General features: G+C 32.3%; 5 protein-coding genes across 6 annotated transcripts in view; 4 read left to right on the forward strand and 1 right to left on the reverse strand.

Annotated features, from left to right (window-relative positions):
* The window catches only part of LOC126686760 (subtilisin-like protease SBT5.4), a 5,800-nt gene extending 3,697 nt beyond the window's left edge, over positions 1 to 2,103 (forward strand). Inside the window, exons 10-11 of the mRNA XM_050380988.2 lie at positions 1 to 79; positions 1,307 to 2,103. The exon at positions 1 to 79 is cut by the window's left edge and continues 135 nt beyond it. Of these exons, the coding sequence (XP_050236945.1) occupies positions 1 to 79; positions 1,307 to 1,842 (615 nt within the window). The 3' untranslated portion in view covers positions 1,843 to 2,103. The remainder of the gene's footprint in view (positions 80 to 1,306) is intronic.
* Positions 2,104 to 7,132: 5,029 nt separating this feature from the next.
* On the forward strand, positions 7,133 to 15,663 carry LOC126686761 (subtilisin-like protease SBT5.4). The gene is made up of 11 exons (XM_050380989.2): positions 7,133 to 7,245; positions 7,412 to 7,536; positions 11,617 to 11,714; positions 12,320 to 12,484; positions 12,701 to 12,803; positions 12,894 to 13,416; positions 13,520 to 13,617; positions 14,024 to 14,269; positions 14,364 to 14,478; positions 14,567 to 14,780; positions 14,899 to 15,663. The coding sequence occupies exons 1-11, from the start codon at positions 7,144 to 7,146 to the stop codon at positions 15,432 to 15,434; spliced, it is 2,325 nt and encodes a 774-aa protein (XP_050236946.1). The 5' UTR covers positions 7,133 to 7,143; the 3' UTR covers positions 15,435 to 15,663.
* Positions 15,664 to 16,500: 837 nt separating this feature from the next.
* On the forward strand, positions 16,501 to 17,853 carry LOC126687000 (uncharacterized). Its single transcript, XM_050381344.2, has 2 exons — positions 16,501 to 16,609; positions 17,029 to 17,853. The coding sequence occupies exon 2, from the start codon at positions 17,036 to 17,038 to the stop codon at positions 17,690 to 17,692; it is 657 nt and encodes a 218-aa protein (XP_050237301.1). The 5' UTR covers positions 16,501 to 16,609; positions 17,029 to 17,035; the 3' UTR covers positions 17,693 to 17,853.
* A 1,124-nt stretch (positions 17,854 to 18,977) lies between these two features.
* Positions 18,978 to 25,219, reverse strand: LOC126686999 (protein DNA-DAMAGE INDUCIBLE 1). Of its 2 annotated transcripts, none has more exons than XM_050381343.2 (16): positions 25,044 to 25,219; positions 24,929 to 24,961; positions 24,676 to 24,809; positions 23,696 to 23,804; positions 23,175 to 23,291; positions 22,515 to 22,580; positions 22,004 to 22,066; positions 21,881 to 21,925; positions 21,550 to 21,611; positions 21,017 to 21,110; positions 20,771 to 20,863; positions 20,604 to 20,673; positions 20,428 to 20,495; positions 20,111 to 20,168; positions 19,800 to 19,822; positions 18,978 to 19,346 (listed from the first exon to the last, which is right to left on the reverse strand). In XM_050381343.2, the coding sequence occupies exons 1-16, from the start codon at positions 25,107 to 25,109 to the stop codon at positions 19,218 to 19,220; spliced, it is 1,230 nt and encodes a 409-aa protein (XP_050237300.1). In that variant the 5' UTR covers positions 25,110 to 25,219; the 3' UTR covers positions 18,978 to 19,217. The 2 variants fall into 2 exon arrangements, with proteins under 2 accessions (XP_050237300.1, XP_050237299.1); XM_050381342.2 differs by having other exon boundaries at positions 19,800 to 19,825.
* A 10,503-nt stretch (positions 25,220 to 35,722) lies between these two features.
* Positions 35,723 to 37,372, forward strand: LOC126653741 (UDP-glycosyltransferase 91A1-like). Its single transcript, XM_050347673.2, has one exon. The coding sequence runs from the start codon at positions 35,852 to 35,854 to the stop codon at positions 37,256 to 37,258; it is 1,407 nt and encodes a 468-aa protein (XP_050203630.1). The 5' UTR covers positions 35,723 to 35,851; the 3' UTR covers positions 37,259 to 37,372.
* Positions 37,373 to 51,199: the final 13,827 nt, after the last annotated feature.

The following is a 51,199-nucleotide window of genomic DNA, read 5'->3' on the forward strand; positions in this document are numbered from 1 at the left end:
TCTGGTATAGTTGGTCTTATCAAGTCGATCCATCCAGATTGGAGTCCCGCTGCTATTAAATCTGCCATCATGACTACTGGTAAGTCCATTTCCTTGTCTAACATTAGTGCTATTTTAATATATTGTAATCAAAAACGTGTCTGAGGCGCATACGGGCGCTACAAAAGCGTCGGTGGCCTGCAAAACACTTTAAGCGACCACCTTGCTCCTGGCTCTCTTAAGGTGCAAAGCGATCTGTTTTATAGGCGGTGCTATAACAAACTATTTTTATTGCCGAAACCCCTATTTCTTTTTATGGGTTATTTTTCAAAATGGTACCAATTTTTGATATTTCATTTTTCAAAAATAGTACCATTGCTTTTATTTCCTTCAGATAAGGTTTTTCATCCATTTTAAGTAATTTAAAACTGATGTGACAATCAAGCTTAGTTTTTTTATGGATGAGGGTTTCAGTTACCTACTGTCATGTCAGCTTCAAATTATCTAAAATGGTTTGAAACACTGCTGTGAAATAAATATAAAAATAATGATATTAAAATGATACAAATTAAAGCTATGATACCATTTTGATATAAGATATAAAAGAATTAGTACCAAAATGGCTAATAACCTTTTTATATTTTTGTTATGGTTATAATTATGGGCTTTAGGCTTTAGGCCCTTTTAAAATAAAATAGTGGTAATGTCATACAATTTATTAACTTTATATGTTTTTTCATTTTAATCACGTCATTTAAAAATTGTTATTTTCATACACAAAACTATCAGTTTTTCTCAAATGCATTCACTGGTCAGAAATCCGGTGAAAATTGCTGATGTATCCCTATCTGGTTCGTTATGACATGTCACTATATATTTGGTTGTCAACTCTGCAATTTTCACAGGATTTTTGAACGATGTATGAAGTAGAGAAAAATTGATAGTTCGCGTATGAAAATGACATTATATTAAAACCGATCAAAGCATGTTGTAAAGCGCTAAACGCACGTAAAGCGTGAAGGGCCATTTTAAGTTTTTTTAGACTTATATTAAAACTGATCAAATCATGTCGAGTCTGGGCAGGCTGGATGAGTATTTGACCCAATAATCAGATATAGGTGCACGGAAATGGTAATATTATAAAGTCAATTTGTTAATTTGTCCCTATAATCTCAAATTGTCCCTATAATATTACCATTTCCAAATTTCAAAAGTATTGGCAAAAGTTCAATAAGTTTTCGTCCAATATAAATTTTAGCACATATCAAACATTAGCTAGCTAGCTGCAATTTAATAGCACTTAGTAATATTATTTATAATATTGCAGCTAAAACACAAGGGAACAATGGCAAAGCGATCGTCGATGAAACCGGTAAACCCGCAACGCCATTTGCGTATGGTGCTGGACATGTACAACCCAACCGCGCAGCAGATCCTGGACTAGTTTATGACTTATCAACAAATGACTACTTGAACGCATTATGTGGATTCGGCTACAACGCTTCAATGGTCCAAAGATTCGCAGGTTTTCCTTATACATGTCCAAAAAATTACACTTTTAACGACTTCAACTACCCTTCTATCACAATCCCAAATCTAGCTGGCCCGGTCATTGCAACTCGTAGAGTTAAGAATGTCGGTACTCCAGGAACCTACACCGCCACCGTCAAGGCGCCTGGAGAGGTTTCCGTCGTGGTCGAGCCCGCGAAACTAACTTTTACTAAAATTGGAGAAGAGATGGAGTTTAAGGTTATATTCAAGCCAATAATCAATGGTGCACCTAAGACCTATGTGTTTGGACAGCTTCTATGGTCAGATGGCAAACATACCGTAAAGAGTCCTCTTGTAGTGAAGCATGCTTAGAGTTAAGGTTCCATGTCAATATATTTATTTATAATTTATAAATGCAAATAATTAGCTAATTAAATTTCAATAATTTTCATGTATTACACATGTTCATTGTTCCAGTCCACGGAAAAAGAACATTAGGAGCCCTTGTAGACGATTTTTTCGTTGAGTTTTTTATTCTTATAGATTGGTTGATTTTTGCAATAAATCTAGTTATAATTGTCTTCAGTTGATGTAATTCTTGAGCTAATGACAATTTATTTAATATTTCTGCAATTTTTTTCAATTGTTTTTTAGTTTTAAATATTATTTTTTATAATTCTTCTAACTTCTACTATTTTTACATTGGCTTAAACACACTAAAAATCACCAATTTTCGCATATTTTTTGGTTAACATAATTTTTTAATTTTGATAAAAGAATAAATAAACTTTCAAAATTTTGAGAGGTTTAACTAGAAGTTCAGAAGTAATTTCAGAGGTTAGCCAGAGGTCAGAAATAATTCTTCAGAGATTTAGCTAGAAACTCAGAAGAAATTTCAAAGGTTTAGCCAGAGGCTAGGAATAATTTTTCAGAGGTTCTTTAGAGGTTTAGCTAGAAGCTCAAAAGTATTTTCAGAGATTTAGCCAGAAGCTCAGAAATAATTATTCAAAAGGTTCATAAAGCCCAAGTTCATGAACCGTGTTTAAATGGCCAGAAGCCCAAAGAAATTCAATTGGCCAGAAGCTCAGGAGATTTCGTGCTTTTCGTAAAGCGACAGTTCAGGAGCAGTTTGTAGAATTGGAAAAGTGCTGGCAGTTTATCAAAGTGGAAGTTTTTATGCAAGTGGGGAGGTGGGCAGTTAAAGATACATTATCACTAACAGTTTCCAGAAGCTCTATAAATAAGAAAGAAACAAGACGATTTTGGTGCCCAACAAATTCAACAAAAAAAACTCAAACACTCCAAAGAGATTTTCATGTCAAAAGCTTTAATTTTATTAAATCACTTGTACTGTATTTTCATGCTTCTAGTTTTAAACATTATTTTTAATATCAATTTTATTTGCGTCTTCAGTTCTAAATTTCTAATTGCAGAGGTTTTCTTTTAATTTTAAAGTTCCCCGGGAGGTTTTCATTGGGAAATGCTTAAATTTTTTTACATCCTTTGAAAATCATTCACAATCGCTTGTTCAATTTTTAATTTTTAATTTGAGGTATAACCTTCTGGCACGCTCACACACTCAAAGGCACAAAGCGTTTTCTTAAAAATTAACAGGAAAACAATTTGACACGCCCAGTGGGACTATCAAAAGATGGCTTCAAGGACTCGCAGTATTTTAGGGAAAGATGTATCCGACTCTCAGGAGGAGGAAAGTGCGCCTGCAACAGCAGGGTTAGGAGGAATTGTTCATACTGTGGTTGAACAGATCAAAAAGTCAATTGTGCATCTGAATCATAAAAATCAAGAGGCGCCACAGAATGTCATTCATGTAATAGGACCTGTTACTGCAGAAGAGAAAAGAAAGGAAAAAATGGTTGAGGATTCTCCTGAAAGCATCATGGCTCACATGATGGATTATTTCAAAAAAAAAATGGAAGTAAGGCAGGAGAGGTTCGAATAAGAATCCAGAAATCATGCCAAGAGAATTGATGGGTACTTTACAGAGAGTAAGGTGCAGTACAATATCATGATTGATGTTGTGGCAAAGATGCAAAAGAGTTGGGCTCAAAAAGAAGAATCAACAAATAAGAGTGCAAAACAACAGAACTCGGGGGGGCATGCTTCTGACAATCATGCCTAGGAGGTGGCAGAATCAAGTAAGGCGTCTCAACCTTCTCCTGCTATTAACCTTGTTTCTGAGGAAAGGTATGTTCCTTCTCATCGTAAAAAAGAGGCTATAGGCACTCCCCCACAAGGGAGCTTGCCATCAAGGAACGAAACCATAATATTTTGGACATACTAATGTTAATACACAACCTAATGTGTATGATGAATGTTTTAACCATGTCGGGAATAATTATGGGGGAATCCCAAGAGCAAATGCCACTCCGGCGCCTGTACAGCCTCCTGCTAGAACCATATGGATATTGATGCTGTGAGGGAAATGGTTCAAGAACTCAATGGCCCCGGCTTAAGATAAGTGGGAAGGCCAGAGTTTCACAAGCCATACCCTGAGGCAATTGACAAAGATAATCCATATCCCAGAGGTTATTGAATATGTAGCAATTTTTACCATACAATGTGGAGAATTAGCTAATGTTATAATTTTTCAAATATTGAGTTGAGATTATTTCCTAACTCACTTACAGGAGCGACATTCACTTGGTATGCCATTCTGCCTAGAAATTCAATTTTTGCTTGGCAGGAGATGTAAAGGCAGTTTCACACGCAATTCTTTCGGGCAAAACCTGAGATCTCAATTGCTAAAATTTCAAGAATAACTCAGAGGGCTGGAGAACCTGCAGCTTTGTTCATATCAAGGTTTAAGACGTTGAGGAGTCGCTGCAAAGTGTATTTGCCAGAGACTGAGTTTGTGAAGCTGGCACAAAGGGGTTTGAACATAGAGTTAAGAAAGATGTTCCAAGGGACAGAGTTTCGTGATATTTTCGAACTCTCTGCAAAAGTCACAGAATATGAAGATCTCTTGAGAGAGGAGAACCATATAAGGAAAACTTCCACGGGTACATATTTCCAGGAGATGAGCCATGATATTGTTGTCGCAGATTTGAACTCCTCAGGATCTTGCATCTGCCCGATGTTAGTGAAGAAGGTACCTGAAACGTGGAAAAAGCCACATGCCTCAAGTGCCCAGCCGCAATATACCTTTGACTTCAAAGACTGAAGAGATTTTTGATTTTCTGATGAAGAAAAAGTTCATCTTTTTTCCCAGAAACCTACAAAGCGCCTTCAAAGGAAGAACTCAAAGGGAAAGAATATTGTAAGTATCACGATTATTGGAATCATGCTACAAATATTTGTTGGAGTTTCAGGAATGTTGTCCAGAACAGGATCAATAAAGGAATCTTGAAGTTTCCTGAAAAGAAGGAGGCGAGGTTGATCGACGACGGTCCATTTCCACCTGTGGCATTTGTGAATACCATTTCTTTTAATCTTAGGAAACTCCTGGATCTTAAGATGGGAATCAGATAAATGGAGAATACTCTTCAAGAAAAGGAGAGAAATTTTAAGGTCCAGAGGAAATGGATTCTAAAGGTTCAGCCCAGAATACAAAAGAATAGGGTTGAACATGTAAAATTCAAAGAGCATGTGAAAAGAGAAGTCAGAGATACAGAAGATCAGTGGTCCACCAACAGAGGGCAACGCGTTCACCCTTATGTATATCAAAGGGGAGAGAAGAGCTTGAACTTTCAGGGAGATCAGCCGCGTTTTATGCGCCCACGTGCCTTTCCTACAAGTTTATAATGGCACATGGTGGAACACAAAAAGTTCCCTCATTGGCTCACCCGAACACAGAAAAGAAGATTTCAGAGACAAAGAGCATCGGAAAGAAGAGAAACACTTGTAGCTCAGAGTTCACCTGTGAAGAAGAAGTTCGGACGCAGAGCCTTGGAAGATGCAGAAATTGATGAAGACCTAGATGATCTCTTGATACCTTCTAGCCCAGAGGCAGACAAGAAGAAAGGGTTATTTGTAGGTGAAACTCCTATTCCTCTTGACTGTGATACTTCTTCACTAACTCTGCCCTTTATCTTCCTGTCTAAGAATGAAGCATGAGAGGAAGATTTAATTGATGTCAAAAGATCGGAGGGGGCAAATAAAAAAGAAGATCACTGTCAGGATACTGGATTAACCATTCAGGTTAATGGTTTTTTTTTTTAATTTAAAATTGCCCAGTAGATGTTTTTTATGAACCGCTTAAATTTCTTACATCCTTCGAAAATCATTCACAATGGCTGATCAATTTTTTAATTTTTAGTTTGAGGTATAACCCTCTAGCACGCTCACACACTTAGGAATGACAATAGGGAGGGGATTCCCCGATTCCCATGGGGACCCGCCCCTAATAGGGCGGGGAATCCCCATCAATTTCCCCCCATTGATACGGGGATGGGGGAAGATTTTCCCCCATCCACGGGGATGGGGAGGGGATGAGAGATATAGTCCCACCCTATGGGGATCCCCATTACCGCCCCCATGTGGACCCGATCTATTTTTATATAAGTTTTATTACAATTTTTAATATATTGTTCATGATTTTTAATAATTTAATTATTTAAAAGAAAATAATTATTATTATTTTGTTTGAAATAGACTTTTAGTTACTTACGAAACGAAATAAAAAAATTTAGAGAACTTTTTATTTTATTTTATTTTGATTATTTTATTTTAATATTTAAAATTTCTAAATATTTTAGATGATTAAGTAATTTGGAGACAATTTTATTTTATTTTATTGATATTGACTAATTTAAATTTGTTTTTTCAAATATTTCATAAATATAATAAAAATATTTATATTAAATTATACGGAGATATGGGAATCCCCATGGAGATGGGGAATCCACGGGAATGGGAATTGAGATGAATTAATCCCCATCAAATAAATGGAGACGGGGATAGGGATTCCCCATAGAAGCTGTGACGAGGATGGGAGAGCTTCCTCACCCTACCTCGCCATCCCTACAGACACTTAAAGGCACAAACTGTTTTCTTAAAAATTAACAGGAAACGGAGTTATTTGATTATCAGCGAGGTTATTCGATGTCTTTCCTGGTTCGATAATGGAAATTAATTCATTTTTTTATGAAACTAATCCTAAACCACAACTGCGAACACGATAAAATTTAATCGAAAATCGTTAGAATGGCAATTTAAAATATAAAGAAAAATCATTATCACAATGAAAAAGGATTATATTGGTTTCTAAATCTGAACATGAACCGGAAGAAGAAAAAAAAACGATTTTAACAACGCAAAATTGAACATAACTCCACAACTCTTCTATCAAATTGGGTCCGGAGTTTCTAAATTATTGATTTCCTGCTTTGATTGTCTTGACAAGACCTAATAATATAATTAGTCAGACAAGCAATGAACAAGATTGGTAGATTGATCATTAAACTAGAAATTAAAATTTTCTGAAGCATTTGATTTTCCACTGCATACCAAATTAATTATACATAAATTATCCATGCATTTTGAAGTCCAATAACCTAAAATTACGCTACTCCATCAATTTTAAACATTTTTACATGGTAACAACACCAAATATTTCGAATAAATTTGATACTAAAAATAGCAAAAAGATAACATATAAAAACAATTCAAAAGAGCTTTAAATTTTCATGTTACTTGGATAAAAAAAGAAACAAAATGATGAATAAACAAATAAGGCTCGCAATAATTTCCCCTTTGGCTTTTTCTACTCTTCTACTTTCCTTTTTGTATATTCCTTCTAATTATGCTACACCGCAGGCAAGTTCATTAATTATGTATGTAAATATATAATAGATGCTATATTTTTATTGTGAAAAGGGGTTATTTCACTCCATAATTTTATGTGGTGGAATTAATTAGGTTCAATTTTATCTTTAGATTTAATTTTTTACTATTAAAATATAATTGTGTTTGATTACTGCAGGCTTATGTCGTCTACCTAGGGGATCAATCCCAATCAATTGCTGATGGTAAAGACATTTACGATGATGAAAAAGTGACCCAATCACATTTTGACATGTTGTCATCACTCGGCATTCATGCTGACAGGTTTAAATTTATCTTTAATTTTGTACTCTCTTCGTCGTTTGTCTATAAATATTTGTCCATTTAAAAATTTAAGGTGATTTTATCTTTCAAATATATCCATATCTAAAAAATAACTCTATATTTTATTTTAAAAGACATTTATTAATTACTAGGACTATGTTAGTATTTTTCTTTATAATTTGAGACAAAAAACACTAACTTCATATGTACAATTTTGTCTAAATAGACAACTAAAAAGACGGAAAGAGTATTTGATTTTTCCTAAAAAAATTAGAGATAATCTTAACTTAGATTAGTGTTAGGTATATTATATTCTATGTTAAATCAAATTTAATTTGATTGCACCGAGATTCGAAGCCGTAATCTCAAAATTGCACTTGAAGGATCTAGACATTTGGGTTAGGCTTTCCTGGCAATTTTTCCAAATTCATTTTATTTAAAATAAATAGTGTGTGTATATATATATATATATATATATATATATATATATATATATATATATATATATATATATATATATATATATATATATATATATATATATAAAGTGATTTTTCTAAAATATTTAAAGGTTTTTTGCACCATTTAAAGCAATGAAAGGCTTAAGTAGTCGGAAAAAAAAAACTTAAAAGACTTTGAAAGTTCTTGTTGCGCCTTTAGCCTATTAATAGATAATAAAAGGTTCATAATAGTTTTTTGAAAAATTATTAGGTATATTCAGTTCATTATGTTATCTGTAAACTAAACCTATTATATTATGACACGTCATTAAAATTATAGCAATTTTGTAATATTATTTTTTAAAAGTGTAAAAAAATAACAAACGAATTTCCAAAATTATCATCATTTTAATAATTTATTATAATATGATAGACTTAGTTCATGGATGACGTGATAGACAGAGCTATCATTATTTATTTTTAACAAAAATTTCTACAAATTAATGGTGTAGGTAGTCCTATTACTGTTTAACATGGCAGCTGTTGATAGACTGCTAAAATTAGATTAGATATACCAAATTTAAGGAAATTGCAACTTTAATCCCATAGTATGGGGAGGGTCTAGGTAGCACGGACACGGATACGGATACGGGGAAACGGGACATTTGGACACGGCGAAACGGTATAATTTTAAAGTTTCCTATGTATAAAATGAAGTTTCGTGTCCGAAACGTCAAGTGTCCGAAACGTTTCCGAAACGGAAAACGTCGATTGAATGAAGTGTCCGTGCTACCTAGGGGAGGGTTATTGAATTTTAATTGTTATCAAGTTAGTTACTAAATTTTAGTTTTTTTCACTTTATTTTTTTATTTTGATTTTTTCGGCAAAAATACTTAAGTAGCAATCGGAATTTATTTATTTTTACCTGACAAATTTGTTATGTATAGATAATTTGGCTTAAAAACTCTCTTCTGAAATAAAATTATATATGTATGATAAGTTTTTAAGGTAAAATTAGTAAAATACGGCTACCACATGTTAAAATCTGGGTGCCACCTAAGTATTTTTTTATTGAAAAAACTCATTCATAAAAATCAAAGTTCGATGACAAAAGTAAATAAAATTTAATAATTGAAATGAAAAACAAAATTAAAGTACAGTGATCCTCAGAATTAATTGCATCCCACAGTTTATTGCAAGTTATTTTTAAATTATATAAACTATCATTTTATTTAACCTTTTCTAAATATAGCATATTGCTACTTATATGATAAGCTTGAATTCTAGCAAGTTTATATATTAAATTGGAAAAAGGTGCATGTATGACCCTAATATTTTGACAGTGGTCTATTTTGGTCCTTAACGTTTTCCAAGGCGCAAATATCACCCTGACATTTTCTTTTCTCATAATTTTAACACCTGATTACAGGTGTTTAAACACTTGTTAGTCTTGTTGACGTGTGATTAAAAAAACCAATAAGACGGTGACATGACAATAAGCAATCCAAAAAAGGCACATATATGACTCTAATATTTTTTCATGAGTCTACTTTGGCCCTTGATGTTTGTCGAAGCGCAAATACGACCTTCATATTTTTTGTCTCATAATTTTAACACATGAGTTCAAAGTATTATTTTTAATTTATAAATATATATATTATTAAATTAATTATGTATTGAAATTTACCAACATTTATTATTAATTTTTTATTTGTGTTATTATATTTTCTTAGTAAATTAAAAAGGGGTAAATTTGGACAAATAATAATTTTAGGTGATAGATCTTTGGGATATGAGCTTTGGTTCTCAATAGCTATTCTAACTACTCTCTCCGTCCCAAAATAATAGTCCACTTGCCTTATTTTTTTTAGGCCTAATGTCTTAAAAAAAACCCGACCTTTTATCCCCTTTTCAATCATACCCTGATGTTGAAAATTTGTCAATTTTACCCTATTTTGCATTTTTGTTTCAATTGCACCCTGAAAAATTAAATTAACGTCTTTTGCGTTTGGAAATTTGTTTAAAACATTCTCCATGTCTCGCATATATTAATTGTATATTTTAAAATTTATTTAAATTTAGTTAAATTAATTAAGAATTTAAATTAGTGTTAATTTGATTATGGTTTTTAGTTAGTTTTTAAAAATAAAGGACTTATTTGTACTTTTTTGAATAAAAAAGAATTTAATTTCATGTTTAGACTTAATTAATTGAATGATTTCATCATTTAAGTTAAAAAAATTAACAAAAATTAAAATATTGGGGTACAATTGAAAACGGAAAATTTAAAAGTGGGTAAAATTGACAAATTTTCAACGTCGGGGTGGAATTAAAAAAAAGTTTAAAGGTGAGGGGTTTTTGAGTGATTAAGCCTTTTTTTTATCCCAAAACAATAGTTCACTTTCTTTGTAAATTACAATTTAGAGTGTTTATTTTCCATATTGTTCTTATATAAAATGTATCATTTATTGCTATTTGCCTATAGTTATAATATTTAATAAGGGTATGATAGGAAAAATGAAGATAAATTTGTGAAAAGTTAGACCATTGATTGTATTTCTTAAACTGTATGAAAAGAGGAAAGTGGACTATTGTTTTGGGATGGAGGGAGTATATTATTATCAAATCATATGGACCAAAAATAATTCACCAAACAGACAAATTATGAACCAGAAGAAATAGTATGGTATTTATATATTAACTTTAATGATTAATTAAAGTAGCTATCCGTGTTAAAAATTAATAGAGAATTCGAACTCCTTTTTTTAACTAAGAGAGAATCTTTACTCAAACGATTAATAAATGAAAAGTAAACGAAAAAACACCTAAACACACGCTTTCTCTTGAACTTTCACCATTTTATATTCAACAAAACTAACGAGTGTTTAAACACCCGTTAAGCCGGATGTTAAAATTGTGAGAAACAAACGTTGAGGTTATATTTGTTGTTTGTAAAACATCAAGGACCAAAGTACACTCATGGCAAAACATTAGGGTCACCGTCTTATGGTCTTTCTTAATTACACATCAGGAAAACTAACGGGTGTTTAAGCACCCATTAAGTCAGGTGTTAAATTTGTGGAAAAAAAAATGTTTTAGGCTTTTTTGCGCTTTGAAAAAATATTAAGAGTCAAAGTAGACCAGTGGAAAAACATTAAGCACATATATGCGCCTTTTCCTGCTAAAATTGAATATAAAAATTTCCTTTTAATATTTTTATTATGCTATAGATTACGTTTTAATTCTTATTTTTTATATATTCAGTAAATTATTTTTGCTCAAAAGGAAATATGTAAAAAGGATAAAATAAAGGAATAGTTTAAATGATTAAAATAAACCTATATAAAGTTTAAGAATTGAAGTTGTATCTTTTTATTAAATTGTGTATGTCCACTCCTATCAATGGCTGACATGTTAAGAATCTCAGGACTTTCCTGCAACCTTGATTTGTATATATTACAGAACCGATATTAATTTTTAAATCATTTAATAAGAATTGAAGTTGTATCTTTTTATTAAATTATGTATGTCCACACCTCAGTAATTAATAAAACTTTAGAAAGTCGATTACCATCTTTGACAAAAAAAAAGACTTTGTAAGAATTTTTGTTTCTTTTTTAATCTCATTTTTGTTATGCAGTGGAAAACAAAATGAGAATAAACTACTTTACTCATACACAAAATCCATGAATGGGTTTGCTGCAGTTCTTGACCAATCTCAAGTACAAATGCTTAAGAGTAAGATATTCCATACCTAGACTATATTTGATTCATATAATAGATGCATAATGAAACAGCTAATTCGCATAAAATGAATATTTTCTATTCAAATTTATATAATAAATTGCTATTCTATAATTTTATAAAATAAATATTCTTTTGAAAAAGTAAAAAATAATTATTATATTGTTTATAAAATAACTATTCTATTTCATGTTATTTTATAGGCGAAATGTTGTAAAAAGGCCAAACCTTTCATAAAAGTTTCACAAAAGTCCCGACCTTTCAATTTTGTCGATTTTGGCCAAAAACAAATTATTTGGTTTGTGGCCAACTCTCAATTTGATGTCAATTTGCCTATGTGGCATGCCAAATATTGATAGGTCGGAACTTTTATGAAACCAAATAATTCATTTTTGGCCAAAATCGACAAAATTGAAAGGTCAGGACTTTTGTGAAACTTCTGTGAAAGGTTTGGTTTTTTTACAACATTTGGCCTATTTTATATTATAAACTGCACGTAGCCTAAATGTATTAAAAATAAGTAAATTGGATTTAGCAATAAATTAGTAGGTTTATTATTATCTATTGTTTATTAATGTTTATGTTTTGAATAAGTGCAGGTAAACCTGGTGTAAGAGCAGTATTCCCAAATAAAAGATATGAATTACACACAACACATTCATGGGATTTTCTTCAATTGGAAAACCGTGGTGTTGCTGGTCCTGCCTCCCTTTGGAACGCGGCTAAGTATGGCCAAGATATTATTATTGCTAATCTTGACACCGGTTAGTTTTCCGATATTGATCGTTGATGGTGTAATTTTAAGGTTTTCTATATTATACATAATTAAGAACAGAAAACATTGATTGAATGAAATGTACGTGCTATCCTGCTCGTTAGTACCGTTTGAGTTGGAGCCTGACGTGAAGCTGATCTAAGTATAAATACATGTAATGTAAGATGATCGAGTAATAAATAATCATGACTTGTCTAAATGCCAGGTGTTTGGCCGGAATCAGCAAGTTTTAAAGACGACGGAATGGGGCCAGTTCCGGCAAGATGGCGAGGAAGTTGTACGGTCGAGAGTGGAATTCACTGCAACAAGTGCGTTAATTATCTTTTTGTTAAAATGTTCATTTCCTCTGTACTTTTTTAAACCTTAAAATTTGAATGTTGTTGGCTATTGTTGTTCAGAAAGCTTATAGGAGCAAAAATGTTCACCAAAGGAGCCGAAGCAAATGGACTCGTAATCCCCAAGGAAATACACAACGGACGCGACTACAACGGCCATGGCTCGCACACATTATCAACAGCAGGCGGTGCTTTTGCTCCGGGAGCTAATTATTTTGGTTACTTCAATGGAACCGCAAAGGGAGGATCGCCGAAAGCTCGTGTCGCTTCTTACAAAATTTGCTGGAGTGGTTTTTGCTACGCAGCTGATATTTTGGCTGCATTGGATGCTGCAATCAAAGATGGTGTTGATGTTCTATCCATGTCCATTGGAAGCAGCGCTACTGATCTGTTTGACGACAGTACTTCCATCGGATCATTTAATGCAATTAGAAAAGGTATTGCGGTAGTTGCCTCAGCTGGTAATCAAGGACCCGGGCCGGAGACTATAAATAATGTAGCTCCATGGATTTTTACAATTGGAGCTAGTACATTGGACCGTAGCTTCATGAGTTTTCTTGTTCTTGGCAATCAGAAGCATATAAATGTACTCATGTTTTTAACTTTATTTTATTTTATGATTCATTCAGCTACTAATTTGAATACATAGTTAATGATTATGGTTACGAACCCTGTTTTTTGAATTTCAGGGATCGAGTCTTTCAACCTCAAACTTGCCGGCCGGAAAGGTTTATCCTTTGATCAAATCAGCCGATGCAAAAGCTGCAAATGCAACAGTCCAAGACGCGTAAGTATTAAGAAGAAAAAATAGTAAACTGCTAGGTCGTGGGTTCGATTGCTCCCACAAGCGCTTCCCATCCCCAATTATCAAAAAAAATTGCTCGTGGAATAGAAATTTAGAATATTTTAATTGAAATGGTCACATCCGCAAAGTTCGATCAGCATATCTTATTTTTACTAAAAATTCAAAGAATGAAATTGTTCCAATGAGCTATAGCTCAAAATGGTATGTGCGCTGAGCAGCATTCTGCTAAGGCCGTGGTTGAGATCAATTTCTCACACAGGCCCCAAAAGTCCAGCTCCCTAGATGATAAATAGAAAAAAAAAACGAATGAAATTGTTATTTAGCACATATTGATTTTGAAATACACTGAAAGTTTAGTGATATATCGAGTGTCTTTCGGGTTGTGCAGTATATTGTGCAAAAACGGATCGCTAGACCACGCCAAGGTAACAGGAAAGATTATAGTATGTCTTAGAGGAGATTCAGGAAGATTAGTGAAGGGAATGGTGCTTGCAGCTTTAGGTGCAGCTGGTATGGTTCTAGCCAATGACCCAATAAGTGCAAATGACATTTCTTCAGATCCTCATTTCCTTCCAGCTACTCATGTCACTTACACTGATGGTCAAGCCGTTTACAGCTACATCAATTCCACCAAGTAATTATAAATTCTCTTCTCGGATTCATAAATTGATCATTTCGGAATTCAAAACTGTGAAAAACTAGCTTATTCCGTGCATATTCAATGGCAGAAATCCTACTGCATCACTTTCTCCAGTAACACCAGTATTAGGAATTCAACCAGCTCCACAAATGGCTGCTTTCTCATCAAGAGGGCCTAATCCACTTTATCCAGGACTTCTTAAGGTTCTTTCAGGAATAGTTCATTTGGTTTATCTGTCTATTATTATTTGGTTATTATCTGACCTTGTTCTGTTTTATTTATTGCTGCCAGCCTGATGTTATTGCCCCTGGAGTTAACATACTAGCTGCTTACTCCGGAGCAGGATCTCCGAGCGAATTGGACACCGACAAACGTAGAACTCTTTACGGTGTGATGTCTGGAACTTCAATGGCTTGCCCTCATGTTTCTGGTATTGTTGGTCTTATCAAATCAATCCATCCAGATTGGAGTCCTGCAGCTATCAAATCTGCCATAATGACTACAAGTAAGTCAATTTCCATCCAACATGGATTTTCATACAAACCTAGTACATATTAAACATACGGATTAGCTAGCTGCAATTTAATAACACTAATACAATAAAATTATTTCTAATACTACAGCTAAAACAAGAGGGAACAATGGCAAAGCGATTCTCGACGCAGGCGGTAAACCTGCAACGCCATTAGCATATGGTGCTGGACATGTACAACCTAACCGCGCAGCAGATCCCGGACTAGTTTATGACTTAACAACAACTGATTACTTGAACGCGCTATGTGCAATCGGCTACAACGCCTCAGTCATCCAAGGATTCGCAGGTTTTCCCTATACATGCCCAAAGAATTTCACTCTCAACAACCTCAACTACCCTTCATTTGCAGTCCCAAATCTAGCCGACCCAGTCGTTGCGACTCGCAGAGTTAAGAATGTCGGAACTCCTGGAACTTACACTGCCACCGTAAAGGCGCCTGGACAGGTTTCCATAGTCGTCGAGCCGACAAAACTAACTTTTACTAAAGTTGGAGAAGAGTTGGAGTTTAAGGTTACATTCAAGCCAACAATCAAAGGTGCACCTAAGGCCTATGTGTTTGGGCAGCTCATATGGTCGGATGGCAAACATAATGTAAAGAGTCCTCTTGTAGTGAAGCATGCTTAGGGTTAGTAGGGTACCCTGTGGATTTATATCTGTATTTGTATGTGCAAATAATTAGCTAATTAAAGTTCAATGATGTTCATATATTACACATGTTCATTGTTCAAGTCCATGGAAAAATATGAGAGCGCCTTTTTAGGCGATTTTTTCATGGATGTTTTTGATTTTTATAGATTGGTTGATTTTTGTATAGTTCTTGAGCTAATACAAACTTTTTTTTATATTTCTGCAATTTTATTTTATTTTTTAAAAATATTTTAATATTATTTTTTATAATCTTTCGTACTACTATTGTTTTTATATTTTTTATAGAATTCTACACAGTTCTACAGTTTTCACACTTCTATTTATGCAATATTTTTGTAAATTTTGTAATATTAACTCTGTTATTTCAGTCTAATTATTTTTATAATGATACATATCTTTAATGTTTATTCTTAAAGCAAAATACTCTAAAACTCTTCACATATGTAATAACTCACAGTTTGATATTTCTTATTTAAAAAATAAACAATTTGGTACCTTAATTTTAATTTTGCAAACACTTACAACCTTCTGTTAAATATGGGTATAAATTGTTAACGGAATTAAATATGAGGTACCAAATCGTTTGAAAATGAGATATCAAATAGTTAAGTGAAGTATCAAATCGTTTGAAAGTGAGATAGCAAATCGTTTGAAAGTGAATACCAAATTATTAACGAAACTAAGAGAATGTCCTAATTATTGAAAAAATTAAAATGGAGGTATCAAATAAAAGATATCAAATTATGAATTATGACAAATATGAAGGGTTTTAAAGTAATTTGCTCAGGATTTAACTAAAAAATTAGATTCAAATTTAATCTTTAAATTTATTTTTAATATAAGTTTAAATTAAATTTAATTTTAAAAAATTCAATTGCTTAATAAATACAATTTAGTTTATTTTACTAATATACATTTAATTTTCAAAATTTATTTTTTAATTTTACTTTATTTACTTTTTAAAACTAAAATATAAAAATCTAAACAATTTTCATAATATTGTGGATTGTAATCGAATGGCCCATCTCACTTTGGGCTCTAAGGTTTTGTACTAAAATGTTGCCTTACTATTAAAATCTTAAAACCCTAATTTCATTCTCTCTTTTCATTCTCTGATACCAACTTGTAGTTCGAGTTTTCCACCTTATTCGGTAAGCTTCAATCTCCCTTGACTCCTTTACTTTTCTCTGTTCATGTAGTTGTTAGTGATTGAATTGGTTGAGTAAATTTTCAACTGGGCCCAATTTTTAATCATAAATTTTACAGCTTTATAATTTGATTTTTTGTACGTTTTTTTGTGTGATGTTCTGGGTTTTAGCAAATTGGATTCACAATTGATGTTTTTAGGTGAATTTTCATTTGGGTATAAGTTAGAAGGTAGCACGGACACTTTATTCAATCTAACGTCTCGTTTTCGAAACGTTCCGGACACAGGAATTTCATTTTTTACATAGGGAATTTTAAAATAACATTGTTTCTCTGTGACGTCCCGTGTCCGTGCTACCTAGGTTAGAATTTGTTGGATTTTATTCTTGTGAAATCAAATTCATGTTTTTTTTTTGGCTGGCAGATTAATAATGGAGGTTGAAACTACAGTTCAAGATGATTCCAGAATGGCAGATGTTGCATCTAGGTTACCGGATAAACCGACTTTTGCGCCTTTGAAGGCGCACGAGATGTCTGATGGTCGAGTTCAAGTTAGAAAGGTGTCGGTTCCTCCGCATAGGTATTCGCCTCTAAAGAAAATATGGCTGGAAATCTATACTCCTGTTTTCGAGCAGATGAAGATTGATATTCGCATGAATCTTAAAGCTCGAAAAGTTGAGTTCAAAACTCGACATGATACTCCGGATATCAGTAACCTTCAGAAAAGTGCGGATTTTGTGCACGCGTTTATGTTAGGGTTTGATGTTGTTGATGCTATTGCTCTCTTGCGTATGGACGAGCTTTACGTTGAATCCTTTGAAATTAAGGATGTTAAAACCCTTAGAGGCGAGCATTTGTCGCGTGCCATTGGAAGATTGTCGGGTAAAGGTGGGAAAACGAAGTTTGCTATCGAGAATGCTACGAAAACAAGGATTGTGATTGCTGACTCCAAAATTCACATATTGGGATCTTTTCAAAATATCAAAGTTGCAAGGGATTCTCTTTGCAGTCTCATTATGGGATCCCCTGCTGGAAAGGTATACTCGAAGCTTAGACAAGTTTCATCTAGATTGGCAGAGAGGTTTTAATTCTTATCTATTTATGCGATTTTGATATGCTAGCTCTTGCTCCGATTGGATGGTTATGATTGTAACATGAGTTTTTTTGTATGAGAGGCCTATTGTCGAATTGCCAAAAATGATACACTATGAAAGATCTATCAATATATCATTTGATTATTTATTTGCAACTGATATGGAATCTATTATTATATCCAGTTTCTGCTGTTTGAACTATTTGTATGTTTTATCAATGCTTGAATCATTTGTTCTTCTTAGACAATGTTTAATCATTTTCTGTGTTTTAAGATCTAATTTTTAAACTTGTAATGGTTAATTTGACTGCTCAAGATTGAATTAAGTTATTTGTGGACCCAAAACGTTTCTTTATTACATTTCCTGCAATTTTATAGCTTTGGCTGAACTAATTTAGCTCAAAGCCAAGTGATAACAATAATATAACAATTTATGACTGTTTATAGATGCTCTTTGTTCTTCACTGGTCACTGTAGTGTGTATTATATGTCGTGCCTCTGCACTCCGTCTTGTTCATAAAGGGAATATGTGATGGATTCTTTGATAATTAGAATGAGTTTCGCTGATATTACACTGTTGAGCTGAAGGAACGACACTTAGGCTAATGAGTGAGTGCGTTTCGCTTCAACTTGCTGCCAATATATATGTAAGCTGACGACCTGTATTTGATTCTGTGGCTTAAACTCCTCGAGGAATGTTTCTTTGATTACTCAAGCAGGTCTTGCTCTCTGAACCTTCTTGTTTGTGCATCACTGGGTTGGTAAAAACAGTTTCTCAATGCTTGTATATGTAGTTGTACATCATAGCTATTTATTTGATGCACTAACGGTTTAGTTTTGCTTATCATCCCTGCCTTGTTATAAGCCTGAACCAGGCTTCTATGATTCAGGTGTTGCATTTTACAATAATATGAAACTCTAATGCCATTAATTCCACAAATTTGCTACCAACTGTAAATCTTATAACAATAAATAGAGACAGAGATGGAGAGCATTATGAAAAGAAAAAAAAATTGCTGAACCACAAATTCACCAAGCAGGAATATAATCGGTTTGTGAGCTATTCTATGTCAATCTAAGTTGAATTCAATCTCTTCTTGTTCAAGTTAATTTTGGAAAAGAGTTCAAGAATTCAAATACTTAGAATCTTGCAAAAATAATCAAATTTAAAATAAACTACAAATTTACTTTTAATATTTGTATATATCATTTTGTGCTAATTCCAGAAAAGGATAAGACACTTTGCCTTTGACATCATTACTGATATGTTACTAATTGCATAACAAAGAAATCACCATTTAATTATGTTAACTGTTAGATAAATCTCAGAATTATATAGAAAAATGTTTAAAGGAAAAAAACAAAAGATGGGAACTTTTTGATTTACTTTCCCCATTGGACTGCAAAATAAATTGTTTGCAGAATGGGTACATAAATTATGAATTTGTAAACTTTTAACTGAATTCAATATTGTTCCCACAATGAATGAGCTTTTCAATATTATATAAGTGTGGTCAACGTCAACCACCGAACAGAAATCCAGCAGCCTGTTCTTCATTGCCGTCGAATAATCTTAGAGCTTGCGTGACTGCATCCCTTCCAAATCCTAGCTCAACTAGCTTTGAAACTTTTGCTTCAAATTCAGCTCCCTGCATGGAAACATTTTTTATCCAACGTATCAGCAAACATATATTTAAATTCAAGCTGGGTGCCATGTCAGTCTAAATTTATAAGTTTCATGGGTTTAGATTGATCAATGAGATGAACTAACTGAAAGCTTCAGTTACTCTCAAATAGGGTTGTGCATCAGTTTGAACCAAACCAAATTTTGACATTTTTTAAATTCTAGCTGAACTGATTTCACAATATCAAACTGAATCCTTTCCAGTTTGGGTTTTCACTTTCCAAACCGAGCCAAACAGAAAAATTAAACTTTTTTTTTTACAATGTCAAACCAAATCGAACCGAATTTGTCAATTCGATTTGGTTTGGTTTGATTTTTGCAAACACCCATGACTGAATGCAAGCAACTTGCAGGATCCCGATAATGCATATTTCAACAGCAGGCTAGGAGAACTGCAAGAAAAAACAATTGGTCTTACCTGTGCTGCATTACCATGTCCAGCTGCTGAGAACCACAGGAAAAGAAATTAAGACGTCAATTAGCAAAATGATAAAAGTACTTCCATGAAAGAAAAAAAAACATCTGTAGGTCATGATCAAATACAAATATTAATAGGCACTATATCTAAGCCCGGCAATTATGTTGACATTCTTTGAAAAACAAAGCCTCAGAAAATTTAAATACGTGTCATTATAATTGCATTTTTGAAATTCGTATTTAGTCAAAGAAAAAAGAACCGTCAAATAAAGTCACCAATGATAGATCTTTGCAACGTTGGGAAAAACTAACCAGGAGATTGACCTCCTAAGGGTACATTATTCTTCTTATCCGTTGTTCCTGATATCACCTGAAGAATCATATCAAAGTGGATCAATGCCAAAATCATGAAAGCAATTAGTAAGTAGCACATGGAAGCAATTTGTAAAAGCATAAATTTATGCTCAAGAAACAGAACGCTATTCCGTAAACGATTTTGGAATTCCAAACAGGACTAACTCACAGATGCACTTCACCGTAAATGTCTTAAACTAATTCATATGATTATCACAATCCAAACATCAGTCGTCTTAATATTTGTGTTAAAAGAAAATCAGATCCACACTTACTGGATTTCCAGAGCTGGATGCTTCTTTGTGGATTTCTTCATCCAAATAATGAGACGGAATGTCCTTTTCTAAAAAAAACAAATCATTTAATTATCTAAGTCAGAAAGAAACTTAGGCAGATGAAACAGTGTCGGACATTACAAATCACGGAGAAAATGGAAAACCAGATGATTAACCTTGCAAAAATGGTACAGAAACCTCTCCACCGGCAACTTTCAAAAGATTCTCTTTCACATCAATTATGCACTGCAGATATTAGCCAATATTAGATAATACAAGCGGTCTTTAACAGTTTAACTAACAAATCTCAAAGAGAACTATTAGATGCAATGGCCGATGCTACCTGGTGCTTGCGAAGCATATCAAGCCCAAAAAGAAATTCCATATTGGGGGAATCTAGCACCAAAAAGGAGCACGGATAAAATTGACTCCCAATCTACATGGAATAAACAGAATGTAATAATGAAGTTAGAGTCAGGCTGTAAGGATATAATAACAATAGCAAATAACAGCTAAAAGATACAATGGCTCAATCTTGAGGTGCAATCAACAGCTAAAATCTGACTACAATTCCAGATGGGTGTTTTACCTTTATTGGAGCTACATGTATCCGACCCAATATCTCAGATTGACCTACTCCTCGAGCTATGCCTCTGTAACGCTGATCCAAAAGCCTAAGCAATCTGAAATACAACAGTAAACAACAAAGCTAAAGTTATGCAAGAGAATCTTTCTAACATCCAGTCAAGATGCAAACATGTTACTGAAAACAAACAACTCAGAAGTACTAATAGAAGAACATAATTAATAAATCAGCCTAAAGCAAAAATAATAAGAATGGAATATTGTTCATAAAATGTAACTGCAGAACCCAATCTATCTACAATGATATTGTAAGATAAATAGCAAGTTGCCACATCAACCATAAAAAAGTTGAGAAGAACACATCTAACTTTATTAATATCTACCGGATAACCATATCTCTACAAGTGCATTTGTGCATATATGTGTAGGCATTGATCTTCTATACAGAGTGATAATAAGCTATGACATCAACCAGCACCAATTTCACCTAAATGGACATAAATGAAAGGATAGTCAAAGAATAGAAGATACACATACCCACATCGTTCAGCACAGCTTTTTGATATTATCGTAGACTGAGCACCACTGTCAACAAATGCCTAAAGAGAAACAATAGTTAATTTATGAGGCTATTACTTTCACCATAAACAACAAAAGATATTTTAAAGTGGAGGTTATCCTACAAAAAGATTTATAATACTTTCATGGTTCCATTTTGTTTTGAGTAATTAATAAAGTAAATAAAAACATTGGAAAACTTAAAGCCATGCTGACAGATGGCAACAAAAGAACAGACACATAGGTTGTATACAAAGAGTAACATGATTGTTTCTTGGCTGCAAGCGGAGCCAATTTTTGTTGTCTCTACCTTTAAAGGCACGCCGTTAACTTCCATGTCAACATACAACATAACCTGAAAGATGTCACAAAGTAACGTCAACTTCAAAACAAATCAATTAACTTAATGACATAAGTTGAAGGGTATACATACCACCCTAGCAAAAGCTTCAGGGTTGTGCTCCAAGGCAGCTGCCCAGTTCTCATCGATTCCTTTCTGCAATTAAATTAAGCAATGTCGCAAAACATCAAATTTATGGGGCAGATACCATTCCAAAGAGGGGCAAAATAAAAACACAAATAAGGCTAGCCATGAATTTTTTCAGTAATCAAGACTTTCATCCGAAAATGATGCACCATGGTCCATGAGTCTTGAGATTAAAGGTTTTCATTAAACAAATAATAAATTAGAAAAAAGAATGTAATTTTTGGATCTAGGCAAGCCGTCAAGGAAAAAAGAAAAAAGATGGGATAGTCATCTGAGTCTCAACTGGAGAATAAGCACAAGCAGAATATCACGGAAAACTTCATTGCAGAACGAAACTTGAAAAACAGTAGAAGCAAGCAAATATCATTTTCTGTTGACTTATCACACTAGATAAAGTAAATAAAACTGACCTGGCTTTCTGTTAACTGTCACACTAAATAAAAGAAATTAAACTGACCTGGCGAATGGCAGCTTCAATTTTCTTTTGTGCCTCAACATCAAAAGGATCTGCTTCAAGAAGGGCCTGTTACATGCAAAGAAAGAACATAGGTAAATCAGTGTCTCTAATATTAACATCTTTTTTTCAAATACATAAGAGTAGGTAACAGTAACTAAGCCGTTTACATCTACTACTAGCAGTAAAGGAAAGGATGAGGTAAATCAACTTCTTTATTATTAAAGAATAAATCATTTCACAGCAATTAAATTGTATCCCATTTACTGGTAAACAAACATACACATAAATCGCTGCAATAGATGGTCAAGAGTCAATGCATTGAAATGGTGTCTCTAAACAAAATTTTATCGACTACAAAGCAATTGCATCTAAATGGTTTATGAACAAACAATTGGTCTTTCAAATAGACAGTTCTTTGATATGATATCACATATAAGCCTATTCAACCTACTTGTCCACAATCCAAAGCCATCCTTACATATTTCATCAAAATCAAGTTATTTACACTTGTTCATGCATAGAAGCCTAATGAGCTTTTGCAATAAGTACTTGCTAGAGATTTAAGGAAAACTGAATTATCCTTCTCTGCTGTTTTATAAACTTGAGGAGTTATTAAATACAAAAATGACAACTGGCCACAAGGAAAAACTAGCCACTCACAAATTCCTCCTCTTGTTGGCGTCGCAAGTCAGATCTTTGGCGATTTCTTTGCCTTAAGAGGTCCTGCAATTTGTTCAGGTCATTTCCAAGAATAGCTTGCGCCAATTCTGGATCAGTCTGCAAAAATGCAAATTTAAACCTTAAAAAAAACGAACAAGTGAAAGGATACCTACCAAGAAAAGGTTGGGACAAAAACTGAGCAAGTATATACCATAATACATCTTTTGCACTTGAGTTTTTGAGACCACTAACTCAGTAAATTTAAATATCCAATACATTAATATGTAATGGCCAACAAATTAATGAATGCCATGCATTCAGGCGATGCATTTATCTTAAAGCAGAAAATAGTTAAGGAAAATAAATGAGTGCATAAAGATACAGAAAATGGGGGAAGTTAGCTCTTTACATCAGCCTTTTTCTCTTATGGAATTTAAAGTGCTAAACTGAGTAAGAAATTGCCAAACATCCAAAACTCAGAGCAAAAACTGGATTTAGAAGAAAATAACCATCGATTGTACCTGAAATAGCTGACTCATCACATTAGAATCATTTTGAACATGTTGTTGGAATGCCCTAGGATTTACTGCGGATCCATCAGGATTAAATCCCAAATCGTTTGATGTTGCACTGAGAGAAACAGCAAAACCAAGTTTAGCATTAGGGCAGGAAGTGGATATCATTTACATAAACTCTTGTGAGTTGGATATAAATATCTGAATATTTAAGCAATTAAAACAGTTGAATAAAATCTCATAAAAAGACAAGGAATATATCCACAAACTTAAAGAGTGGACACCACTAGCAACAAGAGGCGATGGAAATATCTTCCACATTTGTGGAAATAATTGCATTTTATCCGTTGACCTATGCAACTTAGAAGGAGCTAATTCAGGTAATTATCACACACAGGATGTAAAAGTAGAAAATATGAATCTGAAATTGTTGTTTATTCTATTGAATAAAGAGGTATATATATACACAATAGATTTTACAATATTCTAATCTCTAAAATATTCTCTAATTAATAACTCTTCTTTCTATATCCTTCTACTAATTACTTCATATTTTATATTCTATAATATTATAGATTATTCTTCAACACAGGAGTCTGACTTAGAAAAAAAAATTCTGGGATATATTATCCCCACCCTCCTAATTGTCTTATTATGTTTTGCATCAGAAAAGCCAATGCCACCACTCTATTCCATTGAACTTAAATTTTGGCACCCTCAATAACCCAATATAGACATGTATGGATTTTATATTTGTCCACTACGGTTGGCACCCAAATCATTAGTATCTATATTCTATCCAATAATCTAAGTGCCTTAAGCCCATTCCCATATAAATTTAGTTCCAGAATTTTTCATCTATACCAAAACCAATGCATGTCCCCATAGGAAAAAGTTCAAAGTTTACAGCTTCACTGTATTCCGACAGTCCAATTTATAAAATAACCGACTCCGAATTTCTAAATGGACATTATGAGTAACTCTACCTTGATGCAGCGGCGGCGGCGGATACCATCATCAACAAGTCCTCATCTTTAACGCCCAATGCACTCAATTTCTCATGATTTCTAATTTCCTTCCCATTATATAACAACTGCTGTTGCTGAAGTGGCACTTGTGTCTGCACAATTATCAGAATAACAAACTTAAACCTAATAACTTCAATTCAATTTTAATCACACAGCATAATTCACATTAACCAATCAATCAAACACAAACAGTTAAACACTAGATCATTACCTCAACTTCGAGCAGAGCTTTCACGTTCTCAACCTTCAATTAAAACAATTAAAACGACATAAGTGTACAATTTCAAGATTTAAAAAGTGAAATTAGGGTTTACAAAGGGGATTACAGATTCTTGAGGATCCACGTCGAGCGATATAATCTGTTCATCGGCTGTCATTACTGTGATTCTCATCTTTTTTTTGTTTGTGCTGTAAGGATCTCTCCGTTTAACTCAAAATAAATAAAGACTTGAAAATTAATTTAACTTGTTGAAGAAGATGAAGAAGAAAAACTTTAATAGATTAGATTTCATCATTATTTGACTACAAGTCTATAACTTGCTTTGGCAAAAGGTGCATAAAAACCCTTCAATTTTATGACTGTAACAACAATAACCTTAAACTAACTCAAACTATAAGATTTGTTCATTAAAAGAAGTGCAATTTACATTCCTTACATTTTTTATTATACATAAACTCATTTCGCGTTACATGCTACGCACGTGTCCCGTAATATGATTCGTCAATTTATATGTTAATTAAATTATTATAATTATACCAATTTATCTTATTTACAATCAATATTAAATTAGATAAGGTTTTTGTTACAAATAAATAAAATAATTTGGTTTATTAATTGTTTATTTATAATTAATTATACCAATTAAATTTTATAATAATTATTACAATTATACCATTATATTTTATATATATTAAATATTAAATTAATTAGAGTTTATGTTGGATTTTAAAAATTACTTAATGAGTTGGATTAAGATTATTAATTATAGTAAAAAGTAAAGTAGTACTTCGTTATAATTTGTATTATAATCAATATTATATTAGTTAGAGTTTTGCTTGGATTAATAAGTAGTTTATAAAGTTGAATTAAATTTAAATTTAACATAATTATATCGTTGTATTTTAATTATATTATTAATAGACTTTGAGGTGGATCAAAAAATGTCTTAATAGAAATAATTTTAATATTTTTTATACTAACTATATTTAATTTATAAAAAAAATGATTATTCATAACATTAATCTATTATGTACTAATTTATATAGTATAAGGATGAAACCTATCTAATTGAGAATTGTTAGATTTCATCTTAGAACCAATTAGTGTTAAGTGGAGGTGTCCAACTAGTATTTAAACACATATCCATTCATACACACAATTAATGTGGGATACTCCCCTCACGCATAGCGTGGGGAGGACAAACAACCAATCTCCCCTTATGCATCTCACATGGATCATATCAAATTCAAATTATGTGAATGGGTAAAACTCTGATATCATGATAGATTCATCTTAAAACTAATTGGTGTTAAGTGAAAGTGTCCAACTAATATTTAAACATACGTTTATTCACACACATAATCAATATGGAATATTCCCACTTTAATAAAAATAATATGCATAAAAGATTGAGCCTACTTGAATTCATTAGACCGTATTGAAAACTCGTTAGAAGAGGTGCAATGTTTTTACATAGGTAAAATTAACTATTAGTTATAAATCTATTATTAATAGTTTACTGAATATTTGAAGATTATTATAATAATAGTAAATTTTTATAATCATACTAAAACCATAATTATATTTGGCAATTATAATTATATGTGTATGAGGTTGAGGGTTCCACCCTCAACACTCACAGGCAGTGTGCCTATTTAAAAAATGTTTAACATTAACTCCCGCTAACCCCCTAACAATTAGAGTAGACTATCTTTGACAAAAAAAAGTGCAATTTTATGATATTTTATCAATGTAGACTTATGGCGCTTTCTCTCTTTGGTGATGTGCGATGTTATGGTATTCCATTTTTTATCCCCCTTGAATTATTTGTGTCGATTAGACATTCCTGACTAGATTTCGGCTCGATACAATATGGTGGGGTGAGTATATCATTCCTAGCCGTGTCTCCATATATTTTTAAAACTTTAGAGATACTTATGGGTTTATGTAGATCTATAAACCCATAAGCTATCTCCAATGTTCAAAAAAAAAAATGTGTGATTGTTGGATTTTTCTCTTTACTCTTTGAAGCAGCTCGAGGCTTGGACGTTAATCAAACCCCCGAAGTTGCTTCAAAGATCAAGGGGATAGTCCTATAGCCTGCTTTCTTTTTTCTTTCTTTTTTTCTTTTTCTTTTTGTCTTTTATAATCACTTCTTCTCTTCCTTGTGGTGGTATTACTCTACTCGTAGTATCATATAAATGTTTTCAAGTTTATTCCTCTTAATGCTCATATGGAGTTTGGGAATAATAATATGTTATGGACTTTGGGGATCGAGTGAATCCTGAAAGGTAATTTTCTTGCAAAATCTGGGGCTTCATGTTCTCTTTTGGTTGCAAAATTATGACTCTGGATCATTTTTCTCTTTCGAAGGCTTAATGCCATGAATAGCTTGAAAAGTTCATTTCCTCATTCACTTTTCACTTGTATTTTCTTTTTTTTATTTACTTTCTCTCCCAACTTTGAAAGCATTTTTTATTTTTCTTTGGCGCTGCACCATGCCACGACGATGGGTGTTTAAAGAGTTGTGCTTGGATCTTGACAAACATGATGTGCAAGAGAATTTGTCTCTTGATAGAGGCGAGGAATTCCCGCTTCTACTTCACTTAGAGCAACATATTAATACCGGATTTCATTTTGAGGTGAGTTTTTCTGAATTTTTTTCTTAGATAAATGTATTTAATTGCTTGAATGTACGAAACACGCTCGAAATTGCACAAAAATAAGGCTATATATTAAGAAAATAGCTGCCCAAAGGGGACAACCTGACTGGCGCCGGTGCCAGATTGATGTGGCACCGCCGCCACATCAGATTGACATCACCGCCAATCAGATTGGTGTCGTGGTCATGGCGCCAATCCGGCAAAAAACGTGTTCTTTTGATTTTTCTTTTGAAAAAGTCTTTGGGCCTACTTTCAAACTATTCTTTCATCGGCATTAACGAACTTGGAATTCTTGCAATCTCAGGATATGGACTCATTCCATACGTTCGACAATTTTTACAGGGCTCGGCTGTGGTTTGAATTTTTGCATGTTCCGAATCAGGAGTGGATTGATGGTATCAGTTTCGGCTGTTTTGTCCATGCTATAATTACCATAACGTGGAAGTGTGACATGATCTCGTTGCATGATTTGATGAAATGGTGGATGGACACCACCCATACATTTCACTTGTCGGTAGGGGAGATGACAGTTACTCATTTAGACTTCTCTCTTATTGCCGATTAGAGTTTGGTGGACAATCAATGCCTTTTAATAGTGGTATTCTAGAGTACAATGACCGATAGAGGTACGTCTTTGAGATGTTAGGGTTGGTGCTGAGACCAAGGGTTGTACTCTACGACATGTTAACTTATAAAATTATTACCACTTAGGGAGATGGCTATGATGCTGACCAGATAGCCGAGCCTTCCTGGTTTACTTGTTGGGGACCAAGACTTTAACTTACTTGTGTTGGGGGCGGATAATAATGAAAACTGAAATCCATAATGATATGATGACTCGAGTCACACAGGGATTCACCCACTAGAGTGTACCTGGAGACTTATCCAAACAAGATATAGTTGAATCACGAGGGATTCGCCAATAAGGATAATCTAAGAGGATTGGAGAATCCTCAATAGCAACCAAATCTAATAGAATTCGGTGAGTTCTAATGATCAGATCTGGCATGACTCATCAAATATCCTGATTCCGTATACTATTCAATTACCATAAAGGTTACAGAAGACCCAAATCTTCTAGATCTCGGGAGATATTTTCCTATTTAAGAATCTTATCTTATTCGCGAGTCATCTTTAAATAGGACTCTTGCTGAATAAGAATCATTTTCCTATTTTGGACTCATCTGTTGAATAGGTATCACTTTCCTATTCCAACTCTATAAGGTTTTCCTTCATCCTCACTATAAAAGACTTGAGCTATGCCTACACACAATGATAATTTAATAATACTCTTTCAAGTTCAATACTGACTTAAGCATTAGAGGGTTTATCGGATAACCACCGTCTGATCAACTATCTATCTTATTTTATAGGTCAATCATCGTTCAGAAGACAGACTCCATTACTGATCTTTGCAGAGTAATGAATATGAAACTCTACATATAGAATAGCTTGGTCAAAACTGTAAATTAGAATCAATTTATAGAGTTTGGTTCAATTGAGGCCTAACTCGTTTTCAGGTTCGTGCACTTTTTATTTTTTATTTATTTAGTATTTGGCACTTTTTATTTATTTGGCCACTCTATAATTAAATTTCGTACTGATTTTTTTTAAATGTAGATTAGGGACGAAATAAATAAAAAATAAAACTTTAAAAAGGACTACGTAAATAATAAATTTGTAAAAAAATTAGACGAAAACAGAAGTACATGAACTACGTAAATTAAAAATTAGAAAAGTATAAGAATTAATTAAAAAAATAAGATCAAAAATCAAATAAATAAAAAGTAAAAAGTACAAAAAAGTTTAAGAATGAGTTATGTTTAAAATTGATTTACTTATACGGTGGGACAATATTTCATTTTAAAACTGGGTTAGAATGCACTAAGTCAGGTCCACTTTATTTATTAAAGATAATATCTTCTGTACACTTCACATGTTATAACTTATGAATAAAGAAATTAGGTGCATTCATTAAGGCCATTGGCAATGGTCGTCACCAAACACCAATGTCATTATATTTTCTTCAAATTTAATAGGAGCCATTAAACCAAACACTAAAAACATTTATTTTAATATCTTAATTATTATTAACTTTTGATAGTTTATATATTTTTATCAATTATATCCAAAAATTTATTTTTATTCACATTCATCTAAATAATATGAATAATATTATTTATATTGTAAAAAAACTAAATAACTATTGAATAATTTTATTATAAAATTTTGTGTTATTTAAAATTTAATTTATATTAAAATTTTAAATATTTTAAAATTCTGTTTTTTCTCGTAAACAGCCTTCGACAGCAGCCTTCATCAGTAGTAGATCGAATACTCATCCTCAAGACATGTTTATTTCGAATATTTGAAAACTAAATGTACCTCCTAAACATCAGTTCTTTATTTGGTTATTATCAATAGATCAAACCATTAAACACTTATTTTACCGTCGTCGTTTAATTCCAGCTGGACAACTTCAATGTTCCGATTGCGGCGAAATTGAAAATGGAAGTCATATAGTACTTCATTGTTCTTTGACTTGGTCTTTTTGGCGTAGTTTAGGTACCATTAAATATAGGGTTCATTTCATATAAAATCGCTACCTTTACATGTTTTTCATTTAAATCGTATCTTTTAAAATGTGTCAAATAAAACCATCATCTTTTATATTTTTTTTCAAATCTATCATCAATAAGAAAATTCGGTGTATTTTTCCTTTCAAATAAATGTTCTAATTCGACTAATGACCTAACTAACATAAAAAATATTTTCATCTTACTATTTTCTTGTTGATTCTGGTTGTCGAGTCAACAATGATACACCGAATTTTCACATTTGTGATAAATTTGCAAAAAATAAAATAAAAGGTGCTGATTTTATTTGACACTTTTTAAAAGACGTGATTAAAATGAAATAACGTATCAAAATAGTGATTTTATATGGAATTAACCCTTAAATATAAGCCACTTCTACTTTCAATGGCTAGGATTGACAAAAGTTAGATATAAAGAGCTTTGAAGTACAAATTGGATGTTTGGTATTTGAGAGACTTGAAAGGCGAGGAATAAGAAAATTTTCAAACATGAAGAGACAGACTATACCAACTTGATTTTTCTTTGCATCACAAGGGTCGTTAATCACTTCAAATTCCACAATTCTATAGCTTCTTTTATAGCAGAAATGATGTTTTTTAAAACTTAGAATTTTTCGTTAAATAATAGTTTTGTTACTTCCCTTTAGAAGTGTTGTTGCCTACCACATCTCGTGGTCGTATTAATCTACCGATCATTTATCAAGAAGTTTTTTAAAAATAAACATTATATTAATTTATTCAAATTAACATAATAAGAAAGATGTTATATTTCCTGATTATATAGATTGTAGTATATTTTATTTTTAAGTTACTGTCTCCTAAAATTATTTAATTAATACTTTTATATGTTAATACTAGTATTTTACTATAAAAATTAATGATTAAAACATTTTAATATTATAGCATGTAATATTGTTCTTTAATATTGTAAATAAATAATGTTTGTTTATATTTTAATTTTTTATTAAATAAATGATAATATTAAATTATAATTTAATTATATTAAATAATATAAAAATATTGATGACTCTCTAGCAAGTCGAGGGTTGACAACGGGCCAGAGTGAGATGGAAAAGTTATCCCCATTTTGATCCCCGCTTTTACGATGTATTCCAGTCCCCATCTCTATTCAATTGATGCGCCGAATCCATCCACATCGTTATACCCATGAGGATTACCATCCTCGTTTAACTTCTGAATATGAAAGTTTATTTTTTATTTTTAGATTAAAAACTTGAAGTGTTTTAATAATAATAATAAATGTCATTAGAAATTGCTCTAACTACTTGAAAAAAAACCCCATTTTTAATTTTAAAAATATTACAACTTTTTTAAACATGAAAATGCATTTTAAATTTTTTAAATAATTTTTTTTTGACTAAATACTAACCCAGTACATTTTTAATTTTCCAGATTTAAAAGAGTTACAACTAAACAAAAAACCAACATCTGATTTTTACTCTTTTAGTTTTTTAGTCACTATATAATATATACACGATATTATATTCATTATTAAACTTATACTAATAAAATTAAATTGAATAAGTATATAAATTATGTATAAAAATAATAGTATATGTATATACGTTGTGTCTCTATGGAGATAGTGATGGAAATTTCTATAGTGTGACTGCACTCCTCGTTCTCTCGCTCTATTTTGTATACTAATTTTGCATTACGTGCTACGCACGTGGCTCGTGACGTGATTTTTCGATTTATGTATTAATTAGATTCATTATAAATACATTAATTTATTTTATTTATAATCAATATTAAATTAGCTAGAATTTTTATTAGGAATAAATTTAACATTTTTATATTTTAATTTTAAAATTAATTAATGTTAATAATATTAATTTATACTCTTTCCGTCTTATTTAAAAAGGGAAATATCTTATTTTTCTAGTATTCCATATAAAATTTATATCCATATCATGTTTTTTTATACCAATTTGTATTGAATTTTTTTTATCCATCGTTCTCTTTCTAACATTAATGATTATAATTCTAAATTCAATTTAAAGTATTATAATTAATAGGAGTAAATTAAAGAAAATACTAATTAATATTTTCTTAATCTATGTATAAATTAGATATGCCCCTTCTTAAATAAGGCGGAAGAAGTGGTTATATTATAACTATACTATGTATTTTGTATATAATTAATATGAAATTGATTCGATTTTTCAGTAAAAATATATTTATGACTATACCGATATTTTTTTGGGAATAGAACTCGATTATTTATTTTAACATAACTCTAATGACTCTCTAAATATGAATTAATGATAAAAAGTTTATTAAACAAATTAAAAGAGAAGAAGTGATAATTAAATTATATTTATTAGTTTAATTGATGTATAATGCCAATATTATATTGTGACTTGAGTTTGTTGAGGTGTTAAAAGCATAAATGGATTTGAAATTTGAATTAATCATCTATATTAGTAATCAAAGTACTAATAATTAAAGCATAATTAAAAATTAGAACATATCAATTTTTTTTATTTATGCATGTGATTTTGAAACATTCAAAATTATAAAACAAATCAGGAAATTGATATTATTTTTTAGGCTTAATTACCAAAAAATGCCAAACCTATACGTCTTGTGTCAATTATAGCCAAATCTTTAAAAATCACCAGATTTAACCAAACCTTATATGTTCTGTTTCTTTTTTAGCCATTTTTGAACCGAACCGGTTTTTCTGACACCGTGTCGTCCATGTCACCGGCAACTAAGCAATTGGCTGGCATGACAGCTGAAATATTTAAATAAGGTTTGGCTATAACTGACACAAAATGCATAGTTTTGGTATTTTTTGGTGGATAAAACTAATTTTAAAATTAAAGAATTAAATGATTAATTATATTATAATAAAATTCATATACATTAAAAAATAATATTTTTATTTAACGCTAATTAAAATTAATCTATTTTTTTTACTAAATTTAATTAATTCTAGTAAATATTTTTACATATTTGATGGATATATAATTAATTTAAATTCTATTGAAAACAAAATATATCATATTCATCTTTTTTTTTTAAAAACAATTCCGTCGTCGGTTCGTTGACACCGCCGCCGTTTGAGACCCAATTGTTCGTCTTCCGACGAACAATCTGAGAGTATATACAAAATAAACATACGACAGTATTCATAATTCAACTATACACACATAAACATAAAAATAATCACTGAATAGACTGCTTATTTAAAAGACGAGTGTAATTTTTTCTCATTTTTTTCTTTAAAAAGTGAAGTGCATTGTGGTGTAATCAATATATATCATGATGTTTATAAGCATAATTCCTTATGTTATTTTACTCGGTATAGCTAAAAACTTACCTTAATTTACGCATAACTATTTTATTTATTACCTAAATCCAGTCATAACAAAACATTAAAAATAATAAATCAAGTTCAAAATCATTATAAACATCACTTTCACCAAATTTAATCAACATTAATTACTAAGTAATACATTAATTCATTTATTTAGTTTCATATTCATTAAAATATATTATAATATAAATTTATTAGATTTAATTAGGTTTAATAAAAAATTAAAATTAATTTTAATTAGTATTAAATAGGAAATATTAATTATTTTTAAATATAAATAAATTTTATAAATGATATAATTAATTTACTAATTATTAAATTTAAAAATTGGTTTGAATTTAAAATTTAGTTTATTCACCTAAAAATACCAAACCTATTTCTTTTGTGTCAGTTATAGCCAAACCTTATTTAAATATTTCAGCTGCCATGCCAGCCAATTGCTTAGTTGGCGGTGACGTGGATGACACGGTGTCATAAAAACCGGTTCGATTTAAAAATGGCTAAAAAAACAGAATATATAAGGTTTGGCTAAGTCTGGTGATTTTTAAAGGTTTGGCTATAATTGACACAAAACGTATAGGTTTGGCATTTTTTGGTGATTAAGCCTATTTTTTAATAAATGATTGATTTTTAAAATTTATAATTGTTTTAGATTTTAAGATTTTTTTACAATTTTGTTGACTAAAGTTATTATAGTAATTTATTGTAATATTTTTCTAATGATGAATAAAATAATTAAGAAAGATAATTATTATAAAAAAGAGGAAGATTAAGCTAATAAAATAATTAAGGAAGATAATTATTATAAAAAAAAGGAAGATTAAGCTATAGAAACAGATGCATTATACACTTTTCCTCTTTCTTTATCAAAAGGTAATTGTGTTATAGTACTACAGTAATTGAGGAAAAAAATATATTTAAATGGGAAATCATGTGACAAAAAAAGAGGAATAAAAGATACCTTCAAATCATTTGAAGAAAGACAGAAAGTATATAATTTTTGAGGAAGGATTTGACAACTTTGCAACACTAATCTATTTGCTTGATCAAGTTTCTTTCGCATTACTGAATGATTAACAAATTTGGAAACATGATAAAAATACATATTTGTCCTATATTAAGACGCTTTCCATTGTATATCTAGATTATTTATTCTAATCGAACTCTTCTTTTGTAATAGTAGTTAAATAGATTTCTTAATTCAATTGAGTTCTCTTTAATTATAGTAGTTAGATGAATATTATAATAATTAAATTACCATAAAACCATAATTAGAATAGTCAGTTAGTAATAATATAGGAAGGACTATTAGGTAAATGTGTCTGTCCCTCCACCATTCGTGCTTTTATACATAATATAGATATAGATGAAAAAATAAACTTCTTCCACATCCGTAGAAATAATTAATGAGAATTCCCCGCTCTATTAAAGGTGGATTCTCATAAGAAAAAAATGGACTATTAAATATTATCCCTATATTTTTAGATATTGAGTCTGTTTCTTATTTAAATACTTTTTTATTTTTTCCTAATTCTAAAACTCACATTCAAATCCTTTCAACTTACATTCAAATACGAATATTTTTATATTAATTTTTTTTATCAAAAAATACACTTATATTATTTTTAAGTAAATATATAGACTATATTGTTTAATTTTAAAAAAATCGTTTAATTTCAAAATGTTTTTCGTTTAATTTTTTTAAAAAAATATTTTAAATTTAAAAGTGTTTCCTTTAATTTCAAATTTTTTCGTTTAATTTAGAAAGTGTTCTTTTATTTAATTTTAATTTTTTTTAAAAATATTTTAAAAAAATAAAAATTAAAGAACTTATCTGAAAAACATCTCCCCAAGGGGAGACTTCCCCGGGAAATGTCTCCCCCTTGTGGAGATCTTTTCCGAGAATGTCCCTTAATTTTTTTGAAATAATATAAAAATAAAAAATAAAAAAAAGACGGTACTTAATAATTTAGGGACAGTATTTACACAAAAAAAGCCTAGAAATATCCTCTCCATTATCTCCTTTGGTGGTTCATGGGAGATAATCAAAATTATTTTGATGGTCCCCTAAATTAAAAATCATTTTGATGACTCCTTGGGACATGCTGCATTTTTATATTCAGTTCAACAAAAATATGTATTTTTATTAGAAGCCCTATAAAAAATTGACTAGCCGGCCCTGAGTAAATTAATTTCAGATTTTGACCTAAGAATTTGTCTATTATAAAAGCCTTTAACTTAGTTTAACAAGCTCCATCATCTTCATTTTACAGAAACTCAAATCAACCTTTCAAACTCCATTAAATTCCATGGCCGATGATTCTAAGCTACACATCGCACTCTTTCCATGGCTAGCTTTCGGTCACATGATTCCATATTTAGAGTTAGCCAAACTTTTAGCTCAAAAAAATCACAAAATCTCATTCATTTCAACTCCTCGAAACATCGACCGTCTCCCTAAACTTCCTCCGAATCTCTCCCCTTTCATAACATTCGTCAAGATTCCGCTGCCACGTACTGATCAGATTCCTGAAGATGCTCAGGCGACGACTGATCTTCCATTCGACAAAGTCCAGTACCTTAAGAAAGCATACGACTGTCTTGAACAGCCATTGAAAACATTTCTTGAAAATTCTGATGTTGATTGGTTGTTTTATGATTTTACGGCTTTTTGGCTACCGGAAATCGCCAGAAGTCTCGGAATTTCAAACGGGTTTTTTAGTATCTTCTTGGGCGCTTCGTTGGGAATGTTTGTGAAACCAGCTTCATTTGAGGATGATGATCGTGTTACACCTGAACAATTTACAGTTCCGGCGAAATGGGTTAGTTTTCCGACCAACGCTGCTTTTAAGCTGTTCGAAGTCGTCAGGATTTTTGAATCTGTGGCCGGTGATGCGTCTGATGTTTCTGATTTTTTTCGTGTGGCCGAGGTAGTTAAAGGTTGTGATCTGATTGTTGTAAGAAGCTGCATGGATTTTGAACCAGAATGGCTGAATCTAATGCAGGAGATTCATGAGAAACCATGTCTACCTGCCGGTATGCTTCCGACTACAGAATATGATGGCGGAGAAGAAATAGAGGAGTGGATTCCGATCAAACAGTGGCTTGATAAGCAAGATAAAGCTTCTGTAGTGTACGTAGCATTCGGTAGTGAAGCGAAACCGAGTCAAGACGAGTTAAACGAGATTGCTCTCGGCCTCGAGTTATCAGGGCTTCCATTCTTTTGGGTGCTGAGAAACCGTAGAGGGTTAATCGATACTGAAGTAATCAAACTACCCGATGGGTTCGAGGAGCGAACCAAAGAGCGTGGCGTGGTCTGCACCAGTTGGGCTCCTCAGCTCAAGATTTTAGCTCATGACTCGGTGGGTGGGTTCTTGACTCACTCAGGATGGAGTTCAGTGGTGGAAGCGAGTCAATATGCGAGACCTCTTATACTACTCACATTCTTAGCTGATCAAGGGATCAATGCTAGAATTTTGGAGGAGAAAAAAATGGGATATCCAATACCAAGAAACGAGTTTGATGGATCGTTTACGGGTGACTCAGTAGCCGAGTCGTTGAAATTGGTGATAGTGAAAGATGAAGGTAAGATTTATAGAGACAAAGCCAAGGAGATGAGAATTCTTTTTGGAGATAGAGGAAGACAAGATATTTATGTTAACAACTTGCTTGATTATCTTAAGACAAATAAGCAAGCAAAAGCTATGGTTAATTAACATGTAATAATAAGATCAAACTGGTACTATGTGATTGTTTTAAACTTTATTTTCTTGTTCCATGTATCTGAATCTTTATTTTAAGAATCGAACCGAACCGACCTATTCAACTGATTTGATTATAATTTAAAGGTCAATTTGATCCGATCAAAAATCTAAGATCAGTCCGAAAAACCGAAGTATGGTTCAACTTTTTTTTTTTTGAGAAAAGTATGGTTCAACTTCAATAAGAAAAAGTATTGGATTGAAAGCTAAGTTTAGGGAAGACGTTGTTACACCGGAATCCCCTAAAGCCATGTCTTTTAGAGATAAAGTTCTACAAGCAGATAGGGAGAAGGTAGATTCTATCTCTGGAAATGATGATGATGATTTTGTTATACAGGATGATGATGTTACAATGACCAAATATGGATCTCAATCTGCCATTACGTTCTCGAAACGGGTTACAGAGGAACTGTCCAAGCCTTGGCGTTCAGCGGTGATTGTGAAACTATTGGGAAGACCAATAGGTTACCGGAATCTTTGTAATCGCCTTGACTCTATGTGGAACTTTACACAAGGTTTTGATGTTATTGACCTAGAAAATGAATATTTCTTGGTTAAATTGAAGAGTAGTTATGATATTGAAACTGTTCTAACAGGGGGACCATGGGTTATGCTTGGTCATTATCTTTCAGTTCAAGCTTGGAATGCTGAGTTTGATTGCACCAAGGATTGTATTCAATCGGTGAATGCCTGGATCCGGTTACCAGGTATGCCTATTCACTATTATAATAAAAAAGTTCTTAGATACATCGGTCAGATGGTGGGGAAGGTGATTAAGATCGATTATTGCACTGAATCAGCAGAAAGAGGCAAATTTGCTCGAATCGCGGTTGAATTAGATCTTACGAAGCCTCTGATTTCTCAATTCTATATTGATGGCAAACTTCAGTTTGTGGAATATGAATGTCTGCCGAGGATTTGTTTCAATTGTGGTAAATTTGGACATGTTCAAGCCCATTGTCCTGATTTGATTCCAACTACTGTTCAAGATAGAGGGATAACTCCTCATCAGAATGTTTCTCCGGTAACAGTTGCTGATAAACCAATTGAGAAAGTCAGCATTCCTAACTTTGGTCCTTGGATGATGGTGGGTAAAAAAGGAAAATCTAGTCCTGTGGGTAATCGGGAGAAAAATAATCGCATTCCTATTTTGAATAAGGAAAAAGATATTTCTGGTTCCAGATTCCATGTTTTAGAAAAGGATGAGATGGAATCAGTTACCAATTGTGATGAAATCCCGGTTTTAGAGGAAGTGGTGATTGATGCCAATCAGGAAAATCAGAATCCTAACGTGCAAAAACATATTCTAAGTAGACAACATGCAATAAAAGACCAAGATGCCCCAAGCAGTCTTAAGGCTCATCAGAATCTAAAAGCCCAAGGAAAAAGGCCCATCCCTATCCCAAAATCGAATACGCAGCGTTTCACTGTTGAAAAAGCTCCATCCTCTCTAAACCCAGAAAATCATTCGGTGGTCACAGTTTCATTTAATCATCAAAAAAATAATCCTTCTTCTTCTTCAATTCATGTTGATAATAGTTTGAATAAAAGAAGAGACGCGCAAGACATGGATATTGTGATTGAAGATCCAGATCCTCCTGATATTGGAAACAAAATAGCTACTAATGTTGGGCATGCAAACTCAGAGATAGATCCATCTCGGAACATTTCGAATTTCCCAGATGTGATGGTGATTGATAGTTGTGCTGAGATTGAGAATAACCAAGATAATGGGAGTCATGTGTTGAAAAACGAGAGTCATGTGTCTGCTTGAGGAATATTGGTTTGTCTTCTCCCCCTTATCTTTTTTAATGATTGATAAACAAAAAATTTTGATTTGGAATGTTCAGGGAGCTGGGTCGAAAGCCTTTATCAGAACTTTTAGAATGTATTGTTCTAAGTATAATCTTGATATTGTGGGTATTGTGGAGCCTAGAATTAGCGGTATTAAAGCTGATATGTTTGTGAAAAGTAGTGGGTTTGATAATTCTCATAGAATTGAAGCGTCTGGGTTCTCAGGAGGCATCTGGGTTCTGTGGAAATCGAATGTGAATATTGTTGTTCTGCAAAATAACAAACATTTTGTTCATTTACGAGTTACGAATGGTGCTAGCAAGTATTTGTTGACCATTGTGTATGCTAGTCCGAATGCTACACTTCGTCGTTTGGTTTGGGATGACCTTTCCGCTTTGGCTAGGTCGATTCAGGGTCCTTGGATTATTGGGGGAGATTATAATGCTGCTCTCTGTGATAGCGAGAAAAGGGGAGGTAGTGTTGTGACTTCGGGCAGATGTAATTTTTTCAAGAACTGGGTTGATGATAATCAACTCATTGATATGGGGTTTATTGGGTCTCAGTTTACGTGGAGGAGAGGTAATGTTCTTAAACGGCTGGATCGTTTCATTTGTAATATCAATTGGACTCAAAAGTTCAAGGATTATTATGTTAATCATCTTCCTAGGGTGCAATCTGATCACAACCCTATCCTTCTTCAGTTCAGCTGCCATACTCCTACTCGTTTCACTCCTAAGCCGTTTAGATTTCTGGCAGCGTGGGTAGGAGATAAGATTTTCCAGGGGCTGGTGGAAAATAATTGGCGTAGTGACGAGCCGCTTGTTAATTGTGTGAGTAATTTTGCCGCTGCAGCTAAGCAATGGAACCATCATGAGTTTGGTAACATTTTCAAGAGAAAAAACAGTCTTATGACGCGTATCGGAGGAATTCAAAGAACTAGGGATACTTTCTGGTCCCAGAGCTTAATGAATCTTGAGAACAAGCTTCAGAGAGAGTTGGATGAAGTTCTCCTTCAAGAGGAGCTCCTTTGGTTACAAAAGTCGAGGTGTGAGTGGATTATTGATGGTGACCGTAATACCAAATTCTTCCACAATAAAGTTCAGCAAAGGAGACGTTTCAATAAAATTGTGGCTCTTAAAGGGGAGGATGGGTGTTTGATTGATGACCAGGAGGTGCTCAAGAATTTAGCGGTTTCCTATTTTTCAGACTTGTTTACTGGAAGCACTGTTACAGATGATGTTATGGCTGATTGTGAGTCTTTTCCTGAGCTGGATCAGAATATGGTGTCTAACCTAAAGGCCCCTATTAGGGAGGAGGAAATTCGTATCGCTCTCTGGGAGATGAAACCTCTGAAAGCTCCGGGTGTGGATGGTCTTCATGCTTTCTTTTACCAGAGATATTGGAATATTGTGGGGAAGAAATTGGTGGAGTTTGTGATGGGCATTTTTGCAGGTAATCCTATTCCTAATGAAGTGAATCAAACCCTTATCACTCTCATTCCGAAGTGCGATAATCCTGTTTCTCTAAAGCAATTTCGGCCAATTAGCTTATGTAACGTGTCTTATAAAGTTGTTACCAAACTTATTGCCAATCGTTTGAAAAAGATCTTACCGCTGATTATTGGCCCAGCTCAGACAAGTTTTGTGGCGGGCAGGCACATCACGGATAATATTATTTTGGCTCAAGAAGTGATGCATTCTATGAGAAGGAAGAGAGGCCGGAAGGGGTTTATGGCTATTAAAATCGACTTGGAAAAAGCTTATGATAAAATTTCTTGGGACTTCCTCAAAAATACTTTACAGGTTGTTGGTATTCCGTCCTTGCTTAGCAATGTTATTTTAGAGTGTGTTACTACTGCAACTCTTAGCATTTTGTGGAATGGTAGTCCTCTTTCCCCCATTAATCCAAGTTGTGGTATACGGCAGGGGGATCCCCTATCCCCCTATCTGTTTGTTCTCTGTATTGAAAGGTTAGCGCATTTGATTAATTTTGAAGTTTTGCACAAGAGGTGGAAGCCGATTAGGCTAGGCAAGAATTGTCCCCCGCTGTCCTATTTATTTTTCGCAGATGACCTGCTCTTGTTTTGTGAAGCATCCATGGAGCAAGCTGAAGTAGTGAATCAGGTCCTGAACTCTTTTTGTAGTTGTTCGGGTCAAAAAGTGAGTAAAGAGAAAACTAAAGTTTTATTCTCTACTAATATCTCCGCCTCTCTGGGTAATCAAATTGCTAATAAGTTAGGTGTTGCTAAGACTACGGATTTAGGCAAATACTTGGGTATTGATATGCTTCATGGGAGAGTTACTAAGAAGCATTCGAGAGGTCTTATGGAGCGTATTCGTAACAGATTCTCTCATTGGCAGGCCAAGACTTTGTCAATGGCGGGTCGTTCTACGCTGGTGAATTCAGTTATTTCTGCCATGCCCACTTACTCTATGCAAACTATGTCTATTCCTGTAGGTATTTGTGATGATATTGAGGGGACTTGCAGGCGATTCTTGTGGGGAGAAAATACAGAGAATAGGAAAATTCATTTAGTCAAGTGGGATACTATTTGCCAACCGCGCGGCTATGGAGGTTTAGGCCATAGGAATTTGAGGAATATGAACACGGCTTTGCTGATGAAGATAGGGTGGAATGTCATCTCGAATCATGACAAGCTTTGGGTTCAAATCATGCGTGAGAAGTACAAGTTTAGCTTTGATAATTACCATAATCTTCCTCGTATAAAGGGTGCCTCCCATTTATGGCAGTCTTTGAACCGTATATGGGATCAGGTGATTAGAGGCATCAGGTGGGCTCTTTGCGATGGCAAGAAAATCAGATTTTGGCTCGACCCGTGGCTGGATTCTGAAGTGATTTTGAGTCAGGTTGCTACAGGTTTGATCCCTCAACATGATCTTTATTGTACTGTTGGTTTTTATACAGATAATAATAGTTGGTGTTGGGATAAATTCTCTAATCTTATTCCGTATGATTGGTTAGTTAAAATTGCCAATATGTGCCCCCCTAGTGATGACTACGGAAATGATTTTGTGTATTGGGGTTTGTCTTCTTCTGGGCTGTTTTCTACCAAATCTGCTTATAAGGCGATTGCTAGCCCGAATTGGTCTGATGCGAATGTTTGTTGGAAGATTGTGTGGAGGTGGAAGGGTCCGGAGAGAATAAAACACTTTCTTTGGCTGGTCATGCACAAGAAACTGCTTACGAATGTTGAACGATATCGACGTCATTTAACCTCGGAGACTGGCTGCAGTAGATGCAGAGATGGAGAAGAGGACGTTGATCATGTTTTGAGAAGTTGCTGGTTTGCCAAACAAGTGTGGAACAGGTTTGTTGCTCTGCCGGATAGAGGTCAGTTCTTTAACTCTTCTTTTGATGATTGGTTGCTTGATAATTTGTCCGGATCTGCGGTTAATGAGTCCGTGTTAGACTGGGTTTCTCTTTTTGGTGTGGCGAATTGGAGAATTTGGTCTTGGAGGAATCACTCCGTGATGGGAAATAAGTTTATCCCGGTTGCTCAAATTCATTCAGAAATTTTGCATCATGTGAAATATATAAATTTGGCTAGAGCAGCTAATATTATTCATTTGAATCCTATGGTTAATAAACGGGTTTCTTCTATTGGATGGTGTGTTCCCCCTACTGGTTGGTCTAAGATTAATACAGATGGAGCTTTTAACTCTGAAACAGGTTTTGCTAAAGCAGGAGGTATCGTTCGTAATGATATGGGAGGTTGGATGGGTAGTTTCTCCATGGCTATAGGGCTGGATTCAGTTGTGGGAGCAGAGTTCAAGGGTGTTTATTATGGGCTACTGTTAGGCTGGAGTCTGGGGGCGAGGAGAATTATTCTAGAGGTGGACAATAAGCTAGTAGTGGAGAAGATTAATGGAACTGGTATTGCAGCTCAGTATTCCAATTTATTAGTAGCTATTCGTGCTTTGATTAATAGAGACTGGGAAGTGCGTGTTTTGCATGTCTACAGAGAAGCAAATTTTGCGGCGGACCATTTAGCTTCTTTGGGTTATGATGATGGTATCGGGATTATTTATCACGAGTCCCCTCCGGACAGCCTTATTCCATGGATTCAGCACGATCTCCATGGAGTGTCCTATGATAGACCTGTTATGTATTAGGTGTTCTTAGGCTTTTGCCTCTTTTTTCTGTATCAAAAAAAAAAGAAAAAGTATTGGATCGGTCAAACCGTAAAAACTGATCCATTCTTTATCTATTAAATGTATTACAGTGCTTACTTATTAGTTTTTAAATCTATTTGCTAGGTATGATTTTATTTATGTGTTTGAGTTGTAGGCATATTGATTTATTACAAGTGTTTAAATTTTAAGTATATAGATTTATTATAGAAAAGTTATATATCTTTATAAGATATATTTCATCTTATTTAATTAGGTTATTTAGTAGTTGGACTGATTGAATCGTAACCCAGTGATTATATGATTAAGCTACAGATTCAGTTTTAAAATACCAGAATGAACTATTTCAATTGCTTATTTAAATTTGAATAACCCGTGCACGATGTGACATAGATAAAGAAACATACTTCTTTATAGTCATAATTTTAATTATTTTAACAAACAAGTATCTAAAACAATTGGACAATGCTGATCCCTCAATTTTTTGAATTAATAAATATATTAAGGACGTGTCGGGTTTGATGTAAATAAGTACTTATGTAGATTTAATTACTTTTGGTTATTTTAAAATAAAATTGTACACTTTATATTAAATTGAAATTTGAATATGATTGTTCAAACTTGCTAAATTGACAATCAAAATATCAAAAACATTGTAGAGAATTATTTATTAGAGTAATTAAAATTATGAAGAAAAAAAATAGTTTTTCTAAAATATATAATAATTTTTTAGTTTTAATTATGTATGACATGAATTATCAAAAAAATAAAATGATGTATGACATGACACACCTTGATTTAGATTGTGTATATAAAGAGAGATTTTCAGGTGGACCAAGTCCGTCATGTGAAATTATATATGAATAGTTCATTATAATATAACATGTAAATAATTATATAATTTAAATAGATAAAATTTTACACGACAAAATTGATCTATCTAAAATTTATAGCGTTCTAGGAATTCTTGCACGCATGCGTTCGGCACATTTTTTTATAATTGAAAAAAAAAAGTGTTTGTGGTAAGAATTGAATTCACGATCTAATATAATATTATCCAATAAATGAAGTTTTTCTTTTGATCTTTTTCTCGCCAACCAAAGTTTTCAAAAGTTAATTATATATTTATCATAATCAGCCTAACTGCTCTTGACTTTCAATTAATCTTCACTTCTGTTCCTAACTTTGGATTGATCATCACTTCTGTTCTTGATTAACTTCATTACAAATTATTAATAATTACTAGCAATCAAATTTGACTATAATTATAAATTATAATTATAACTGCGATCAGTTTCTTGTGCAAAAGTATCATTTTTAGGACTATGTTTGGTTCATATAATAGAAGGGAATATGTAGAATAGTTATACCAAATAAAATGACCAGCTTTGATTCATAAAAAATTATTCTATTATAGTATAAATATTCTTTTAAAAATTAAAATATAATTATTCTATTGTTTATAAAATAGTTATATTATATATTAATATGTATTACATTTTTTTGTGAGCCAAATATTGTTTAAGGATAATTGTTTGTGGGGCATATAGTCAAATTAGGACATTTAGATTATTCTTTCATAAATCTTCAAAAAAAAAAAATAACATTTAATGATTGCATATAATATTTAATAACGCAACATGTCATGTATTTAATGGATGGTTCACAATATCCAAATGAATTGAGATTTTTTAAGTTCATGTGAAATTAAGGGGGTCATGTTCACAATCTACACCGTTCATTATCAAATGAACGGTGTGGATTAATTTGATTACAATTATATTTTTTTGTACACCGTTCAGTTTATAATAAACGGTGTAGATCGTAAATATGATCCCCTTAAATTCATTTGAACTTGAGAAAATCTCAATTCTAGCCAACTAGGTTTATAAAATAATTTTTGAAAAATATTAACTAATTATATAGAACTTTATTGTTCATTAGGATAAATTTTTAGGTAGACTCAGTCCACCACGTTATCTATGTACTAAGTTTATCATATAATGACACGTCATTAAAATGATGACAGTCTTGTAATATTATATTCAAATGTGTAAATAAGTAACAACAAAATTTATAAGATTGTCATCATTTTAATGACGTGTCAGTATATGATAGACTTAGTTCACGGATGACGTGGTTAACCGAATCTATCTGAAAAATTTACTGCTGACTATTTTGAATGTGAATCAGACTAGCATCAAATTAAATTATTCTTTTTTGCCATCTCGTTAATAAGATAAAAATTCAAAAGATCCATTTGACTAAAAATAAAAGGCCGGAGATATAAAAAAAATCCGAATTTTTTCAGTTGGTACAAATAGCCCATTGTACTAAAAAAATACATACAACCACCTGAACTCGATTTTTTTGGTACAAATAACCCACTGCCGCTAATAAAATCTTAACTCCGTTAATTTTATTAGTACAAGGTACAAAAAGTCATCATACTTTTTAAAACGGACAAATATAACGCTATAAAGCATTAAACTTTATATTTATTTTTTAGACAATTTTATTATTACCTTAATAAAGGTATATATTCATTATAATTTAGCATATTTTATATAAATTATATATATAGTATTTGAAATATAAAAATATTTTTCAATCAATAATAACATATATAAATTATTAATTTTTATACATTCTTTAAAATATCTATGTATATACTTTATAAATATATAATAATATTATCATTTCTAATAATATAATAATAGTAATAATAATAATAATAATATACTGCAACTATTTTAATAAAAATATTATATAATAACCAACGAGTTGTTGCTCAAATGGAAATATTTAATCATTTTTTTTATAATAATCAGTGAATGAAAATATTTTTATATTTCAAATACTATATATATAATTTACATGGTATTTATAAAATTATAACGGATATATAGCATATTTAAGGCAATAATAGAAACGTTTAAAAAAATTATAAGATTTAATATTGTATAGGATTTTATTTGCTCTTTTTAAAAAGTATGATGGTTTTTTTGTACTTTATACTTTAAACTATAACGGAGTTAACATTCTGTTAGCGGTAATGGGTTATTTGTACCAAAAGATCGAATTCAGACGGTTATATGTACTTTTTTTAGTATAATGGGGTATTTGTATTAACTGAAAAAATTCGATGGTTTTTTTGTATCTTTTGCCAAAATAAAATTACACATGAGTACTATTATCAGACAAAATATGCATGTCGAGCAAAAGATGTTATTTGAATAATTACTTTTAGCAAATGTGAATTTATGAATTTGATAAGCTCCATAACTAGCGACAGTTAGTCAACAGTAGACTCTTAAGATAATGTTATTCGGCGATTTGCTACAGTCTACCATTAAATTATATTTTCTTTCTGTTAATTGGAGGAAGTGGTGGTGGGAATATTATAAGTTATAACCATAAATTTTTGAGAGGGACAACTTAGGACTAAATTACTACATATTAATTTAATATAATTGATAAAATAAAATTTTAAATGAAATACTATAAAAAAATTAAGTCAAATCCAAGTTAGGTCAAATTTAAACTTAAACTTAAACTTGAATGAGCTTTTGGGTTTTCGAGCTAGAGCTCAATCTCGACTCAAATTTAATAAAAAAAATATTAAATTTAATATGTTTTAATTTTTTTATACGTTTAATCGATTACACCAAAATAAATTTAAATTTAAAGATATAAAAAATTAATACAGTACTAATAAATAAATAATACATTTTATATGTGTAAGACTCGTTTAAATTTATGAGTCTTTTTAATTGATATTCGAGTCCGGTTTGAGATGGAAATCGGATAGTTTGAACTTGAACTCAATATTGTCAATCATAATTTTTTTTGGGTGATGAAATAACTCACAAATAACTCAAATTTTATAAATTTTGAAGTCCAAAATAAAAATCAGAAGATACTAAAAAAATGACCTCGAAAATCATCACTAAAAGTAAATCAATATACACGAAATGGGACACTTATTAGAAATAACGATAATAACTGTTACACCCTCACAGTTCAAAAAAAAACTGGCATACCCTCACAATTAAGATCCCTTGCTCTATATACTAGTAATATCCTTTTGATATTTGAGGGGGTCGTGTCCGGGTCATAGCCACGATCCGCCGCTTATTATAACGCATGATCTAGACAGAATCGTTATCCAACGCTAGCTCATTGAGTTATAACTCAATGGTATCATTAAATTATATTCACTTGTGTATTTTTATATTATTAACTACAACTGGTTTCATGCTCATTATTTATTTTATTAATTGATGAATGATGATAGATGATTAGAATTCTTTCAAATTCATTTTAATTTACGGGTCAAATTTATGATTTATACTATTTATTGTAAAACAAACGGTATAGACCAATTTAATTAAAATTATACTTTTCTAATTAAACGATGGTATAAATTTATTGACTTGCCCCTAAACTTGAAGAAATCTTAATGCATATCCTAATCTAGCTAGCAGCCAGCTCTTCAGAAAATGATTGATTTTTTCTTAGACTATATACATGGAATTGCAATTCCTAATCTTATCATACAACAAACAGAGAGAAAAGATATAACAAATCTTTACTTTATAAGACATTTTGTCCATGTAACTTGGACATACTATTAGATTTCTCTCATTTGGCAATCGATTTTTCCGTCGTTAAATGGTCAAAATTCGTCGCTAAATGAGTTTAGCGATGGATTACCGCCACATTATTTTCAACAGCAAAGTTTTTGTCGCTAAACTTTTGAACGTCGAATTTTAAAATTAGCAACAGATTCTATGCCATTTAGCGATGGATTTTTCCGTCTCTAAATGGTAGAAATCTGTTGCTTTAAAAAAAACAATTTTTTTGATTAAATCGTAAAAACTATTCATTTGAGTTAAGTGTTGGACGAAATAAAAAGGTTGGATTAAGTGTTGGATGAAATAAAAAGGTGAAATCAAGTGCTGGATGAAATAAAAAGGTGGAATCAAGTGCTAGATGAAATAAAAAGGTGGAATCAAGTGTTGACAGAAAAAAAAAAGATGCTCAAGTATTTTTGGAATTATTTTTGATAATCAAGTGTTGAGTCTAATTTCCTCAATAAAGATCAGTATGTAAAGGTCTGCAAAATCTTGCATCAGCTACTGTTACAAAAAAGTCTCTAGCTTTAAGCATGATTCTAGCTTTAACAAATTCTTGAACTATAGAACCATATCCTAAAAATCCAGCTCTATTGCCTTCCATCAGTATTCTTCCCTTTCGATCTGTTGAATCTTTAAAAAAATAAGATATTTAAGCATATATTTTTATTAATTTTTTCGGTTTTTTATAAGTTGATTGCTTATGCTAACCTTAAATGCAGTTCCTTTACTATCAGGAGGAAGAAGTAGGGGTGTGCAAAAACCGAACCGCACCGAAAATCAAACCAAAAATGCCGGTTTAGTTTTAAAATTCTGATTTTTTATACATTTCGGTTCGGTTTTAAGTTTTAAAAGACCGAAAAAACCGAAAAACCAAAATATATATATAAAAAAAATTTAAAAAAATACTGTTATTTTTTTAAAAAATAATACTATTTTACTTTATATTTAATTACTAAAATGTATGAAACGTTACAATATGACTTCAATTTGATTTTTAAAAATAGTAGTATATTTAACTTTTTATTTAATTTTAATTTTTTATAAGTAAATATTTTTTAAAAAAATATTAATTTTCTATTTTGGTAAAACCGAAAAACCGAACCAAATTAAACCGAATTTTTCCTCAAATTTCGGTTCGGTTTTTAATTTCTTAAAAAACCAAATGATTTTGATAATTTCACTTCTGAACCGCACCGTAATACCGAATGCACACCCCTTGGAAAACTGCTCTAATTACATTGCCCCTTGGAAACCTGAAGCAGCTAGGTCTGTCATATGTAGCTACTGCGGTGGAAACCATATGCATCAGCTTAGCTTCATCTGATGGAGCCATGACCACCATGTTGGGAAAGAAAACCGTGTATGTGATAGCAAATGCTCCTCAATGTGTACGTCCATCTGCACTAACTAAACCAGCTCGATCCATGGAAAACAAAATTGGAAATTTTTGAAGGTCGACATCATATACCACCTTCATAACCTAGAAAAAATGTTTATGTTAGAATTTTATAGGTGATACAAGTAAAAAATTCAGAGATTGCCTCTTATGATCATCATGCACAGAGAACAAAGTAAGCTCAAAGGATCTCGGGTTGGTGTTGCCTGAAAGCCATTTTAAAGCTTAAGTCACTAAGAAGTTTTTGGTAGATAATATGGGTAATACGTATTTCAAGCTAAAAAAATGAATACCTTTCCAAGCATCGGTAGAATCATATTTATAAGCTCACAGATGGTCAGTTATTATGTCCAAGACCATAGTTTGTGCCCACGATCTTCTATCGATACAAGGCCATATTTTCCGACAAATCCGCTAGTAGGCGAGAAGGGATGGTTCACCTCTTCATTTCATTCTCTAGGCCAAGTCAAGTCATATAAGGTCGAAGCCTCTAGATAGGCTGGGGAGAACCTGATAACGCGAGAACCTAATGAAATCCAAATAGCGATCCAAATCAAGAGACGAAGCCTGGGGTTCAGACATTTTTAGATCGGTATTAGATGTCCCCATAGGTTGGCCATGTCAAAGAATTTAGGCAGTTCTTTTCCAAATTTTGAAATTTGAACCTGTTTGAATTTCAAATGTTTTTTACAGTTACTCATAATATAAAGAGCCGCGTCTCTTCGTTTTTTAAAACGAATGCCTTGTCGAGGAAGCTACGCCACACTGTCAAGCACTTGAATACTTAACTACTACTTGTTCCTATAAAATGGGGTATATAACTCTAATTTTTCTTATTTAAGAATTTTAATTTTTGTTTTAAAATTTCTTCTATCTTGTTGTGATAAAACCACTCTTAGGTTCCCATTTATGTGCTTATCGTTCAACCAAATCTAAACCGAACCAATATCCAACCAGAGTTCAATATTTGGAGCATCATTTAATAAACCATAAAATCCATTTTGAGAACAAGGAACAACATATCTGAAGGGGGAGGAACAATCCGACAGTGCAATTAAGAGATATGAACGTTTTGCTAAAGTAGAATAATTTGGAAAATATGCGAACATTATTTCGATAACACTCAGAAATAAATTAAATCAACATCAAATACTTAAAAGGCTCAAGGGATACACATAAGTCACTCAACATGACACAACCAAAGTACCGCATTTGCTAATCCCAACATATAACAATCTGAAATCAAGTCGGAATCACAACAAGAACATGTAGAAACGCAAAAGAACAACGAATGTAAGAAAACAACCAATTTGTAACGCATAACCAAAGCGACCAATCAAGTTTGAAAACACGGAGGTTGACAAAAACGAGGAGCAATAGCGCCTCGTTTTTTTGTAAACCTCCGTATTTTCAAACTTGATTATTCTGCTTTAGCAAAACGTTCATACTTAAAGGCTCAAGGGATACACATAAGTCACTCAACATGACACAACCAAAGTACCGCATTTGCTAATCCCAACATATAACAATCTGAAATCAAGTCGGAATCACAACAAGAACATGTAGAAACGCAAAAGAACAACGAATGTAAGAAAACAACCAATTTGTAACGCATAACCAAACCGACCAATCAAGTTTGAAAACACGGAGGTTTACGAAAACGAGGAGCAACCTCGTTTTTTTGTAAACCTCTGTGTTTTCAAACTTGATTATTCTGCTTTAGCAAAACGTTCATACTTAAAGGCTCAAGGGACACTCAACATGACACAACCAAAGTACCGCATTTGCTAATCCCAACATATAACAATCTGAAATCAAGTCGGAATCACAACAAGAACATGTAGAAACGCAAAAGAACAACGAATGTAAGAAAACAACCAATTTGTAACGCATAACCAAACCGACCAATCAAGTT

The sequence above is a fragment of the Mercurialis annua genome, linkage group LG6 (assembly GCF_937616625.2).
Source record: "Mercurialis annua linkage group LG6, ddMerAnnu1.2, whole genome shotgun sequence".
NCBI classification, from domain to species: Eukaryota; Viridiplantae; Streptophyta; class Magnoliopsida; order Malpighiales; family Euphorbiaceae; genus Mercurialis; species Mercurialis annua.

Excerpts from the sequence above, each read along its gene's own strand:
- LOC126686761 (XM_050380989.2), top strand. The coding sequence starts at position 7,144 with ATGATGAATAAACAAATAAGGCTCGCAATAATTTCCCCTTTGGCTTTT. Across the intron at positions 7,246-7,411 it reads CTAATTATGCTACACCGCAG|GCTTATGTCGTCTACCTAGG; the intron begins GCAAGTTCATTA and ends TGATTACTGCAG. Across the intron at positions 7,537-11,616 it reads CTCGGCATTCATGCTGACAG|TGGAAAACAAAATGAGAATA; the intron begins GTTTAAATTTAT and ends TTTGTTATGCAG.
- LOC126686999 (XM_050381342.2), bottom strand. The coding sequence starts at position 25,109 with ATGAGAATCACAGTAATGACAGCCGATGAACAGATTATATCGCTCGAC. Across the intron at positions 22,067-22,514 it reads TTGAAGCTGCCATTCGCCAG|AAAGGAATCGATGAGAACTG; the intron begins GTCAGTTTAATT and ends ATTTAATTGCAG. Across the intron at positions 20,496-20,603 it reads TTCTGTACCATTTTTGCAAG|AAAAGGACATTCCGTCTCAT; the intron begins GTTAATCATCTG and ends TGTTTTTTTTAG.
- LOC126653741 (XM_050347673.2), top strand. The coding sequence starts at position 35,852 with ATGGCCGATGATTCTAAGCTACACATCGCACTCTTTCCATGGCTAGCT.
- LOC126687000 (XM_050381344.2), top strand. The coding sequence starts at position 17,036 with ATGGAGGTTGAAACTACAGTTCAAGATGATTCCAGAATGGCAGATGTT.